Source organism: Triturus cristatus, chromosome 11, assembly GCF_964204655.1.
Source record: "Triturus cristatus chromosome 11, aTriCri1.1, whole genome shotgun sequence".
Taxonomy (NCBI): domain Eukaryota; kingdom Metazoa; phylum Chordata; class Amphibia; order Caudata; family Salamandridae; genus Triturus; species Triturus cristatus.
Window position 1 is genome coordinate 584,288,330 of NC_140594.1, and position 72,089 is coordinate 584,360,418.

The window sequence follows — 72,089 nt, forward strand, 5'->3', positions numbered from 1 at the left end:
TTTCTTTTTCTTTTCCTCTGTTTGGTAATACATTTTTGCGTTTACCACAACCCTCTAGTCCTTACTACAACTGTACGATCTTTTGTCCAATAACAGTGCGACTCACACTAACGCACCAATCCCGGAGCGTCTACGTCACCCTGTACTTCTTCCAATCCCTTCGCGGCTCACACCAACGCACCAATCACAGTGAACGCACTGTTTTAACCCACTGTCCAATCACAGCGCGGTCTTTTCTGACGACAGTAGTCGCTGCAGTTGCTTCTACTCCTGTCTCCTGTCACTCGTCTACCCCTCCTTTTCAAAACCTTCTCGGTAGACTTTGTTTCAGATTCTACAAATCTATTATTTACAACATATAAACATCTCCATTGTCTGCTCCGCTAACCACAGAATAGTAAAGACCTTTCCCACGAGAATCCCGCTTATCTTTAGAACAGCGCTTACCTCTGCTCTACCACGGAATTATTACTTTCGTTGACACAGTAGCACATCCCTCTACTCTGCCCTTCTAACATGCATCCATTAACTATTTCCTCCCGGAATGTTCCTAAGAGTTTCACAATCAAATAAATGCCCATACATTCACGCACTTTCACACCAGAAAATGTAGCACATTTACACAGAATCCTGCCTTTCCCGAGAACAGCAAACAGTCTGCCCTACTACAGAATTATAACATACGTTAACAAAGCAGCGCTTACCTCTGCTCTGTCCTTCAAACAAGCTCAGAGAATACCTATTACCTTCCCAGTGATAAGCGTTAACGGCAATCCCAAAAAGGATCCCTGATACCTAAGACCAGAACTTCACAGATAACCTTTGCAACCATACACACTTCTCTTATACAGAAAATATGTCTCTAGTAATAACACACGACGATGTCACTGAATCGAACCCAGACATTGCGACGCGCAACTCCAATTGTCACACGCTTTTCCCTGCATTCGTACAGGACCAACAATCCCGTCTTTCCCAAGAGCAGCACTCACTTCCCTCTGCCCTACTACGGAACCGTCACCGACTCCCTACGTCCCAGAAGCCGTACACACTACATATAACTCAATACGACGACTTCAACATTTAGTGTTAGTACATGTATCAACATCAATCAATAAATCCAAAAGCCTATGTACAAGCAATCCATCAGATCAAGACAATAATCAAAACCATTATACTGCTACCAGGAAACTGCTGCAGATCAGAGCATGTAAATTCTACCTACTTCCACGGACAGAGTAATTTCACAGTCATGCGCACATACATTCATCATACGCTGGTGGGGCCCATTACACCAACATTCATTCTATTACTCTATCCACACTGAATATAAGAAAGAATCCCTAAATCAATCTGCACCTAATTAGAGGTCAATGCAACCAAATTGATTTGCCTTGAGTCATGATTTCAAACAATTTAACACATTTGAGATCTCAATAACATGACAAAGAAATAACCACCAGACACTGTAATTCAAACAGAAATTATTTTATCTAAATTAGTTCATAAGAAAGCCATTCAATTGCAAAATTATTATTCTCATATTTACCTATTCTGACTAAATGTCGTACCCTAAATCAGGACAGGTCTCTCAATAAATCAAAGTCTCTCGAGTCACCGTCCTCTCAGTCAGCATCGGTCTTCTGAGCATAAGTTCAGGAAGAAGTGGCCTTAGACCCTCTCTAGTCTAACAATATTTATACTCAAATTTACATACTAAAAGTTACAAACAAGCTCTAAAACGTCCGTTGAGCAGAGCGAGCAGGAAAGGATGTTAGCTTGCAACATTAGAAAAATCTCCGCTCTCGGATATCTCAAAATTCAAAACAAGGAAATAGGAAGTCCAAAACTAGTTTGCAACATCCATGGATGCTCTTCTCCGGAATTGTATCATTCGCAGTGAAGCCACCACAAGTTTATCAAAAATGTTCATTTGTGACAAATGTTCTCTACCAAGGATAACTGGTGGTCATCCCAGAGTTGTCGTCTTTTTTCATAACTTTTAGTTCAGGCAGAGGTCACAATCAGCGAGGCCTCTCTTCATATTTCATCTACTCAAATGCAGGCTGTAGATGTCGGCCATTTTCTTAGCAGGCCAAAATGGACAACTTAATTAAAAAGAAACATAAAACAACGTTACTACATTGTATTGATTAAACAGTGTTAATTCCCACTAATACCCTTATGTGTATGTATTTATCTAGCCATTTGCGACATAAAGAAGCATTAAAGCATATTATTTTAAAGCGCAATCACATAACAAATATCACATAAGCCACACTTATTTAATTAATTTGCTCACCAACTTAGTTCACTTATTAATTTAGCCATGCAATTGCATTCCCACGTATAGTTCTTTCATTAGTAAGGTTGGTTAATAAAAAACTCGACAAAACTTAATACTTAGTAATTAATCATTAGTAATTTTAATTATGACATTCAAAAATATAAGCTGATGTTTGGGTTTAAATAGAAAACCCTGCTCCAGCACTCTCACGTCACGGCACAGATCGCAAGAGACTGAATTTGAAATAAAGTCGACAAGCAATTCCTCTGTGTTTCCTTATTGCGGGAGGAAAGGTGCGAGTGTGCACCATATATAATAGCACCATAAAGACAGAAGACGAGATCAGGTAACTGTCTTTGGAGACTGCCCTTCATGATGCAAATGTTTATGTTTCTTAGTGGGCACTGGAGCGTTCCTTAAGGTCATGACAAATGCTAATTTGCCAAGTTACTGAAGATTTGTGCACATGGGTTGCAAAAACCCCATACTCTGCAAAATCAATTTCTTTGTTTGCTTGCATCTCTCTCTCTCTCTCTCTCTCTCTCTCTCTCTCTCTCTCTCTCTCTCTCTTATGTAGTACACTGTGGGGATTTTAACATCTATATGGTAGGGGCATCTGTGGAAACTTGTTGTCTGCTGGCCAATCATGATTAATCACCAAGATTGAGACACCAGAATACATCTGTGATGGCTTTATTTTCAAAGCTGCTTCAAGGGTAGAGGGATTCCATTTAGCATACATTCCCTAAGTCTTCACAATAGTTCCTGTCGCCAAATGAAAGTCTTGTGGCCAAATTCATACCTGTTTGGACATAACATAATAAGTATGGCTTTTGAAATGGAGAGGATCTAGCACTAAGGACAGGACTCACAAGTTGCATTGTGGCAGTGCCTAATTTGTGGGGAAAAAAAGGGCAGGAGCGATCGTCAGGAGGCTGCTGAAGCTTGCACCAGCCCATTGTTCCTTCCAACACAAGTACTAAGCATCACACTCCTCGAAGTTTGACAATTCAGACTATTCAAGGCCCCCAAAGCTGTAAGAATGGCTTGGAAGGTAGGTATGAGCCATTGTAAGGTATATTGAATTAATAAACAACTATTGTTTTGCTCGTCTCTATATTAGACAAACAGCTACACCATTTGGCAGACAGTCATGTGTGCTGATGTTGACAATTAAGTACCAATGTTGACAATTAAGTGCCCGTGCCTAGCACCAGAAACCACCAACTCAAATTAAGCACTGCCACAGGGCAATTAATGGCTCCAGGAGGGGGCCACGCAGCCATCTTCTTTGTTTATTTGGGGCTAGCCCCAGGGAGGTGGTGGTCCCGGGGCCAAGAACGGCCCAGGAGAGGGGCCACGCGGCCCCCCTCCTTGTAAAAAAGTAACCAAACCTCGGTGAGATGGTGGCCCCCAGGGCTGCGAGCACCCCTTCCCCTTTAAATTTAATTTGAGCCCCAGGGAAGTGGTGGTCCCAGGGCCCTTAAGGGTAATGGAGGGGGGTCCAATTGGCCCATCTCCAATGTTTTAATAAAGCTCCAGGGAGATAGTGGTAGGCCTCACAGCCCTCCTCCAGTAAAATTTTCATTCGGCCTGCCCCAGGGTGGTGGCGGTCCCCAAGATTGGCCATGAAGAGGGGGGGCATCCCTCCCCATTTCTACATCTAAATAAGTCCCTGGACCTGGCCCACCGTGGGGCTCTAATGCAAACAAGTGTGGGAGACTGCGCTTGGTTTAAAAAAAAAAAAAAAATCTCCAGGGATTCACGAATCTTTGTGATTTTCCCCACACTAATTAAAAACAAGCATTTGCAATGCAATAGGTCTCGCATTTACGCGAGTTTAAGCTATTGGCATCATAAATGACAATGTCATTTATTTATGTTTAAAAAACCAAAATATAAATAAAATGCATTGTCATTTACAATGTCAATAGCTCAAACTCGCTAAAATGCGAGACCTATTGCATTGCAAATGCTTGTTGTAATTGTGTGAGCATGGTTGTGTAAAGCGGCGACAAGAACTGCATACCTAGATACTTGCTCATAAAGCACTTGTGCCACACAAATGGTAATGTGCTGGGCAAATTGAAGTGGTGTTTGCAGTTGCAATGGGCTAAGCGTGGTTTATGTGGCTTCATGATGTGTTGGAATTATGTTCTAAAGCTTCCCTTATTAACCATGCGGAATACATGATAAATGTGTGGTAAAGCAATAAAATGTCTGCGGTTGATTTATATTTTAACTACATTTGTCTTTTGTTAGGTTGGCACAGCACCCAGGATAATGTACTGCATGGCTAAAAACTTATAAGGTTCCAAAAGCGAGACCTATTGGCTATGCCAATGCTTGTTTGGGTTCTGTCCTGACACAGTCCTTGGCCTCGAGCCTATTGCTGGTCCTGTTATTGGTTCTGTCTGAGATTCTGTCTTTTCTCGTGTCACTGGTGCTATGTTCCAGTCTATTGACAGGATCTAAGATTGCGCCTCGAGCCCGCGGCCCGTCCACGGTTCCGTCAATGGTAAGGGACGAAGGGTATAGACAGGGCCGGACTGGGAACTGAAAGCAGCCCTGGCAAATTTTGCCAGACCAGCCCCCATCCGGCGCGTCGCGAGCGCGCCCGACCGCCACTAGGGGGGGGGGGGGCATGGTCTCCAAGAAAATTTGGGAAAACGACAGACCAAAATGGTGAATTTTACAGCACATTTTTCATTACATATTCAAATTGTATCAACTTTCAAAGCACTGTAAATAGTAGATGATGACCTTAAAGAACATCAGGACAAGGGAGGGAGAGAGAGGGGGCGAGAGTGACAGAGCGATAGGGGGACAGGTATAGAGAGAGAGATTGAGAGGGATAAATAGAGAGCGCGTGATGGAGCCAGAGAGAGCGCGAGAGAGAGAGGGCGCGAGAGCGATCACACTGTTCCCTTATCTGTCCGCATTTGTCTTTTCTTCTTACTTTCATCTCTCTTCCACCTTGATTTTCGCTTTTTGTTTCACTCTCGGTCCCTTCTCTTTGTCTCTGACCCTTTTGTACTTGCCTTTTTGTGGTTTCTTCCCCTGAATGTAGATGAAACTTGCAATCAAAATAAACCGATGATGAGATCTTTTCATGCTGTCCAGGGACAGTGCTACGAAATATAAGAGGTGGGCCTTCCAAAACAGTTCTTTTTTGTGTGTTAGGTTTTCAATATTTCAGGAACGCCGGCATTAAAAATGCATTCATATGAAAAGGAAATATAAAGCTACTATAAAAACGAATAAGGCGCTCTAGACCATACAGATGTTTTATACACTGGAATCGGCACATCCGTGGGCTCACAAACTCCAGCTAGTGCGTTATTGTGCGATGGGTGTATCCGGTGGGGCCTCCCATAAGCTTGGAGCCACCTTTTATAAGATATGTAATGCACCTGTGATAATAGGAAATTGAGGTCACGTCTGCGTCACAGAGAAGTCCTGGTTGAACACAACGGCGAGCACACGCACCAAGCCCAGATCTTGCGTTACTACTCTTGCGAGAGGCGTTTTGGAGATTAATTAGTGGCAATGTGGTAATAACTGGAACCCCCCTCCTTTTTAAGGAGATTTGCTTATACCTGCTGGGTTTACAGTCAGGCGGCCACTCTCTAAAAAGGTACATTTAAAAGGAGGGCTGCTCACAATGCAAGAAAAAAAAATACAAGCCATTTATTTTAGTTTGTCGGAATTGCCAAAGCGATCACAGTTTGACTTGTGTGCCTCGTGGGATCAGAGTGAATTGGCAAAAACGGGCTCACCCCTGCAGTAAGGACAGGGCACGCTGGGGTGTTCGTTATATGCACGAGGTTCCATCAGATATGCGGCGGGGAGAGAGTGCCCCCCCCCCTCCTCCCATGCCACAATTACAGACATCGAAAGGTGGATGGGTCAGTCAGATCTTGCGCAGGCTGGAGGTGCGGTATTTCAAGCCATCTTCTGTAGTGAGCAGAGTCCCTGGCACGGGGATTTGTACTGGCAGGCGCGAGAGTGCTTGTGTACAGTTTACACCTTTGAATGCGTCCGCAGTACCGTGTGCCCAACCGATGCGCGTGACAGCAGACCTTCCAGCCTGCAGCAGGGCATGGCCCCTGCGTTTCTATAGATGTAGAAGGCAGTGCGAATGAGCTCCCCCTCCACCCACTCCCCCAGTGTGCTCTTTCACCAGGAGTTTGGTTGGGCGGCGTTCTCAGCAAAAAAAGCACTTGCAGCAGGTAGAAGTTAGAATGTGTAGGCGCTAGAATTGCTGGGAAGGCAGTTCTCTCTCCCATATGCCTGCCAGTCAGTAACATTTTGTGGTTTCTCTGATAGAAACGGGTACCCACAGCAAACAAGACATGTCACAAAGACTATACATGGGCAATCACATGCATGGCCACTCTGTTATGGCATAGTTGTTCTAGAAGGAAGGATAAGTACATATGTTCAGCTGCTTTGAAGTGACAACTCATGACTGCATGTTTGGGGGCATGTCTGTCTGCTAAACGTTTTCATATCAAAATAGTGAACACTGCATGCAGTCTCATGGAGTGCATCATGTTAGTAAACATTCTCTGGTCGCTTTCACTCCTGCAGTGTGTGCATTGTCTAGTGGCACGACCTCCCAGGAAGACCCACACACATACACTTCACATTTGGGGACTGTGGCTGTCGAAGCGTTTCATGTAACCGTGTGTAACTATAAAAACACTGCTTGTAGGTTCATGTGCTGCACTATTTTAAGGGTATGGCCACACTTTTCAATACCACTTTAGGCAGAATGTGGAAGGTGACATATAAGGGTATTTACAGAGGTAAACTAACCCCCTAGCCAAAGAACGAAAAAAAAACAATTCGTATTTCTCTCTGTTTCTCCCTCTCACACACAGTCTCCCCTTAATCTTCTCTCTCACACCCACACTCTCGCTTGCACGCACACACCCCCATTGTGTATGTGTGTTTCTGCTTCCCACTCAAACATACGAACAGAAACAATATGGCTTTTACACACATGTAAATACATACATACTTTGTCTCGCTGTCACACACAAACACAGATTAGCACCTCTGTCTCGCTCTCACACACTAACAAAAACACATTACCTCCCAATCTCTCATTCCCCACCCCTTCTACGCAGTGAAACACCTGTATGTCTAAGCCTGGCCTGCCATTATTACAGCCACCGTACGGTATCTGGTCGCACAAGCATCTTTCTTCCCCACTAGCTGAACTACTGAGGCAAATCATGTTTATGTGGCTTCTGAGTTTAATTTGCGACCACAACACAGCAGCCATTTCTGCATTTTTAATACAACCATTCCGATTTGAGAGGAGTAATCTAAACATCTAAACATTTTTTAATTGGGCCTGTGATTTACTTTCGGTGCCCCCCCCCCCATCCCCCTGCAGTCCCGAGAGGCTGAGGCAGCAATCACAGTAGCCTTCTCATTCTCTGCATGATCGGCTCTCCAAACGAAGTCACTGCTACCCACACTCAAGTAGGCTCTCCACCCCGACTGGCTCCACTTCAGCCACCTATGGGGCAACATGCATGCTAGACAGAGCACGTCCCAATATTGACAGCAGGCAACACTTAACCGAAAAGGTCCATAGTCATAGAGACGTTTTAAGGTTATGGACATGAGATAAATGCACATCCACCGAGTCTGAAATGAAACGCATTACACAGTCTGTGCTTATCCCAACACCAGCCAAGGATCCAGCCTTCCTGGACCAAACTTGGACCCCTCCGAGTCAGCATTTCAAAACTTGTTGTAAACTGCAGCAGATCCAAAGTAACAGACAACTTTTTTTACATCACATTTGTCAGCCTCACTTTCCTTTGCTCCTCAAAGTGCAAAACAAATGTGTGATCATACGATTACCTCCGGTTTTTAGTCAAAAATAAGTAGATTTCACTGTTAGGAGTTATCACTAAGGCCCATGATTGATATGGCAATTTCAATGGACACCATGGGGTCAGGTTTACAGGATGCACCGCTGGGTACAGTTGTACTACAATGATGGCCTAGGGTCAAGAAACCATGCCGACTGGTCATCATGACCTGTGTTTTAAATGGGCCGGTACTCGTCGTTATGGAATTCCAGCATTTATCAGTTTTCTCTCCTGGAGGACTGGAGCTTCTCCTTAGACAGGGAGAATACCGGTGCTCACAGGGTTCCAGCAGCAGTGCACGCGCTCCTCCTGGGCCTTGATTATACAGTAGGTCACCTGTTTGGCAAACAGAGAGCAAGCTCTGGTGCGCGATCACACGCTGCCAACCTTACCAATCAGTTAATTTATTGTGTGCGGCCAGCGAGTTCCCTGTTCAATTGTAAACGAGATAGGGAAATGTATGACTTGACATACCGCTCAAAAGAGGGAGAGAAGACATTGCAAAAGTATTGTGATGGCACAGAAACACGATTTTATTCATTGTATTCGTGTAAAAACAGAAACAAATAGCTACGAAATTCCGAGCCACCAGTCGCCAATGAGATGGAAGGAAGGTAGAGTGATGCAGAAGCAGGAGGCAGTGAGAGGTAAAGATGGGGAAAAGAGACGAAAGAACCCCCGGTAAATTCAAGAGGAAGAGAATTAAGAAACGCAACTGAGCGTAGGTAGAGAGAGAAAAAGGAAGAGACTGAATAGGGGAGAGTAAGACAGACTTGGCAAAGGAGAGAAAGGGAGACGAAAATATGAAGAGATACAAACAGGTGTAAGTTTTGAGGGACAGAAAGGAGGAGTTGACATGGGAAGGTTAGACATGGGGTATGGATCGAAGGAAAGCAGTGAGATTAAATGCCCATGAAAAAGGTTTCATGCGTAGCTCTGCCAGTGATTTACCACATTAAAGTGTGTCTGCATCTCACTGAATAGTTTCTCAAACTAAGAGCAAAAATAGCTCGGTGCAGCCTACAGATTTCATGCCCAATCCCTCAAAGTTACAGCAACTGCTGATCACTAATATTAATCAAACCCATGCCTAGGCCGTGATTAAAGTAGGAGAACGAAAAAAGCAGCCAGCCAGCCTGTTGCATTAGCTTAGTTAAATTCTCCTACTTTAATCGCGGCCTGCCCGCCCGCACCATGCGCGCCACCAAATCAAAAATTGTAATCATGATGATGATTGATTCATCATCATAATTACACATTTTGATTTATTGCCTGCACCCGCGAAGGTCCCGTGAGAAGCTGAGCGCACAACTCAGGCTGAGCCTGAGTTGTGCGCTCAGCTCAGGAATGGGTAGCTCAGTGAAGGTTAAACAAGGCGCTAGCAGGCGAGAGGCCTCAGCATGTACACAGAGGACAGAGCTGTGCATACACGGTAATGGAATCTCGAGACCACCACCCGTCACCACCACTGCACGAGGCGCGACGCCCGCCAACTGTTTGTGCCACCCACCATGATGAATCAATGTCATATTAATTAATTTGGTGCCAGAAAAACGTTACGTACTCACCTGCTGTTGGTGGCAGTCTGTAGACACAGGGGGGCTACGTCGGCGGGCTAGCCTAGGATAAAATAATTAAATTATGGCCGCCCAAGATCAAGAAGTGCGCACCTCTGCTCGTCGTCACTCCCGATGCTGCAGGCAGGCGCGCAGTTTAAATAGCGCGAGGCCCAATGCGCATGCGGGGATGACATCAGCCGCACCCTAGAGAGGCGCACAGACGCGGCGGAGGAGGAGTCAGTGCATCGTTCTGCGCGCTGCGCAGAGGCACCTCCTCCTCCTGAAAGTTCGGTTCCACTTGCACACTGCACGGGTCAATCAGGCTTGCTGCTGTTTTCCCTGCAGCTGCACTCAAGAGCGGACTCGGTCGGAGTAGTAGTCTTGCTTTTGCTGGGAACTTGGAAGTCTGACTGACTTCAGTCTGTCGGACTGAGAGTCAGACAGTCTCACGGTCCCACGACGGTCGGACTGAAAATCGGCCCCCCAGCCACAAAACCGGCCCCCTATTGGAAAACCAGCCCCCACCCCATCCAGCCTACCGGGGGATTGCCCGGTGCCCGAAAGCACCAGTCCGGGCCTGGGTATAGATGTAATGCAGAGACATGGTATGGCTGTGAGAAATTGTGGGGGGAGATACGGGTGAGGGAGGCAGGCATAAGCAGGCTAGGGATGGAGGAGAGTAGGAAGGGTGGGTTGGGAGGAGGGATAGAGAGAACAGCACGGGATGAACAGAAAAAGATGGGACGGGTAGAAGAGGAAGGAGCAATGGAGGAAAGAGGGAGAGATTGTTGCGCTAATAGAGAGAGTGGTTAGAGGAAGACTTGGAAGGCAAGAAAGAGTTGATGGGTGGAAATAAAAAGGGTAATATGGTGAAGAAATGAGGTAGAGTGACGGGTGACAGAGGGATGGAGAAGGGAGGAAGGTAAAGGGAGTGGAGAGAGTGATAGGAAGTCAGGGGCAGGGATAGGTATGCCTGAGTAGTGGAGCGGGTGAAGGAACGGGATGGGGCGTTGCATAATCCATCGAAATAACAGAGATGGTTAAAGATAGGGACAGAGAGGGTAGGCTTCACAGTTCAGCAGATAGTGGCGGCTGGGGTACAGGAACGACCTGAAAGAGGGAGAGGAGAGTGTCGAAGCCGGAGAGGATGTGGTGTCTTGGGGGCTTGGCAGTGTTTGAGGTGCCATCAGTGTGAGGCGCCCTCAGTTGCAGAAGGTGAGGTGCCCCACATGTGTCAGAGGGCTCGCCGTAACTGTGCATGGGAGACCTTTGTCTGCACGTTTGCGCTTGAAGAGTCTCCGCTTGCAAGCAGCATCAGCCCCTGTGCTAGGACCCCAGATCTAGGCTAGCTCCCACAGAGAGGTGCCTCATATAGAACCGAAGGGGTCTCAGTCCGCTGACGCTGATCATTGTAAGACTGTCTAAGAATCCGGTAGGTGCACTTAGCGTTATTTTACGGGCACTTTGTGAATGCGTACGTGTGCGTGCTCAGGATGCAGTAGCATGTAGGGAAGGTTGGTGGTTTATAGACCTGGGCACGGCGGATAAGCTGTTGCCCATCGCAAGTAAAAACAAGCGCGCGCTCGTCACATCTAGAGTTGCCAACTAGTCTCACGAGTACGCCACAAGTGACGACATCAGCCAGCCTTGTGTTTTTGACCAACGGCACTGAACGCTGTGATTTTTTAACCCAAAGCGGAAACTGGTGATAGAACACTACAAGTCTGTAGTAATCTAATAGTAATCCCAAGGGCCACACTTACCAGTGGCCCGCAATATCAAGTCAATAATAAGCAGTTGGCAGCGTAGAAGGTTCAAGCGTTTATTGGCCACAACAGAACTCTACATAGAGGAGCCTCATCGATTCTCACCCATCAGGTGCGCCGAGGAAGACTGCCGGCCCCTTGGCAGAGTCACACTTATATACATAACAGATTCAACATACAAAGCCTTACAAATGGAAAAACACCAGTTAGCCCTGGGGCTCCTAAATGAGCTCATACCATATCTAGTTTCAGCTGCTCACATAAGGTTACTATCTTCTACAGAGAAGGTCAGCGGGGTGACTCCCTTTCGTCTCGGGCACAGAGGAATTTCGCTTGATACTCCCTGCAGCAGATGTGGCCTTGGGCCTCAGTCGTAAATACAATTCACCCTGTCTCTAGGCTGGTACGAGCTAAATCATACAGATGGTGTTCAGAGAGAACCACGTGATCTGAGGCACGACTGGTCATAATCCAAGATGGCCGTAGTATGGCTTTTCGGCCCTTTCTATCATACAAAACACAGAGAAGGAATGGGCCATCTTCTAAAGCAGTTCTCGCTGTTTATGGAGTAGAGACACAGACTAAGATACGTTATGCTAACTTCACATGCTGACTTGAATCCCACAGAACGGCCCTTTTTAGCATAATGTAGCTATCCATTAAACTACTCTTCGAAAATACCCTCGTCTATCTGCATTATGTCATGTATCTCTTTCTGCACTAGTTGAGCGTTCACCCTAGCAGAGTTTGCTTCAGGTGTAGGTAAAGCAAGGCGAACTTGGGTGGCACAATAGGAGCAACAGGCGGGCCCACATTGGATGCAAACACAACAAGTAAAAAGGAAACCCCCTATTCCTAGGAGGACCATGAATATTTTCCAACCCCAGGTGGTAAGGAGACCCCAGAACCACCCCGAAATAGACCAGGTACCTGTCTCCGTATGAATCTCAGATGCTAATCGATGCAACTTCTGAATAGCCAGATGAACCGAAGGGGCGGAGTCAGGTATATATACGCAGCAGGAGCTGCCGATCACTCTACATGCTCCTCCGCGATCAGCTAAGATAACGTCTAAAACAAGGCGGTTTTGAAGGGTCACAAGTCTGGTCGCTTGAAGCTCAACCGTTATATTAGTCAATATCCCAGCGGTGGTATTCACCACTCCCTCTACTACCCTGGACAATCTTCTAACTTCTTTACTGGTTAAAATGGGTCCCCATATAGGCAGGACTCCTTTTATAATATCAACAAAATGTTGGGCAGGGGTATCAGTCTGATCTGTAGCATCTCTATCAGTGTTTCCTGATTCTAAACTCCGTCGGTTCAGCGAGTGGGATCTATGATAATCGGAAGGTGCTATATAAACGGGAGGGTATAGGAAGGATAAGTAACATTTACCTGACCACCCTCTGGGGAGCCAGGTGTAAGCGTTTTCTCTGCACACAAAATACACATTCGGAGGAGTAAGTATAGGTGGGCTGCTAACGGTTTGTAATCTATAGGTATAGTTACATTTACTAAATCCAACAAATAGATGGCCAGTACCATGTATGCAAAAGGAGGACGAGGTATTCAATAGGGGGACCGGAATGATCCTATCATTTGACACATTTCGTTCCTGGAAATATCTGAAATACTCAGTAAAATTGAAGGACACAAAATCTGACACTTCGTCCCTCAACCAGGTGTCATTTTCATGTTCCGTATACACGTTCATGCAAGCAGTAGGATCCAGAGTACCGTCTGTACCTTCGGCATTTGGAGTGAATCCCTGGTGCCTTTCTATATAGGCCAGAATCAAATCATAATCCTTCTCTGAAAATCGGTGCCCATCAACAGCATAATGTTCATACATCATTGACAATAATCTAAACCAGGCTTCACAACTGCCTAAATATGACAATGGTATTGAAATGAACAGATCGTGAAGAAGGCCACATACCCAGCAATTCGTGGCATTCGTTGAACTATGGGTTTGATGTAACATTTCAATAAAAGCATTATTCACATAGGTCTGACGATGCCTCTCTTTATGTGGGGCAAAAGTCTGAAAACGGTGCTCCTCGGGGGTGGGGGTGGTAGCTATCAGGGTGTGCACAGGATGGCGGAATTCTAGATAGATGAACATTCCTAAACATAATATTAACCCCTTCAGCGCTGGGCGAATTCCGCCGCGGTGCTGAAGGGTTCGAGCGCGGGCGGGCTCATGACGGAACGGTTCCGTCATGAGCACAGCTCAACCGTGGCTCATGACGGAACCGTTCCGTCATGAGCATGGAAGGGGTTAATGAAACAATTATTATGACAATAAAAACAATCTTGGCACGCAAACTCCAAGTAGAAAACATTGGCAAATGTGAATACAAAGGGCAGTGTACTATGGGACGTTCCTCTTCTGGGACAAAACGAGCAAAAGGGTACATTCTCACTAAAAGTCCAGATATAATCTTGGGAAAAAGGGAATCTACAAGCAGTCCAATCTGCCGGAGGGTGCTTCTTTCCTGTGTCCGTATTAGAGCCTCACAGGCAGACTCCTATTGTTCCATGCAATACAAAAAAAACAAGAAGGGCACAAAAACTTCTCATGTAGGAGTTGTACTTGACACAACTCTTGCTGAAAAGAAACTCTACCTAGGCCCCCACCAACTGATCAATGTCTCTATCTTCTCTCTGAACAGAGCGTTATCAAAAAGTTCCAAGCTGGCTAAGGAGCCTAGCGCGCAACCAAGATGGCCGCGTAGGTGCGAGGCTCCCGAGGACCTCCGCGACCTCCTATGACTATCCTGAACATATCCTGTCCCAGATGAGGGGACTGTGTTGGTGAGCCTGAGCTGAGGTGGCACCCGTTTTCCGCTTCCAAATTGGACCTCGGACACCGGCTTTAGCACCGATTGAGGTTTGCGGCCTTCTCCTAGCCGAACCCCGGATTTGCGCTGTGGGGCGATCCAGTGACAAAGTGAACAACAGCGGCGGGCAGGGCTTGGTGGCTCGCGTACCCCGCACTTTCACTTTCACTTTCGCACCCCCCTTGCTGTCTCTGCGAGGTTGGGTCGCGGGGCTTTGTGTGTTGGTGTGGCCTCGCCGGGGGACCCTGCCTGCCCGCCGGCTGTGATCCGCCCCGCAGATCTGGGGTGGCACCCCCCCGGAGCCCGTGGACCGGCTTGCCTGCCCTTCACGACGTGGCTGGTGCGACCGGGAGACTGGAACCATGGCCACGAAACAAGATGGTGACCGCACAAAGATAAAATCGACCCGGCGTGGCGCAGCCCATCAGTCCAACAGCATGGACCGATATACCCTCCAGAAGGGATCTCCCGAGGTGCCACGCAGGTCCCCTGAGGGCCCTACTGATGCCCCCGATCTGCCCACTGATCTGACTCTGCGGGATGTCATGGGCGCCATCGCCGAGATGAAGGCCTCGGTGGGCCAGCGTTTTGATACACTGGCGCAGAAGATCGACTCGGTCCTCGTGGATGTTGGCCTGATAAGGGCCGATCTCTCCAAGACCAACGACCGAGTCGACTCTTTGGCCCACACCGCATCGGGCCTTACGACAGATGTGGCGGCCCTACAAACGGAGGTGCGCCGGCTTGCTCGGGCGAGTGCGCTGATGGATCGCCGCCTGGAGGACTCCGAGAGTCGGGCCCGGAGGAACAACATCCGTATCATCGGGGTGCCTGAGGGACGTGAGGAGGCTGCGGCGGATCTTTTCGTGGAAGACCTGATTGTTACCCATCTCCAGCCACGGGGGCTGAGTAAATTCTTTGCTGTGGAGAGGGCCCACAGGGTTCCCGGGGGAAGGCCTAAGGTCGGAGCCGCTCCGAGACCTCTCATTGCCCGGATTTTTAATTTTCGGGACAGAGACGCTATCCTGCAATCCTCCAGACTACAGGGACCGATTAGACTTGACAATATGGACATTAATTTTTATCCTGATTTCACCCCTGCGGTCCAGAAGCAGAGACTGAGCTTCCTCGGTGTCAAACGCCGTCTTCGGGACCTAAACCTCAAATACGCCATGCTTTTCCCAGCTAAGCTGCGAGTGGAGGTGGATGGTCGCACGCACTTTTTTGATCGTCCCGAAGCGGCCGGGGACTGGCTGGATACTCTGTCTGGGGATCGGGATCGGGGTGGCGGGGGGGGAGCGGCCGGGGGAGAGGGCTCGCCGGATCAAGACTGAGGGACTAATATTAAGCCTCGCTCGGGACAAAAATGATGCCACTTTTGACCATACGTCTGTTCACTTAAGTTCCCCTCCTATGGAGGTTGTGTGGGGTCTCTTGGGGGTTCTCCCTCCTCCTCTGGGGGTCTAGTTAGTTTAACTATCTATGGGGCGACAGGCACACTGCACGTTGGGGGGGCTGTCTGGGCTCATGCAGGGGTGCAGGGAGGGGGGAGTTCTGTTGGGGTGGGTGGGCAGGGATGGGGTGTTGTTTGTTATTATCACAAGGCAACCCTTTTTTTGTGTTGGTTCTACTGTGCTCTCGGGGGGACGAATGATGATTTCTGTGTATGATGGGGGGTAGGGAATTAACTTTGTTGTCTTGGAACGTTAATGGGCTGGGGGACAGGATCAAACGAGGTGTGGTCCTGCAGTTTCTGAAGCGACTCTCGCCCGATGTAGTCTTTCTGCAGGAGACACACCTTATTGGCAATTCCTTCTGTGCCATGAATCGGCGTGGCTACCGCCTCGTGGCCCACTCGGGCTTCACGTCGGGCTCAAGGGGTGTGGGTATCATGGTAAAGAACTCGCTCCCGTTAGAAATTGATGAGGTGCTCCACGATAATAGGGGACGTTACACTGTCTTGGTGGGGAGAATGGAGGGCAAAGTGATTGTCTTTGTGTCAGTGTACGTCCCACCGGGGTTGCAGTCGACCACCTTTGCAGACCTGGGGCGCCTCCTCCTTGGCCTTCCGGGGGGGCATCTGGTGGTGGGGGGGATTTCAACGCGGTGGTTTCTGGGACTGTGGATCGTCACCCCCCTAGGGACCTCCCCCGGGCACAGGCATGGCTATCCGGCCTCTTGGATACACTGGGATTGGTGGACTGCTGGCGCTTGAAACATCCCACGCAGCTGCAGTACACTTTCCACTCGGGGGCCCATGGTAGTCTCTCACGGCTTGATTATGTCCTTGTCCCGGCGGCCTATGTCGGGAGGGTGGGGGAGGTGCGCCATTTGGCACGGGGTATCTCGGACCACTCCCCGCTTCTGTTACATTTCGATGTCTTTCCGAGGGGTGAGAGCAGGGTGGTCCCAATCAATTCCTGGTACCTGCGCGACCCCACCATTCGCGCTGACTTGATTAAATCCCTCCAGCGCTATTTTGATGAGAATGTGGGGTCAGTGCCTTCGGCTATCTCCCTGTGGGAGGCCTTCAAAACAGTACTCAGAGGGGAGGCCCTATCCCTTATTTCCCACGCCCGGAGGCGCGAGCGGGAGGAGGTGACCCGGGTGGAGGCTGAAATAGCTGAGTTGGAGGGTAATCTAGAAGATGGGGTGACGGATGCTGCATTACATGTCCTACAACTCAAACAAGCGGCTTATAGGGCCCTCGTCACGGAGGCGGCCAGGGGCCTTAGTAGAGAGCAACAGGGGCGACTGTATGATGTGGGTGATAAGGCTGGTAAACTGATAGCGTGGTTGGATAAAAAGGAGAGAGCGAATCGTGTGGTCCCGCTGATTGAGAAAACGAATGGTGTGTGTGTAACTGAGCCAGAAGAAATTGTCTCCTGTTTCGCGGATTATTTCCACGAGGTGTATTCCCCGGTCTCTTCTTGCTCTGAAGAGGATTCCCGTGCCCTGCTCAGGGATATCGCGCTGCCTTCCCTTTCTGGGGAGGACAGGGTGTCGCTGGACGCCGCTCCCACCTCCGACGAAATCGCCCTCGCCATACGCTCGGTCGCTTCTGGCAAGGCCATGGGCCCGAATGGTATCCCTATCGAGTTGTATAAGCTGCGACCGGATACATTGGCGCCTCACCTCCGCGCAATGTTCCTGGCGGCCCACTCGCTGGGCTCCCTCCCGCTTGACCAGCGTCTGGCTACAATCGTGGTGATCCACAAGGAGGGGAGACCTCGGGACCGGGTTACTTCTTATCGGCCTATCTCGCTACTGAATGCGGAGCCCAAAATTCTCGCCAAGGTACTGGCCAATCGGCTGGTCGGTGTGGTGGGAGATCTGGTTCATCAGGACCAGTCCGGCTTTATTCCCCATCGCAACACAGCCCTTAACCTCCGGCGTTTGCATGGGGTGCTCGCGCGCGTCCCATTTATACGGGAACCGGCCATTTTGGCGTCCTTGGACGCCACCATGGCGTTTGACACGCTTGAGTGGCCATACATCTGGGCGATGCTTGCGAAGTTTGGATTTGGCCCAGGATTCATCAGTTGGGTCAAATTGTTGTATTCGGGCCCATTGGCGCAGGTGGTGGTGAACGGAAGAGTATCGGCCCCGTTTGAGCTGGGCCGGGGCACGCGACAGGGCTGTCCCTTGTCGCCGCTTCTTTTTGCGCTTGCCTTGGAGCCCCTGGCGGAGTGGCTGCGGTGGGAGCCTTCCATCCGTGGTCTCCGTTGGACCCCCGAGTATGAGGACCGCGTATCCCTATACGCTGATGACATCCTTCTGTACCTAGCCTCCCCACGTAAATCACTTATAGTGCTGGTTGATGTTTTACATTCATTTGGTCGTAACTCCGGTCTCGTCATCAACTGGGCTAAATCGTGCGTGTATGTTCTCTCTGGGGAGGCTCCTATTCTCCCGCGGGGCTGTCCGATCCAGATCGCCCCGCAGGGATTTCGGTACCTGGGTGTCTTCATTACTCTGGACCCGGAGGCCCGGTATGAACGGAACCTGCTTCCCCCCCTCCAGCGCCTGCGGGTAGATGTCGCACGCTGGCGGCGCCTGCCGCTTTCGCCGCTCGGCCGGGCGGCATTGTTCAAGATGATGTCTCTGCCGCGTTTCCTGTACGCTTTGCAGAACACTATGGACTTAGTCCCGGCGCGCTACTTCCGTGAGGTGGAGAGTCTGCAACGCCGCCTGTTCTGGGACGGGAGGCCGCGTATTGCTCTGGCGAAGCTGACGCTCCCATGGTATGACGGGGGGATTGCCCTCCCGGATATTAAACGGTACTATTGGGCCTCCCAGCTCGCTGCAATTAACCATGGCCTATACGGGCCCGCCTTAAACCCGGCATTCGAAATGGACAAGATGCTCCTGCCAGGTGGCGACTACAATCGAGCGCTCTATTCTAGCGCGCCCGATGCTCGTCTGACGGGCCCCACGCGTGTCATGGTGCAAGTGTGGCACGCGGCCAATGCAGCTATGGGGTGGAAGGACCGTTTGACCCGGGCGTCACCACTATACGCGTCTGAGCGGTTAGGTTCCCTGTGGACCTCTAAGGGCTTTGAGAAGTGGGACATAATAGGTATCAGTAAAGTGGGGGATCTCTGGACGAGGGGAGGATTTAAAACGTTCGATATGCTGCAGACGGAATTTCAGTTGCAGGGCAGTGAATACTTTCGGTATTTGCAGGTCCGTCATGCGCTGGGCTCCGTCTTCTCGGACGTTGCCTCCATCCCGGAATATTCCCCCCTGGAGGATAGAATGCTGGATGGGCACGTCCCGGACAGCACGATCTCACTGATATACAAAAAGCTGATAAACGACCGCTCGGGCCTGTTGACTGCCCTTCGTGCGGCTTGGGTTGCCGACGGGCTGGAGTTGGACGACGAGGACTGGACCTCCGCGGTGGCCTCCCCAAAGGAGGTGGCCATACCGGCTCGCCTTCGCTTCGTCCAGCTCAAGATACTCCACCGGGTCTACATGACGGGGCCAAAGCTTCTGCGTATGGGCTATGCTGGAGATGGGTTGTGTAAGCGTGGGTGTGGTGCTTTGGGGACCTTTCTGCATATTTTATGGGAGTGCCCGGAGGTGGAGGGGTTCTGGCGTGGTGTACATGAGGTGCTGCGACTGGTTACGCATGTGGCGCTGTTGCCTGAAGCGAGGAGATGCCTGCTGAATGTGTGGGAACCGACTGATTACTCGGCGCCGCAGACGTGGTGGGTGACTCTGGGATATATGATAGCCAAGCGTGATATTGCTCAACTGTGGGGATCCCAGAGGCCCCCGACGGTCTCGGCCTGGAAAGAACACATGGACTGGTGCATGTTTCGAGAAAAGGTGGTGTATGTGGCGAGGGGTAAGCCTGCGACATGGGTGAAAGTATGGGGCCCCTGGAACGCCTACCGCGGGGGTATCTGTGCACCACCGTTGCTGCCTGATGCCTCGCCAGCCCCATCCCCTTAGCCGACTCATTCCCCCGCCGCCGGACATTGGGTTCCCCCAGTCCTCGCTCTGTTCTCTTCCCCCTCTTTAGACTTCTGTGGATAGTTGGGATCCCCCCTCTAGGGGAGCACGTGCTGCTATTTCCGATTGTGGGTTGCCTTGTGGGTGTGGTTTTCTTGTTGTTCTTAATTTAAAATGAAACCGTATAATGGGGTCTGGATGATGTGGCTTTTGACGTTGTTACCTCCTGAGAAATGCTCCTCCGTAACACCACGTGTTCCATAAATGTATGTCGTATGTTCTTATCATTGCTAGCGGCCGGCCGGAAGGTTGTGGGCCCATACTTGTATACTCTTAAGACTTGTAATAAACGGTTTCAAAAAAAAAAAAAAAAAGTTCCAAGCTCTCAACGAGTTCAGTCCAGTGTTTTTACTTTTCCCAGAGTTTTACTGAGACTTTCATTCTCATTCTCTAGACTGAATCTGGGATCTTTGCTTTCTGTCGGGGCCGCAGGTTGTAACGAACATGACCCGGTATTTCGGGATTTATGAAAAGAACAGGCACAGTGGGATCAGGTAAAGGACTTTCATTCCCAGGTGTCAGGTTACCTGTTGCAGATATCGCCGAACTCACGACACCCTCCACTCGCCCATTCGTTTCTCCGTGGGCTTCTGGGGAAGGTGACTTTTCGGTAGGTCTATCACTTTCGTGCCTTAGTACTTCGCTCTGATCCTGCTGATCATCCGGCAAAGGAAGGGGAACCCTTTTCAGATGCGATACATGAATCCAATGCCGTTTCCCTTCAACTTTCACAGCCGTTCTCGTAGCCAAAAGCACTTGAAAGGGCTTGGTCCAGCGTGGGTCTAGACTCGATATCCGTTGGTAGTTTCGAACCAAGACCCACTGTCCAGGCTCCAGGCTGTGTCCAGGACCCTCCGGCAGAGGCTGCAGCACTGCTGATATCTGTTGATGAATGGAACGAAGATCTTTAGTTAATGCATAAAGGTAATCCGCCAACATAGGGTACTCAATGTCTCTAAGGGATTTTGGTCGTGGCACACCCCATACATTAGCGGGCCTACCAAATATCACCTCATACGGTGATATCCCACTGCGGGAGTGGGAAGTAGTTCTTACAGACAGTAAGGCCAGGGGTAAGAGATCGGGCCATTTTAATCCCGTTGTATCCTGTAGCTTTGCTAATTTCAATTTTAAGATGCCATTATATTTTTCCACCAGCCCTGCTGATTGGGGGTGACGGGCGGCATGGAACTTCTGCTGTATTGACAGGCCCTTGCAAACATGTTCAACAAGGTGAGCATTAAAATGTTTCCCATTGTCACTCCGGATCACCCGTGGTAACCCATAGCGGGGAAAGAACTCCTTTACTAGGGCCTTTGCGGTGGCTAGGGCAGTATTTTCCTTGGTGGGGTACGCCTCCACCCACTTGCTGAACGTACAAACCACTACCAAGACGTATTTGAGATTGTTAACCCGCTCAAACTGAATAAAATCCATTTGTAATACCTCAAAAGGTAGGGTGGGGAGCGCGAAGCTACCAGTCAGAACAGGGATACTACCTCCTGGATTATGCTGAAGACAAATCATGCAATTCTGGACTAGTTGCTTTGCAGTCCTATGGATGTTGGTATTATACCACACAGGATCTAGTATTGCACAAATACCTTGAATCCCCACATGTGCGGGACCGTGTGCCATGGACACGACCGCATTCACGAATGCATTCGGCAGCAGCCATCTACATCTTTCTGATAGGTCAATCCAACATCCATTGTCGTCTAGCTTCCCTATCTGTTCTTGCCAGTACTTGCAATTCTCTCACACTGTCTATAGTGTTATTGAATGTCTCTGTTTCTACCATCCCTCTATGCAAACTCGTTACAACATGGAGGTGGTATTGGATTGGGCAGTTTCTTTAGCGATTCTGTCCGCAAAGGAATTTCCCTTACCTACATCATCAACAATGGCTATGGCTTGGGGCAAGGTCAGGGCGGCCAACAATCTCAAAACCAACTAACCATTCTTTATTTTCTGACCATGGGATGTAAGGAAACCTCTCTCTGCCCACAACCTCCCAAAGCTATGTGCTACGCCAAAAGTATACTGGCTATCGGTGTAGACATTTATCCTTAACCCTTCGCCCAATTCACAAGCCCTTAGTAGTGCGACTAACTCGGCAGCCTGGGCCGATCGATAAGGTACCTTGGCCGTTTCAACTACTGTCTGCAATGTGGTGATCGCATAAGTGGCGGTCGTAGTGCCGTTAGGCAACCTAAAACATGATCCATCAACATACAATTCCCCTTGAGGGTCAGATAAGGGAATGTCTGTCAAATCTATCCGCCCCTTTGTTTCTTCTTCTGTCCGAAATATACAATCATGTATGTCTTGACTGTGGTCTTCCAGAGGGAGAGGTAGTAACGTGGCAGGGTTCAAGGTGACACATCTCTTGATAGTGATATGTGGCGCAAACAGGGTCAATTCGTACCCTGTAAGACGCGCACTAGTTAAGTGCTGAGTCTGCGTCCTGTTCAATAATACGTCCACAGCGTGGGGCACCATCACTGTCAGGTCCGTATTCAGGATGAGCCCTTCCGATTGTCGGATCGCCACTGCAACCGCAGCCGTGGCTCTCAGACAACTGGGAAGTGCCCTGGCGACATTATCCAATACCGCCGAAAAGTACGCACAAGGTCTTTGCTTACCACCAAATCCTTGTGTTAACACTGAAAGCGAGCAACCGTCCACCTCATGCACGTAGAGTACAAAAGGCTTCCGGTAATCAGGGGTGCCAAGCACGGGAGCAGAGCAAAGAGCAGATTTCAAAGAAACAAAGGCATTCTGACATTCAGCTGTCCAAGGTAAAGGCTCATGCACATCTTTAGTCGTTAGAGGCAAGAAAGGTTTAGTCAGTAGGGAATAGTTAGGGATCCATTGGCGGCAGTAAGAAGTTATGCCAAGCAAAGCGCGGACATCACGTTGCGTGCAAGGAACAGGCATGTTAGATATAGTTATGATACGATCAGGAGTCAGCCGTCTTCCCTCCTTCGACAGGAGATGACCTAGATAGGTCACCTCCGGTCGACAATATTGGAATTTAGACAACGAGACTTTATTACCATTGTGTGCCAAGTGCTGTAACAATGCAATCGTCGCCGCTCGGCAACCGTGCTCGGTATCAGAGGCCACAAGGAGATCGTCTACATACTGCACCAGAACGTTACCGGCTGGCAAAGTTAGTGTATCCAATAACGTTTTAAGCGCTTGGCTGTAAATACTCGGACTTTCTGTATAGCCCTGTGGGGCGCGACAAAATCTGAAGCTGCGGCCTCCTAATGAGAAGCCGAAAAGATAACGGCTATCTTGATGAATGGGAATACTAAAGAAAGCATTTTTCAAATCAATGACAGAGAAAAATCTAGCTGTCGGAGGAATCATCGTCAAAATAGTAGTGATGTCAGGTACCACGGGATATTGGGGTACTACAATCTTGTTTATTTCACGCAGGTCAATCACAAAACGATATGTGTCAGCATAATCAGGGCTTTGATCTATCTGGGCTCGTTTAAGAATAGGAAGAATAGGGCTATTGCACGTATTGGAAGCTGTCTCCTCCACTACACCGGTGCGGATCAAATCATGAACGATGGACAACAATGCCCGCTCACCCGCGGGAGCAATCTTATACTGCGGGACTCTAGGCAACCGGGCATTTTGTTTCAAGGTGATCGAAATAGGTGGTACGTTCAACAAACCCACATCAGTATCTCCGGTAGCCCAAAGACTCTGTGGAATCTTTGCAAGCTCAGGGGGCAGGGTGTCCGTTTTGGAGAAACATTGCGCTGAAGGAGGAAAGGGGTTCTTAATAGTCAGATAAACACCATCTGGAGAGCAATAGATGCGGGCATATAGCCTCTTCAGTATATCCATCCCCAAAAGATTCTCACCACACTGTGAAGTCAGAAGGAAGGGTGAATCAATTGAAATCGGTCCCAAAGTAAGAGAAAGAGGTTGGGAGATGGGGCTTACCACCGGAGTTCCAGAGAAACCTACAGACACATTATTCTGGCCAGACAGAGCAGCCCCGGGGACAAGGGCATGTGAAACAGAACTATTCATAGCCCCTGTGTCAACTAGAAACTTAACTGGTGTATCCATCAAACGGGCATGCACATAAGGTCCGTTTTGATCTATTGGAATTGACACATGTCCCCCACTCTGCCCTCGGCTTTCCTATGCCTCAGAATAGCCTGCCGAGTCGTTGCTCACACATCCTTCATTGTAATATTGCTTCCCCTGACCATGATCAAAATAATTCTGACTATTCTCACCTTGCCCGACACCTTCCTGTCTCGTATGTCCACCTCGATGATCACCAGCACGGCCTCTCCCTTGGCCCCTCAGAACACCGTTTTGCGCTTGCAACAACGGGCACTGAGCTCGCCAATGCCCTTCCTGTTTACAGAATGCGCACTGATTTATTCCTAAATCTGTCCGTCCTACACCCTGTCCGGGACCCGCCCCTCGTGGAGCGAAGTTCTGTGTTCCCCGACCCGTCCCTCGGCCCCTTTCAACTTGCTGTAACAGGACCCGAGTCTTCAAATCCTTCGATCTCTTTTCTGTTTTTTCCTTACTCTCGTTCTCCCGATGCTCATAGTATTGAGCCATATTTAAGATAGTCGAAGGGGTAGATGTAGTCCAGGTACTCTCCGCAGCCTGAAGTCGGGCTGATATCTCAGGTAATAGGTTAGTTACAAACCTATTAACAAACAAGCGTATGCCACCCTCCTTGGACAGATTCTGCCCGCTAAAATCAATGAAAACCCCTTCGAACCTCGTAAAGAAATCGGACACACTCTCATCCTTCTTTTGCTTGCACGCGGTCAATTTATCCCAATCTACTTTCCTGGGAGGAATTAGTGAATGCATGTAAGTGATTATTTTCTCCGGCAAAGTCAATATTTCAGTTCTAGGCTTATCTCCTGGCTTACGATCCCTATCCCAGTCCCTTAATTGCTCCCATGTTCCCCCAAACTCCGTCACATGGTCCTGGTCATGCACCTGCCGCCATATGTCCACCGGCACCAATAGAGCGAAAAATAGCTCGATATCAGCCAGTGTCATCACCGCCGAGGAGGCGGCTTCCGTGAGTTCCTTATAGTATGCTGTAGGATTCTTTCTGGGGTCAGGCAACTGGGTTGTTAAGGAAAGTACTTCACTACGTTTCCATGGGGTGTATACCCATTGCTCCTGAAAGCGGGCATCTGCTCTCGGGCGGGTAATCGTCCCATGTGCGTCTACTATCTCAGTTACTTCTGGGTGATAAATGGGGTGGACCTCACGCATTGGGAACTGCTGTACCCCTGCAGGACTAGCAGCCTGTAGGCGCATTCTGTAACTGACCAGAGTTTTCACATTCCCATATAACGCTTCTGGACTTAGCTGAGACTTATGTGCCTGGGTATGAATATCATACAGTATAGTCGGAGCTCTCTCCCCCTTATAAACTTGCTCCCACAATGAGATGAGGCGTCCGGCCATGTGTGCTAACGCGTGCTGCTGCATCACTGGTTCATAATCTTTCATGGTGCTCCATATGTCAGACAGGGTATAAATAGATTGCCGTATCCATTGGGATGCCTGTACTGCAATGACCTCCTTTTCCTCTGTTCCTAGAGCTGATCGAGTGAACAGCTTCTTCCCATCAAGTGAACCAGCCGGATGTACTGGAGTTGAAACAGCTGCAAAAGGAGTTGCACTCGCGGAAGAGGAGGTCAAGGCAGAGGGAGAATGTATGGCCCCTGGTGACAACTGGGGAGCTTCAGCTGTTGTGGCTGACAACAAATTGGGCAATAAAGCCATAACTTCCGAGACAGAGGAAGACAACCGAGAGAGATCGATGACCGGCGCAGGGAGGGAGGGAGGCTGAGGTGCCGATGCAACCGAAGTTGCGGTGGAGGCAACTAGAGCCGGCGTAGGGGCAACTGTTCCTGCCCCGGCCGATACAATAGCTGCTGGTACCTCCTGATATAACCGTTGCGGGACATAAGGGGGCGGTGGCCGCATGTCCAGCAAGTCTTCTATTTCATCCTCCGCATTCGGTCGAGCCACATAGCTTTTATCGACCTTCAATCTAAACTCACGATTCATACAATCGATTCCTTTTTCCACCCTGGCTCTGTCATAGGTTACAGCTTTTTGAGTTATGGTCTGCCCAGCCTTGGCACTTGCTAGCTTCTCCCCTCTTATCCGTCGTTGTTTGGCTTCTTTCTGCCAGCTGTTTAAAGCATCAAACATAGATTGCCTACTGCGCCTAGAAAATAGTTGTTCCTGCAAGAAGGCAATTTTCTTTTCGTCAAATGAGCCAGTCTTTGGCCACTGCAACTCTTCATTACCTTTAGTATACTTATGCCACAAGGTGTTAAACAATATGGGGGCAATTCCGTGCTTCACATACATGAAATGGCTAGGGCTGCCCTCCGGAGGGGCTGGCTGACTTTCAGCCAAGCGAGAGTCGCTAGTCCGGCAACAACAACCGAAACAATTCAATTTGCTGAAACACGACATGGTGGTTAGTAGACAGACACAAATAACATATAACTGACTTTATATCACAGATAACATATATGTCGACATTATTCTCTGCAGTTCAACCTATCCAAACTTGATGCATCCAAACAAACGAACCGAGCCCGTCGACTCCCGTTCGTGGAGAATTATTCAAATGGATCAACAGAATCACAACAAGCAGTCTCCCAACAGACTGGCAAGAGGCTATCAGATAGGGGTAACCACGAACTGGACTACGGACCATCCCATGACCTCCCTAGTTCACCACTGAGACTTTTCTGATGTAGTCCAAGCCGTACTTCAGATATGTCTCATGGCTACCCAGTTACAGCCACAGGCTTTTCCGAGTGCAATCCGGCCGTGTATTACTCACAGGTAACAACTAGGCATCTGATCAGTGTCTCAAAATCACAAAAGATCCGCGGAGTCTCTACAGTCAGTCCCTACCGGACCACCCTGCAAGACCTCCGTAATTCTCCTAGGGTACTCACGACCCCTCAAATCAAATACAGTTAACTGTTCCAAATGCACCACTTAACAGCGCGTGCTTCAAACAAATGCACCGCTCAACAGCGCATGCTTCAAACAAACAAATTACTCACCGGGTGCACCCAGGTACGAATGTTCGTTCTCCGCTGCCAACTTCTTATGACCAACACGGTCAGTTCCTGGGTTTAAGCCCGTAGGACCCCGGTGAAGGGTGACTAGCAGCAGAGGGCACCCCGATCGGGAGCACGGAGTTGACGTCAGACTCCCCTCCGTCTGTCCGGCCAAAACGACCTCAATCCTGCCACCCGAATACGGGGGAGGAAAGACCCTATCACGGGGTCCCTTCGTGGTCGCCAACTGTAGTAATCTAATAGTAATCCTAAGGGCCACACTTACCAGTGGCCCGCAATATCAAGTCAATAATAAGCAGTTGGCAACGTAGAAGGTTCAAGCGTTTATTGGCCACAACAGAACTCTACATAGAGGAGCCTCATCGATCCTCAACCATCAGGTGCGACGAGGAAGACTGCCGGCCCCTTGGCAGGGTCACACTTATATATATAACAGATTCAACATACAAAGCCTTACAAATGGAAAAACACCAGTTAGCCCTGGGGCTCCTAAATGACCTCATACCATAGCTAGTTTCAGCTGCACACATAAGGTTACTATCTTCTACAGAGAAGGTCGGCGGGGTGACTCCCTTTCGTCTCGGGCACAGAGGAATTTCGCTTGATACTCCCTGCAGCAGATGTGGCCTTGGGCCTCAGTCGTAAATACAATTCCCCCTGTCTCTAGGCTGGTACGAGCTAAATCATACAGATGGTGTTCAGAGAGAACCACGTGATCTGAGGCACGACTGGTCATAATCCAAGATGGCCGTAGTATGGCTTTTCGGCCCTTTCTATCATACAAAACACAGAGAACGAATGGGCCATCTTCTAAAGCAGTTCTCGCTGTTTATGGAGTAGAGATACAGACCAAGATACGTTATGCTAACTTCACATGCTGACTTGAATCCCACAAGTCAAAGCATGCAAAGTGCTGTCCAAAAAAGCTAGGACTAGCTGAAGGTGTTCCACGTGGCAGATGTAGTGACGTTACACAGGGCACAAGTCCTAAACAAGCGTGCGCTCGCGCTAACGAGGAGGGAGTGGGAGAAGGGATTCACGCGCTGTAAGGCTTAATGAGCCATTACAGAAAGCCAGATGGCGGCTGCGCTCGTGAACGCAAGCGCTATGCCACCAAAAGCCTGTGGCCGCACTTTTAAAACTCCACTCCTAAGGGGCCGATTCCGGACGCAAAATGTACCGACCGACACGGAACCGGAACGGAGACCGAACGACACGGACCGGCACCGTATGACCCGTGCAGTACGATGCAACGCGTGTGAATTACAACCGACACGTACAGAATACAAGCCGTACGACCGAGCCGTAGAGAAAATAGTGATCCGGCCAGAAAACCGACGCGATTTTCACCGACCGACACAAACCCGGAATGAACCCGACCGACCCATACCCACGATGTCCGACCCGCGCAGTACAATGCAATGCATGTACAACCAGACCGACTCGCACGGAGAACAAGCCGCACAACCGACACGCACAGAAAACCAAGCCCACAAGTAATAGAAACCTCCGCGACCGACACGTATGAAACACAGAAGATAGGCAGCGTGAACGAGGCGGAGAAGCCCGCACGAGACAACATCAGCGTCCGTTTCCGTCAGATGAACGTCTCCTTCATGCCTACAAAACCCAAAGGAAAAAAGACAAAAAAAGGACCAAACAAGCAATGACAAAGCCAATAAATATTTTTAAAAAACCTGGGACAAAGACACACCCACAACTCCAACTATATAAAGGACTACAATCACTACCATGATCCCTTGCAAACAGGAGACACAGCCAGCAGCAAACACCATTAAACAGCAACCACAGACACACTCACAACTCACCCATCACACAACCCACACACCATCAGCACCTCATCCAAAAGCACACACACATACAGCCAGCTAAACCAACACCAACCCACCCTCACTTGCACCCTCACACACACATCCCTCACCACCACCACCCATCACCATGCCCCCAAAGAAGAATCCAAAGTTCACAGATAGTGAGTTAGAAGTGCTGGTAGACGAGATCATCAGAGTAGAGCCACATTTGTTTGGTACATTGGTCCAAAGGACCCCCATGTCACAGAAAACAAAGATGTGGGCGAGGATTGTGGACAAGGTGAACGCTCAAGCACCAGCAAGGCGCACAAAGCATGATATCCAGAACAGGTGGTATGACGTGCGCAGGAGGGTCAAGAAACTCATCGAAAAAGATCACGCCGTGAGTCAGTGCACCGGCAGTGGCCCTCCTGCCAAACCAGTCTACTTCAGGACCTGGGAGGAGAAGGTGCGGGACATCCTACCACCAGAGAGCGTCCATGGGCTAACAGACATACCAGAGGCTGGTGAGTACACAAACAACATACCCAAGATTGTGTGGCAAGGGGACAGTGAAACCATGCACCGCAAGCAAAGTCACAGTAACCAATAGATAATCATCCCAAGATGTGTATGCCAGTAGGACAAACACAATACCTGCCATCTCATAGTGACTTGGAACTGTGTCATGACATGCACCAACCTACAAACAAATAGAGCAAGGCAGTTTGCCACCACAAACACACTACCTCACAGTGCAGCTGACCGACAGGAAGGAATAGTGGGGATGCAGGTGAAGTGAGTGTATCCAAAAACATGATGGGGTCTGTAGTCACAGATAATGCTCCCCCTCCTGATTGGCCCATCAACACCTCTCTGAAACATGCCCACATCACAGGGAGTGGAAAATGACTGACAAGATGGCTGACACTGGGTCCTGCTGTGGGGAGCACAAGGCCCTGGTAGGGCATGTGCGCAAATCAGAAGCAGGACACCACTGACTGACATCCTGAAAGACAACTTGCACGCCCTCCAATGGAAGCACGTTTCATGATGGGAAGTCTGGCGGGGTGGGAAGGAGGACTGACAGCTCTGACCATACTTACCAGCATATGGAGACACACCCCCCCCCCCCCTCAACACAAAATCCACACAACTCACCGGGTAGAATGCATTGACCCACACCTCAGTGAAATATCATCAAAATATAGCCCGTACTGGGTGCTGCTGTGTGAAGCACAGGGGCTCTCTTTGGACTTGTAGCCAAACAAACACCAGGATTTCACAGTCAGCCATCTTGCCATTGCTGTCACACCCCTCACAGGGAAGCAGAGTCAAGAGGAGGGAAGTATGGGCATGCTGGGAAGGGGGGTGTAGCCAAGAGCATGATGGGAGTCGCAGTAACAGACAATCTACACCCACCCACATGGCCCAGCAAGCATACACTGAACCATGCTCGCCTCACAGGGAGTGGGAAGGGACTGACAGGATGTCTGACACTGGGCTCTGTTGTGGGGAGCACAAGGCCCTGCTGGGAAATGGGCAACAACAAACACCAGGACTTCAAAGTCAGCCATCTTGTCATTGCTGTCACACCCCCTCACAGAAAAGCAGAGTCAAGAGGGAGGAAGTATGGGCATGCTGGAGCATAGCCGGAAGGAGCTCGCTGAAATCGCTGAACTGGAAAAACTTATCCTCGAGGACACCACCATCACGGATGCTAAAAACCTTCTTGACAAAGTGAATGACACCATCTTTACCTTTAATACCTTTGAACAAAACAAGAAAATCAACAAGATCCAAAGAGACATCCGCTACTACAACAACGAACACACCTATCCTTACTTAAAGGACGACTTTTATGACACACCATATCAACCCCCTAAACAACAAAGAAATTGGGGACACTATCGCAATCATCAACAAGTGTCATTCTCTGATTCCTCAAATACTTCAGCCGAGGACTCTAGCCCGGGAGAAGGGCCTAGCACCTCACGACCCCTAAGAAACCAACCACCAAGGCCACAACCCCTACTTCCTGCTGGTTTTTTAGAGTCAAACCGTGGGAGAGGGAGGGGCCGATCGAGAGGCAACAACCAGTATCAATACTCCGGAGAACGCCAGACCAGAAGAAAATTCTACCAATGGTTACCGAATCAAGTACAACCGATTCTTCAATGGCACTCCCCATCTTCAACCTCTCCCAGCACAATCTCACGCCATACGAAACCAACCTCCTTAGTAAAGGATTATCGTTCGTGCCTACAGACCGAAGTAATTTTTTCGAGATCCAGGAGAATTTGTTACTTTTCTTCAGACGAATCAGATTGAAACAGTTCTTTTCAGAGAGACCGTCACGGGAACTCAACACACGTTCCCCTTTCCATTTACCATCCACCTTCAACTCGCCATCAGTACTTATGCCCCCGGAAGTTCTTACCTTTGAGAGAAGGATTCTACTTGAAATGAAGAACATTCAATCGCAACATGAATTTGTCCCTTATAATTTATCCTTGGAAGAGAAACAGGCCCTCCATCACCTTAGCAAAAACAAAGACTTAATCATCAAGCCCGCAGATAAAGGGGGAGGCATTGTCATACTAGATCAAACTAAATATGACACGGAAATACTTCGCCAACTCAACAACATGGAACACTACCGTGCTCTTCCCTCAGATCCCCTCCCCGGTATACGATCCAAGATTCTTACCATAACTGATCAAGCAAAATTGGATAATATCATCTCAGATAAAGAGGCACTGTTTCTTAACAAAATCAATCCACGTACCCCTGTACTCTATGTCTTACCCAAGATACACAAGAATTGTGAGACCGGCCTCACGGCGTAGGCCCTCCCGATCATCCAGCCGACCTACAACCACCCCCAAGACACGGCATCTACGACTCCGGCCGCCCCAACCACACAGACCCGAGGGCCGGCCCGAGCCCCCGACAGACTCGACACCCTACCACGCATGTCCGACCGAGGGAGCGGGAACCCCCGAGCCAGACCCAGAGGCGCCAGCCCAGTCACACCTCGGGTCGCCTTCCCCCGGGAGGACTCGATCGGCCACCAGGCCCCTGGGGAGCAGGCGCCTCGCCTGCCGAGCGTCTGGGGTCCCTCCCAGACCCACCTGAAAGGACCAAAGAAACGAGCGGCAGGAAATCCCGCCGAACCCCCTCAGTCACCCAAGGCCCCTCTCTGCGAGGACTCCGGACTTCAAAGGGCCAGGGGAGTATAATAAGGGGTGCCGGAGGAACGAATGGCAGAGAAGACCTGGAACCATCGAAGCCTGCTGACGCTGTCGCGGCTCCCGAATACTGAACCACCTGGGCCTGCTGAGTGACTCGCGGCCCCCAGCCATTGAACAATCTGAGCCCTGCTGACGAGATTGCATCTCCCGAACTCCGAACCACCTGGGCCTGCTGAGTGACTCGCGGCCCCCAGCCATTGAACCCTCTGAGCCCTGCTGACGAGATCGCGGCTCCCGAACTCCGAACCACCTGGGCCTGCTGAGTGACTCGCGGCCCCCAGCCATTGAACCATCTGAGCCCTGCTGACGAGATCGCGGCTCCCGAACTCCGAACCACCTGTGCCTGCTGAGTGACTCGCGGCTCTCCCCTCGAGGACGAATTGGCAAGAGATCGCCCGGAGAAACAACACCCTCCAGCTCGAGGATTGTGAGCTACCCGCAGGGTACTTTGCAGAGACACTACCTTCACAGACTGTCCCGCTACCCCCATTCCCCTACCACCGATTGGTAATCTCTTGTGCCGCTGATGTACTACTTAAACCTTGGATCATAAAGATCCCTTGAAACCTTCGATAAAAGAACCTATCGTCCTACAAAGAATACGTGTGGTGTCACTCTGTTTGTAGTGTAAGCTCAGGGTGTGCGCGCCTGGTTCGGCCTACTTGGGAGAGGTGGGTCAAAGGGGTGGGCAAGACGTGTATCGAAACCCCCTCCGGCGAACGCCTTTCCAACATTTGGTGGCAGACGACGGGATCCGAGCCGACACCGAAAGAGAGCGTGCAGTGAACGACTGACGCACTACCAAACAGAGATGGAAGGAGAAACCTCCCTGGGTGCCGCAGGTACCGAAATGAGCTCGACGTTCCGAGAGGATCAATTGGACTATTATACGCATAGAGAATTAAAACAATTTTGCAAAGACCTTGGAATCGCTACCACCGGATTAAGCACAAAGGAAGACTTCCAGAAAGTATTGAAGACCTGGGTCGAGACGGGGGCGCCCCCGACCCAAACGGAAGGAGACTCCGCCCATGAACCACAAAGCATTCCGGTGAGAAACATCGGGCCAGAGGGGAACCTGTCCCCCGAGGAACTAGCAGACCGAGAGAGAGGCCGCAACCACGAACTTGAACTGGCCAAGCTGAAAATCGAGGGAGAAATAAAACTGGCCGAGAAAAAGTTAGCCATCGAGCAGCTACGGCTACAAGGGGAACTCGAGGAAAAGAGACGCCAAAGAGAGCACGACGAAAAAAAACTCCAGCTGGAACATGAACGCAGCCTGAAAGAGATCGAGTTGAGGGCTAAAAGCGAAGAGTCACGACCTTCCGGGAATCTACCATCCGCTCACTCCGTGGAGGCCAAGGTCCACATGTGGTAAAGGAGTATTACAAAAATGACGATATCCAGCAGTGGTTTAAGGCCTACGAAGTCGCCATGACCTCTCACCGAGTCCCACAGAAGGATTGGGGGGCTGGGCTGTGGGGCCGGTTCTTAAGCGAAGGAAGAGATACCCTGCTGGATCTGCCCTCCACGGTCATGAACTCCTATAGCCACATGAAAGAAGCCCTCGTGGGCCGGTACGGACTCACCCCCGAGATGTACCGGCAACGGTTCCGAGATTGCAAAAAGATACCGGGCACCACATGGGTAGAATACGTGAACTTTTACAGCCGGGCTTTGGACGGGTGGATCAAGGGCAGCAAGGTCTCCACCTTCGAGGAGCTGTTTGACCTGATCACCTGGGAACATTTAGCGGCCAATTGCTTTGTAGAACTGCGCCAACATCTCCTGGACAGTAAACTCACCGACCCTCGAAAGCTGGCCGCCGAGGCTGACCGTTGGGTGAACACCCGGGCCACCCGAGGCCCCGTGGGAGACTACGGTCGCCACAGTCAAGGACCCCCCCGCCAGAGGGGCGGAGGAAACCACGGCCGACCGAGAGACTTCCCAGGGGGGCCCCCGCACAGCCCTTCCAGCAGCCCACCAGCGGCAGGTCCAGCCCCGTCCCCAGCCAGCACCGGAGCCCCAGGGAGGCTAGGGCCACGAACCAGGATCACCTGCTTCCGCTGCCAACAGCCTGGACACTACGCCAATGACCCCCAGTGTCCCCAGTATCAACGAACCGCAACGACCAACCCCCCGGCCCGGCAGATGGCCTCCGTGGCCCTAGGGGAAGAGATGGAGGACTCCGAAGAGTGGGAACCAGCTGCCATGGCCCTGGTCTCCCTTGGTGATCGAGAAATGGTTCCCGGGACACCCTTGCCCGCCAACACGAAGAAGTACCGACAGCAGGTGACCATCAACGGCCACCGAGTCGAGGGCCTCCGCGATACCGGGGCAAGTGTCACCGCGGTCCACCGCAACCTAATCTCTGAAGACCAGATCCTACCCGGTGCCCTCTGTCCGGTCATATCCTCCGACAATTCCGAGAGCCTCTGCCAGATGGCTCTGGTGCCTTTCGAGTGGGGAGGAGTCTCCGGAGAATTGAAGGTAGCCGTCCGAACATCACAGCCCGTAGACTGCCTCCTGGGCAACGACCTTGAGAGTTCTCCGTGGGGGCAAGTGGAACGAAGAGCCCATCTCGAGATGATGGGCCTACCCGAATGGGTCTGTGCCACCACGCGCTCCATGACCGCGCGGTTGCCCCTCTCCGAGGGCGGGGAGGCCCTCCCACCGAACACGGTCCCCGAGAATCGGGACACCCTACCAGAAACAGACAACCCTCCTTCGGAAGGAGAAGAAGACGTTAACCCGGAAGAAGGGCCAGAATCTTCCGCCCCTGAGGCCCTGACTGAGCTCGGAGAACTGCCCGAGGTGGCCCAGTGGCGCTGTGAGGGAGGTCCCTCCCGGGAAGAGTTCTGCCAGGAACAGGCCACCTGCCCTTCCCTCGTGGGACTCCGACAACAAGCCGAAGCACAGACCACCGGTGACCGGACCGGAAACCACTGGGTCTATTGGGACAATGGCCTCCTATACAGCGAACAAAAGTCAGCCGAGCTAGGCGCAGCCCGAGTACTGGTAGTACCCCTGCGCTTCCGAAGCCTCCTCCTGGGCCTGGCCCACGATGTACCCTTGGCAGGACACTTAGGCCAAGACAAAACATATCAGCGATTAGTTACCCACTTCTATTGGCCCAAGATGCGAGCAAATGTCGAAGTCCACTGTAAATCCTGCCTCACGTACCAGGGCAGTGGGAAAAGTGGCGGAAAGCGCAAGGCTCCATTACAACCCTTTCCCGTTGTGAGTACCCCGTTTGAGCGGGTCGGCATCGACATCGTGGGACCATTGGATCCGAAGACCGCCCAGGGCCACAGATTCATCCTCGTCCTGGTGGACCATGCCACCCGCTACCCCGAGGCCATTCCCCTCCGCACCGTGACGGCTCCCGTGGTGGGCCGGGCTCTCATGGGGATCTTCTCCCGTGTCAGATTCCCTCGCGAGGTTGTGAGTGATCGCGGCACGAACTTCATATCCCGCTACATGAAGTCCCTGTGGCAGCAGTGCGGAGTAACATATAAGTTCACGACCCCCTACCACCCCCAGGGCAACGGCCTGGTGGAGCGCTTCAACCGAACCCTGAAGGGGATGATCCTGGGACTCGAGGAGCCCCTGCGCCGAAGATGGGACGTCCTCCTCCCTTGCCTCCTGTTCGCGTACCGGGAAGTTCCCCAAAAGTCCCTGGGGTTCAGCCCATTCGAACTACTATACGGACACCCCGTCCGGGGGCCCCTGAGCCTGGTCAAGGAGGGCTGGGAGACAAGCCCCCGGTGGACCCCCCCTGATGTGTTCCGCTACATCCTGGCGCTCCGCAACCAGACCCGGAAGTTCAGAGAACTCGCGGAGGCTAACCTCGAGGCCAGCCAAGAAGAAATGAAGCGCTGGTATGACCTGAACGCAACCCTGGTCGAGTTCCAGCCGGGCCAGCAGGTTTGGGTCATGGCCCCGGTGAAACCCTGCGCCCTACAGGACAAATGGACTGGCCCCTTCAAGGTGATCGAGCGAAAGAGTCAGGTCACGTACCTGATCGATGTACAGTCCCCACGGAACCCCCTCCGGGTTCTCCACGTGAACCGTCTCAAGCCCCACTTTGTGAGAACGGAGTTGAGTTTGCTACTGGCCACCGATGATGGGGCGGAAGAAGACACTGAACCCCTGCCCGACCCCCTGTGCGCTAAAGAACTGGATGGTTCCGTGGAGGGAGTGAAACTGTCGACCACCCTCACTCCCCAACAGTCCGACGACTGTCACCAGCTGCTCAGACAATTCGCGGACCTCTTCTCCCTCATCCCAAGAGTCACCGACTGGTGTGTTCACGACGTGGACACCGGCGACAGCCCACCTGTGAGACACCGAGCCTACCGGGTGCCTGACCGGGTCCGCACCTGCATCAAGACCGAAGTACAGAAGATGTTAACCCTTGGAGTGATCGAACCCTCCGATAGCCCCTGGGCCAGCCCGGTAGTCCTGGTCCCGAAAGCGGCCGCCCCGGGGGTCGCCCCCGAACTAAGATTCTGTGTGGACTACCGGGGGCTCAATGCGGTCACCCGAGCGGACGCTCATCCTATCCCCCACGCCGACGAGCTCATCGACCGCCTGGGGGCCGCTCGTTTCCTCAGCACCTTCGACCTGACCTGTGGCTACTGGCAGATTGCGCTCACGGAGGGAGCAAAGGAACGCTCCGCCTTCTCCACACCAGATGGACACTACCGCTTCAGGGTCATGCCATTCGGGATGAAAAACGCCCCGGCCACCTTCCAGCGGTTGGTAAACAAGGTCCTGGCCGGACTCGAGGAGTTCAGCGCAGCGTACCTTGACGACATAGCCGTATTCAGCTCTCAATGGCACGAGCATCTCCAGCACCTCCGGCAAGTACTGCTGGCCCTGCGCCAAGCCGGTCTAACAGTAAAGGCCAGCAAATGCCAGCTCGGGCAAGGCTCCGTGGTCTACCTGGGGCATCAGGTGGGCAGCGGGCAGGTCGCCCCCCTCCAACCAAAGATCGACGCCATCAAGTCCTGGGAGCCCCCCACCACTCAGACGGAAGTCCGGGACTTCCTGGGCCTCACAGGATACTACCGGAGGTTCATTAAAAACTATGGTAGCCTCGCAGGGCCTCTCACGGAGTTGACCTCCAAAAAGCTCCCGAAGAAGGTGCAGTGGACCCCCCCGTGCCAGCAGGCGTTCGACGCCTTGAAAACTGCCATGTGCACCGCCCCAGTACTCAAGGCCCCCGACTACTCCCAAGAGTTTGTGGTCCAGACCGACGCATCCGAACACGGCATCGGAGCCGTCCTCTCGCAGTTCAACGACCAAGGCGTAGATCAACCCATAGCCTTCATCAGCCGAAGGCTGCTGCCTCGAGAACAGCGTTGGAGTACCATAGAACGAGAGACCTTCACCGTAGTCTGGGCCCTCAAGAAACTACGGCCCTACTTGTTCAGAACCCACTTCCGAGTGCAGACGGACCACCGGCCCTTGCGGTGGCTGATGCAGATGAGGGGAGAAAACCCCAAGCTATTACGATGGTCAATCTCCCTCCAAGGGATGGACTTCACTGTCGAGCATCGCCCCGGGGCGGATCATGCCAACGCCGACGGCCTGTCCCGGTTCTTCCGCTTCAGCGAGGAGAACCCCCCAGTGGATGGGTAGTTCTCCTCGCCTTTCAGCTGGGGGGGACGCGTGTGAGACCGGCCTCACGGCGTAGGCCCTCCCGATCAACCAGCCGACCTACAACCACCCCCAAGACACGGCATCTACGACTCCGGCCGCCCCAACCACACAGACCCGAGGGCCGGCCCGAGCCCCCGACAGACTCGACACCCTACCACGCATGTCCGACCGAGGGAGCGGGAACCCCCGAGCCAGACCCAGAGGCGCCAGCCCAGTCACACCTCGGGTCGCCTTCCCCCGGGAGGACTCGATCGGCCACCAGGCCCCTGGGGAGCAGGCGCCTCGCCTGCTGAGCATCTGGGGTCCCTCCCAGACCCACCTGAAAGGACCAAAGAAACGAGCGGCAGGAAATCCCGCCGAACCCCCTCAGTCACCCAAGGCCCCTCTCTGCGAGGATTCCGGACTTCAAAGGGCCGGGGGAGTATAATAAGGGGTGCCGGAGGAACGAATGGCAGAGAAGACCTGGAACCATCGAAGCCTGCTGACGCTGTCGCGGCTCCCGAATACCAAACCACCTGGGCCTGCTGAGTGACTCGCGGCCCCCAGCCATTGAACAATCTGAGCCCTGCTGACGAGATCGCGGCTCCCGAACCCGAACCACCTGGGCCTGCTGAGTGACTCGCGGCCCCCAGCCATTGAACCCTCTGAGCCCTGCTGACAAGATCGCGGCTCCCGAACTCCGAACCACCTGGGCCTGCTGAGTGACTCGCGGCCCCCAGCCATTGAACCATCTGAGCCCTGCTGACGAGATCGCGGCTCCCGAACTCCGAACCACCTGTGCCTGCTGAGTGACTCGCGGCTCTCCCCTCAAGGACGAATTGGCAAGAGATCGCCCGGAGAAACAACACCCTCCAGCTCGAGGATTGTGAGCTATCCGCAGGGTACTTTGCAGAGACACTACCTTCACAGACTGTCCCGCTACCCCCATTCCCCTACCACCGATTGGTAATCTCTTGTGCCGCTGATGTACTACTTAAACCTTGGATCATAAAGATCCCTTGAAACCTTCGATAAAAGAACCTATCGTCCTACAAAGAATACATGTGGTGTCACTCTGTTTGTAGTGTAAGCTCAGGGTGTGCGCGCCTGGTTCGGCCTACTTGGGAGAGGTGGGTCAAAGGGGTGGGCAAGACGTGTATCGAAACCCCCTCCGGCGAACGCCTTTCCAACAAGAATCAACAGAATCCTCCTGGGAGGCCAATAGTCTCTGGATGTGGATCTATCCTAGAGCCCATTGGCAAATACATCGATAGCATCCTTAAAGAATTCGTACCCAAGACGGATACCTTCGTGCGTGACAGCATGGATCTAATTAATCTCATTGAGGATACCCCTTTCATACCTGGTACTAATTTGATGGTGGGTATGGATATCGAATCCCTCTATACCAATATACCCCACAGAGAGGGACTTGCGGTTATAAGAAACATCCTCAACACTCGACCATCCCCCTCAAGAATACCTACAGATTTCGTGATGGATCTCTTGGAAATTGCCCTGGAAAATAACTATTTTCTGTATAAGGACACCTACTACCTACAGATCAAAGGAGTATCAATGGGCGCATGTTTTGCTCCAAATTTTGCCATCTTGTACGTACACCACCTCGAGAGTACGTTGATCCTTACCGACCTCAACCCCTTCAGGAATAACATCACCTTCTGGCGTCGCTATATAGACGACATCCTGCTCATCTGGACAGGTGACAGGACTTCTCTATCCCATTTCATTGATTTGCTACACAATAGCCAACCACATCTCAAATTCACAGCTGACCCAAAAGAAGACAACCTTCCATTCTTGGACCTTACTCTACGGGTTGAAGAGGGTAGAATCGGCACCTCATTATACAGGAAACCAACAGAGCGCAACACCTTACTACTCTATTCTAGCAACCACCCACGTGGTTTACGCGACGGTCTCCCATTCGGACAATTCTTGCGGATTCGGCGTAACTGCAAATGGCGAAAGGATTTCTTCAAAGAGGCCGCAGTACTCACTACCAAACTTGTGGCCCGTGGTTACCCCAAAAAACTGGTCAACAGGGCAAGAAAAAGAGCATGGTATAACCATCGCGATACTTTACTCACCCCCAAGGAAAAGAGATCAAATAGCCGCATTCCATTTGTATCTACCTTCTCACCCTCCAGCAATAAACTAGCCAAGACAATCAAATCAAACTGGAACATTCTAGCTCCACTCACCATCTTCAACGAACCCCCTCTATTCTCATACCGCAGGGGTAAAAATATAGCCGACCACCTGGTACATGCAATCACTTGGCCTACTACACCGGCCATATCGGAATCGATCCAAAACTCATGGAAACTCCCACCGGTACGGGGCCACTACAGATGCCAAAGATGCGCAGCATGCTCCTCCACGACCAATACCAAGACTTTTGAATACAATGGTTTGAAAGTTGATTTGAACTCCTTCACCAACTGCAGATCCCAAAACGTGATCTATTTGATAAAATGCCCCTGCAATAAACTATACGTCGGGCAAACCACCCAGATGGTCAAGGACCGCATCCTTCAGCATCGCAGCCGCATCAGGTGTGGAGTCCTAACAGCTCCCTTGGTCTCCCATTTCAAAGAGAAAAATCACAAAGAAACCGAGTTCACCTGGCTGGTAATCGACAAACCGTCCACTCCATTAAGAGGCGGGGACATTCAAAGACTTCTTAATAGATGTGAATGCCGCTGGATTGCTCGCTTTAACACCATTGAACATGGCTTGAATTCCCTTGACGAATGGAACTCCACCCTTGCATAATCCTGAATTTCTGTTGCCCTACCTTCTCTGTCTAGCTGATACATCCCCAACTCTACTCTTTTTCTTTATCTACCATTTTTGATACCCTTCTCTTTGGTGCCTCCCCTCTCCTTGCCTTTCCCCCCCCCCGCCTTTTTCCCTCCCCCCTCCCTTTCTCTGTTTCATTAGAATTATTATGTTTTTTACTTCTAAGTAACTATGTTGTCATACTTGATTTTGCCAATTAAGTTTTATTTCGTTTCTCCAGTTCTTAGAAATATGTTTTTTCATCTCTCCCCGACCTTTTTCCCCCCCCACCCCGCCGCCTTCCCTTTCCTCCGCTCTCCAGCTCCTTTTCCCGCCCTCCTACCCCCTTTTAATTCCACAAGTATGTTTTCCCCATGCTTAATCATTTGAATTGTGTACTTTCTGCCTTTATTTGAATTGTGTACTTTTTGCCTTTCCATGCTCCAATGTTACGTATTTACTATATGTATTGGTATTCCTCCTCCTGTTTTAGACCCTTTGTTTCCTTCCCCTCCCTTCAATCCGCTTTCCCTCCTTTCTTGTCTCTTTGACACACGCGCCGTTTCGCCTCCGTGACTCATTAGCACTAGTTGCATTCCTAGTTACCATGACTCCCCTGTCCACACCCCTTCACCACTCATCACTCAGCTTCCATCTACACACGCCTCTGCTTCTCTCACATCCGCGGTGATTCGTCCACTCACCACGTGACCCGGAGTTAAAGCCTCCCACCTTCCTCCCGGGGTCCTTACACACCACTCGCCGCCTGACTCGTACCGGCTAGCACCCTACTTTGGACCACCTCCCGACGATTCAATCGCCTCCTCAATTGTTAGTACCCTCTCCCATCGTTTGGCCCACTGTCCTCGCTCGTTCCTCTGGCTCGTTCTTAATCCCGCCTCCCTTCATTCATTGTTCAGCTATTCCATTGATTGCGTCCTCTTCCTCCTCCAAGTAAGTACTGCCCGCCGCTCTCCCGCCTTTGCCTGTCCCACTCCCGTGCCTCCCCTCACTTTCCGTCTCTCTCTCCCTTTTTTAGTTAAGACCCCCTCGGACCTGCCCGTACCCCCACTCGGCTGGTTCCTGCCGTTTCCAGCCCTCCGGCTCCGTAATTGTAAGTTTTCCTTCCGTCGCCTCACGTTTTCTCCCTGTTTGTGACCCAGCCACGTTCTTTCTTAGATCACCCTTGTCCTGCCATTCGCGTTCACCTTCCCGCTTTTGTTTCGCTTAGCCTCCCTTGTTCTTTCTTAGTCACGTCCTTGCTTATTCACAGTACATTCCTAGTGGCTCGCCCGCTCTAACCTAATTGGTTAGGATTTCGTACAGATGTCCATTGTTAACTACCCATAGTTGCTTTTCCACAGCACTTTCCTCGTGGCTCTCACCTATTCGGTTAGGAGTTTGTACAGATGCCGACTGTTACTACTCATAGTCACGACCCGGCCAGCTGCTATTCTATATTAGTTCGATCACCTTTCCGGCCTCGCCTCTACAGACGCCTATCTCCTGGGCTCTGCAACCCTTTATTCGCCCACTGCCCCCCCCCCCCACAACCCCTACCTTTGTGAGTCACACGGTTCCGTCGCTTTTCCAGGCACCTTTATCAATTCTCTCTATTACTGTCCTCTTGTCTATTCCCCTTTGCCCTTTCACTCTTGACCGCTCAGTAGTCCGTCACACTTGGTCGCCTTACGTCGCCCGTGGTCACCACTACGTTGCACGGCTCCTTTTCTTTCTTCTCTCTTTGGACCTTTTAATTGGAGTGCTTTCCCTTGTTTAAGAATTGTCTCCCCTTTACCCTAGCACTGCCCCAAATATGTGTAACCAGTCCTGATGATGGCCTAGAATACTACAGGCCGAAACGCCGTCGACTTCCACAGCGTTATTTCTGGCGCATTGTACCATGGGCATTTGCTCTAATGTTCCTTTATAATTTCTTCATCAACTGTGTAAATGCCCTAAAACTTTGACATAATCAATGTACCATTGTTCTTTCTGTTGCGCCCTTTCACCGCTGTACATACCACTTTATGTGTCACTTGCGCCGTCACAAATTCCACGAGCACTTGTGCACAGTATTTTGTTGGTTACACTTTCACTAAGTGTCACGCAGTGCTTTTAAACTTATATGATATGTACATATGACGTAATATGTCCATCATGTGTTGAAAATACAACTCTCTCCTGCATTCTTGGTCTCCCTGTGTCCTCTCTGTATGGATTCATTCCTCCGTTATTTGTTGATATGGTTCGCGTTAAAATAACTTGTCCTTCCAATGAATCCCACTATGAGACATTGTTGTTAGATATCATGTACTGCCCCAGTCTCACTGTGGTATATGGGATACCTCCTGTGGTCTGATACTGGGAAGGGAGGTGTAGCCAAGACCATGATGGGAGTCGCAGTTACAATCTACACCCACCCACATGGCCAAGCAAGCATACACTGAACCATGCTCACCTCACAGGGAGTGGGAAGGGACTGACAAGATGTCTGACACTGGGCTCTGTTGTGGGGAGCACAAGGCCCTGCTGGGAAATGGGCAACAACAATCTCAAACTCTGTCCGTGACAAGCTGGAAAAAAGCAGTGTACAGGCAGGCATCTGTTAGTACAGTAGAAAATGGCATGTTTGTGAGCCATTGATGCCTTTAGAAACATAACTCACCTTGTGTGTCTCTTCCAAACACAGGTGGTGCTGGGGACCCAGCACCAAATGATGAGGATTCCCAGGCCCAGACTCTGGTGGACACTGAGCTCTCTGGTTTGGCTCTGTCTCTGTCCTCTTCAGATGACGACGACCAACCTGGCCCCTCCGGTGTGAGTCATCATGCAGCACCAGCAGCATCAACATCTGCACCCCCTGTACCCACGCCTCCAGCATCTGGACACCGACAGGGCGCCCCCCGTCAACACGGACAGACCAAGGCCACTGAACACCCACAGCACAGGGACACAGGACCCCCCGGAAGCTACAGCAAAAACCACCAGCAACACCACCCAAGGGGTCCCAGTGTCACCTGTGCGTCCCACCGCTGGTCCTGGCTGTGTGGATAGGGGTGCTGGGAGGGGTGGGAGGCAGAGGGAGCGACTTGCCATGGGGTCTGGACTGCATGATGACCCCCAACTGGCACGCATCATAGATCCGTACCAGGATAGCACCGGAGGATTTGGCGAGGTAGTGGGGATCCTCAAGGACATGCAACAGGAGCAGGCTGCCCACTATGCCCGCATGGAGGCCAAGTGGGATGCCCTTACTGCGATGCATCGTGACATACTCCAATGCCTCCGCCATATCAACACAAAACTGTCCACACCAACCTGTGTGGCCACAACATCTGTTGCAACACCATCTGCCAGCGCCACAGGGAGGGAGGAGGACTCTGGCGGAGAGTCCCCTGCACCGCAGAGGCCTGTACCTGAGGATCCCCCCCCCCCCCCCAGGAAGAAGAGGGGTCATCCGAAGAAGGACATGTGAGAGGCAGATGTCCCAGCACATCCTCCAGGGTCTCTAAACCTGTTCTGGACAATGTTCTTTGTGCGCAACCCGTTCACCTTGTCCAATTGCACACAACTCGCCCACATGACATGGAGGGTTCATGTTGGGCCAATGTAGCAGATGACTGTGGACTTCACTCTGGACATTTCATATACCAGCACTTCCAACTCTAATGTGAACTTTGGATTCCAAAACCAATGTACAGCACCCACCATCCTGTGCACTTTCCTCACACATGTTCGAAAATAAACTTACCAGTACACCATACTTGCCTCTGTTGTGATTCCAAATTGTCATGTGTCATGGAGATGTCGATCTGCTACACAACACAGTGCATGCCAAATACTGCAACAATGTGACCAACGTCAGGTGAGTCATGGTGACGTGACACATGTGAGGGAGACACACTACTATGGCAACACAACACATACTCACCATGGCCATGTTACTCATCACACACAATGATGGTGACCTGAAACACATAGGTATGCACAACCACAACACCTATCCACAGTCAGTGGTAACAAGTCCACAGGTGAGGTAAGCAAATGTCACTCAGATGTGGGAAGACAGACAACGCACCTAACAAAGCATAGCACTGGTTCATTACACATCAGCAACATGTTTATTCCACAATAGTTGCAAGGCAATTGTACGTTACGGTGGACACACGGTCACAGAGTGTCTGAGAATTGTAGTCCAGGGGGGTGTGGCACATCACTTGATGTCAATTGACTACTCCCACACTGGTGTCGGAATCTGGGTATTGGGGGTCAGTGTTGAACAAACAACAGGCAAATTGCCCTGTGAATGACAGACACAAGACACAGTCAAAAGCACAGCAAAACAGAAGAGAAATGCAATACACATGCACCAAACATGTCACAATAAACCTACACAAAAACAAGCTAGCAGTACTACCCTATTGTGGAGTACACACCACCTGAATGGGCACATCACTGCACGGATCCAGTCAAGTGGCACACAGACACACTCAGACAGCAACAGAGCAGCCACAACACATTCCAGGCTAACTCCATACATTGACATAACAACCCTGGAAACTCACATTCAGGTGAGGAAGTTGTTGATGAGCTGTGAGCGGACGTCACCCTCATCATCACTGGCATCTTGGCCCAGGCCGGGATCCTCCACAGGTGCCGGAGGTTGGTCATCGTCATTGTCATCCTGGATGAGAGGCACCTTCTTCCGCACTGCCATGTTGTGTAGCATGCAGCATACAAGGATTATTTTGCACACCTTTGCAGGTTCATATGGGAGGCCCCCTAGGTCTTGTCCAGGCAGCGAAAGCGGCTTTTCAGTAGGCCGAATGTCCGCTCAATCACCCTACTACTCCGACCATGTGCCTCATTGTAGCGCATCTCGGCTGGTGTCACAGGGTTCCTGAGGGGTGTCAGCAACCACGGCATGTTGGGGTATCCGGAGTCACCTACACACACAAAAATGAACAAGTAGCTGAGTTTTGTAGGAGTGCGGAAGACAACATTGACAAACACGCACAATGATAAACAGTCAGTACACACCGACAAGCCAGGCATGCTGAGCTGGCATCTGTGACATCATTATGTAGGCATTGTGCGCATAACCAGGGAACCGTGCACACACATGTGTGATAGACATGTCTGCAAGACATACCACCAGAGCATTGATCGAGTGGAAATGCTTCTTGTTCCGGTATGCCTGCTCATGTGTCTGTGGTGGTATCAGGGCCACATGTGTCCCATCAATAGATCCGATGATGTTCGGCATCCTCCCCAGTGTATAAAAGGCATCCTTTATTTCAGGGAGTTCAGCTGGGGTCGGGAACTTGATGTACAGGTCTAGGAAATGCAACATCCCCTCCAAGACATCGCGTAGCACCCGACTAAACATAGTTTGCGACATACCACCACCAGTAGCCACAGTGTACTGGAAGATACCAGTAGCAAAGAAGTGCAGGGCTGCCATCACCTTCACCTCTGGGGTCAGTGCTGTAGGCTATGTCCGGCCAGGTAGCAGATGTGGTGCCAACTGCTCCGCCAACTCCTCAATCAGTGGCCTGGTGAAGCGGTACCGTCGGATGCAGTTGCGTTCCTGCATGGTTGCAAGGTCTGGGAACGGTCGATGGACAGCTGGTGCCCTGCAGAACAGAGATGAACAAAGGAAGATTGTCGGTTCATCCACCCATGTGGCCATGACCAGGTTCAATATCACATGATAGATCATGACATTACACAATGTACTGAGGTGTGTGCTGTTGGGCATGGACACATATGTCACCTACATGACCATCACCTCACATCTCAATTCCACATGTCCACATGAGTCCCATGTAGTGCAATGGCCAATCATCTGGCTGTGTCACCCGACCTATGTACTGCTGTGACGTTACAAACACACACTACAGTGACAAGTGAGGCCTGATGTCTCCCAGGCATCACAGATCTTTGCCATGCAGATACCCAGGGTCCCTGTATTGCCACATCGACAATGCCCTGGGCAATGGAGTATCATGTACATGTTGTACCTGCAGGCCCTACATGTACGTCTCTTAGACACACACACACACCATCAAGGTAGATGCATCTACCACATGGATGTGGAGACTGTCTCCCATTGGGCACATTTGATCAGCCACATCTGAGACACAACATGCACACAGACTGTGGGTGCACATCAGAATTGTGGCTACAGGTCTCACTGTGACATACATGCCATCACCCCCAGGACTCAGGGTGTATGTGACATGCCCTAAACAGATCCAACATGAAACTGTGTCTGTGACTTATGCCCATTACTGTACATTTGCACATCACAGTGGTAATGTGCATGACACACAAAGGATTCTGCCCCCATGTACACGTGCACAGCCTGGGAGTGGCTGAACAAAAGTGCCACCCAACAAACCAAATGTGCCCCCCAACACACAGGGAATGCAGCCTTACATGCCATGGGACACTGTGTGGGCAATGCTGTAGTGTGGTAGGTGTGCACAGGTGTCCCTGGCAAGTAATTGTTTGTTGAATCCGTCAAATAGTCACACCAATGAGGTCCGACGCGTGTGACAATGCGTACGCATTGCACGGTTTATGTCCGAGACGTGCGTACGCTTTGCCATTGACTGCAATGAGGTCCGATGCGGGTGACAATGCGTACGCATTGCACGGTTCATGACCGAGCCGTGCGTACACTTTGCCATTGACTGCAATGAGGTCCGACGCAGGTGACAATGTGTACCCATTGCACGGTTCATGACCGAGCCGTGCGTACGCTTTGCCATTGACTGCAATGAGGTCCGACGCAGGTGACAATGCGTACAAAATTGCACGGTTCATGACCGAGCCTGCGTACACTTTTCCATTGACTTCAATGAGGTCCGACGCGGGTGACTATCATGCATACGCGTCGGGCAGGCATGGTCTGAGACAGGCGTACGCCTTGGCCATTGAATCGTATGGAGACAGGTGCATGTGTATGTTAGAGTCGGGGATCTCTGGTTGGCGCAAGGTTGCCCTTGTGTCAAGCAGGAACCCTCTCCTCCACATCAGGGCGCAGGATAACCCCTCGCGAATGACCCTTTCTCACCCTCTAGGTGCGTGGCGTGAGCAGCCAAGGCGATTCCTCAGGCGTTGTTGGTTAAGCACTTACAATCGTACACACAGTAAATACATCAATCCCCCCAGAAACGGACACCAGACTTGGATATATATAAAAATACGCCTCTTTATGTAAAAATTAGGTATATATATCTCAGCAGATTTATCACAAGACCAATAACGTTTTCGCTATGCCACCAGGTTGTAAAGCGGGCAAATGTTCGTTGTTCGTAGCTTCAAATGGATACTTGGTAGTCTCTTGCAAATGTTACTTGTGGTTCCAGTACTCACAGAGATCGACTCCTGCGAACGGGGAAATAAGGCGTTGCGGGCCCCGAGCCCGATGCTGGAACTTCTTTCGTGATGTGGAGAGTCAGCACAGGTCGGTGCGACTCTCGGCTTGGGAAGTGTTCCTGGGTCCTCAATCAGCAGGTGTGGGCACGTAGGCAGGTGCGGCCAGCGACCCTTTAGCACGGCGGTGCAGGAGGGTCTCCACAGCGGGGGCGGCGCGGCCTGAGATGTCCGGGGATAGCGAAGCGGGGTCGCAGGGCACGGTCAGTGCAGCTGGATGACCCGGCGTAGATCACAGTCGTCGGACGGCTTCCGGCGGGAGGGGTGATAGCGCGGTCAGCGCGCTCCAGTAGCAGGCGGTGACAGGGATGCAGGCGGCCTGGCCCGGGGACAGAGAGCGGCTCGGGACGGAGCGGGGCTCTCACGGGTTTGAGGCAGGCGAGCTTCTGAGTGTCACGGCCCTAGGAGGGGCGATGAGGGGCGCAGTCTCTTTTCCAGCGGGATGCACACACGGCTCGAATTGGAGGATGAGCAGGAAGCACAGAGAACCCACTGGTCCTGGGGTTCAGTTCAGGGGGCAAGCTCAGATCAAGCCCTTGGAGAATGTTCAAGCACAAAGTAGCAAAGTCTTTTTAGTAAGTCTCTTCCTCTCCTTTCTCAGCAAGGCAAGCAGCAAGCCAGCTCCTCCGGCGTCTTCTTCTCCTTCTAGTCGGGCAGAGGTTCTTTGTGGTAAACAGGATTCTCATTTCTTAGGAGCCAGGCTCCTACTTTTATACCGTGATTCTTTTGTTCTTTAGCGCCAGGGGGCCTAGGCCTGGCTCAGTCCAGTTCTGGAGCACTTTGTTATGGTGACTCTGCTCTTTCCTTTCAGCAGCAGGGCAGAGACATCAGCCGCCCCACAGGGGGCGGCGCCGGCTTTGTGGTGGCAGAGCACAGGGCTATTCAAGAGTCAAGGCGTACTCCTCCCACCCATCCAGGTGTCACCTCTCTACCCACCACCTGGCAGCCAACCTGTCTCTGGGGATCCCCCCACCCTGCTCCTTACTGTTGCCAGGCAGAACACACACACACAGCAGAGGCGGACTGAGATGGTCAGGTCAGTAAATACTAACTTTCTAAAAGTAGCATTTACAAACCCAGGATACTAAAATAAACTTGACTACAAGAAGTATTTTATTATCCTGAGTTCAGGCATACTAAACTTGACACTTCTACCATGCTCCTTGAGTCCACTGGGGTCACAGCGTTGGCGTGATCCCGGCAGCCCATTCTGGCCTATGGAGAGCAGGTAGCCTTCAATAGTGAAGAACGAAAATGGCTGTAATTCACTACTAAGACATGCCACACACATCAGGGCATGTCCTACCTTATGCCTACAATGCACCCTGCCCTTGGGCCTACCAGAGGGGTGGCTAATATGTAGGTAAGGGAAGGTTTAGGGACTGGCAAGTGGGGGCACTTGCGCAGTCCGCGCGACGGTCCCGGACCGCGCACAGGGTCTGCGGTGGCAGACCCTAGACACACTTTACAAGGCCGCTTCCGTGGGTGGCGCAACCAGCGCTGCAAGCCCACCAGCAGCATTGGCATTCACAAGCCCTGGCACCCCTGGTGCACTTTACTGGGGACTGACAGTGAATCCAATAAACCAATCATGGACATCAATTACAGGTACACTTTACCTCGGGAGCACTTGCACTGCGGCACGGATTAGCCGTGGCGCAGTGCCCTGAGCGGACAACACCAGCAAAACAATCGAGGCACACCATCAAAAAGTGGAAGGGAAACTCACGCCAAGGTGCCAGGTCTAACACGTGTCCCCTCCAGCTGAAATGTGGGGAGAACTACCCTTGCCCAGGGGGTTCCTCGTCACTAAGGCGGAAATACCTGGACAGACCGTCAGCGTTGGCGTGATCTGTACCAGGACGGTGTTCCACCATAAAGTCCATACCCTGTAGGGAGATGGACCACCTCAACAGCTTCGGGTTTTCACCCCTCATTTGCATCAACCATCTGAGGGGCCTGTGGTCCGTCTGAACCCGGAAGTGAGACCCAAACAAGTAGGGTCTTAGCTTCTTCAGCGCCCAGACCACAGCAAATGCTTCTCGCTCAATTGCACTCCACCTACTTTCCCGTGGAAGTAACCTCCTACTGATGAAGGCTACGGGTTGGTCCCAGCCCTCCTCAGTCATCTGTGAGAGAACAGCCCCTACACCATGCTCTGAAGCGTCTGTCTGTACTAGGAATTCCTTGGAGAAGTCAGGGGCCAAGAGCACGGGCGCCGTGCACATGGCAGTCTTCAGGGTGTCGAAAGCTTTCTGACAGGTGTCAGTCCAAATCACGTTCCTGGGCTGCTTCTTGGAAGTCAGCTCTGTCAAGGGGGCAACAATCGTTCCATAGCCCTTGACAAACCTCCTGTAGTACCCAGTGAGCCCCAGGAAGGCCCTCACTGCGGTCTGCGTCTTGGGGGGTTCCCAAGCCAGGATGGTCTCAATTTTGGGTTGCAAGGGTGCCACCTTGCCACTCCCCACTTGGTGTCCCAAGTACACCACGGAACCCTGCCCGATCTGGCACTTGCTTGCCTTGATCGTGAGGCCTGCTCGGCACAGAGCCATCAACACTTCCCAGAGGTGGCGCAGGTGTTCGGGCCAGGTGGCACTGAACACTGCGATGTCATCCAGGTAGGCGGCACTGAACGCATCCAGCCCAACCAGTACCTGGTTGACCAACCTCTGAAAGGTGGCAGGGGCATTCTTCATCCCAAATGGCATGACTCGGAACTGGAAGTGCCCATCTGGTGTAGAGAATGCGGACCTCTCTTTGGCCCCATCGGTCAAGGCGATCTGCCAGTACCCAGACGTTAAATCAAACGTGCTGAGGAACCGGGCAGCCCCCAGCCGATCAATGAGCTCATCAGCTCTGGGGATGGGGTGCGCGTCAGTCTTCGTTACTGAATTGAGTCCTCTGTAGTCCACACAGAACCGGAGTTCAGGTGTGGCTCCCGGCACAGCAGCTTTGGGGACCAAGACCACGGGGCTGGACCAAGGACTGCTGGAGGACTCAACCACCCCTAGCGCAAGCATTTTGGAGACCTCCTCCTTAATGCAAGCTCTGACCCTGTCAGTTACCCTGTAAGCCTTGTGCTTTACAGGTAAGCTGTCTCCTGTGTCCCCATCATGGACGCACCAATCTGTGACACCAGGAACCAGGGAGAATCGGTCGGAAAACTGTCCCAGCAAGTGGCGGCAATCTTCCTGTTGTTCGGGCGTCAGGGTGGGTGAGAGGTTAACTCCATCCACTGACCCATCTTTCTCAGAGGCCACTAAGAGGTCAGGAAGAGGCTCGGTCTCCTCTTCCATTCCATCATCAGTGGCCAGCAGCATGCCCACTTCGGTCCTCTCTAAGTGGGGCTTAAGGCGGTTAACATGTAGGACCCTCAAAGGGTTCCTGGGAGTCTGCATGTCCACCAAGTAGGTGATAGGACTTTTGCGCTCCACAACCTCAAATGGACCTGTCCACTTATCCTGAAGTGCACACGGCTCCACTGGGGCCAAGACCCACACCTTTTGTCCAGGTTGAAGCTCTACCAGAGTGGCATTCCGGTCGTATCACCGCTTCATCTCCTCCTGGCTGGCTTCCAGATTTGCCTCAGCAAGTTGCCTGAACCGCCGAGTCTGGTTTCGGAAGGCCAGCATGTAACTATATACATTCTGGGGAGGTTTCCTGGGAGATTGCTCCCAGCCTTCCTTTACCAAACTCAGAGGTCCTCTTACCGGGTGACCATACAGAAGCTCAAAGGGGCAGAACCCTAGAGACTTCTGCGGCACCTCTCGGTAAGCGAAGAGCAGGCATGGCAAGAGGACGTCCCACTTACGCCTCATTGGACCGTCCAGGCCCATGATCATGCCTTTGAGGGTTCGGTTGAATCTCTCAACCAACCCATTTCCTTGGGGGTGGTAAGGAGTGGTGAACTTGTAAGTTACCCCACACTCCTTCCACAGGGATTTCATATATGTGGATATGAAATTGGTCCCCCTGTCGCTCACCACCTCTAGAGGGAATCCCACTCGGGAGAAAATTCCCATCAGTGCCCGTCCCACCACGGGGGCCGTCACTGTCCTCAGAGGGATGGCTTCAGGGTACCGGGTGGCATGGTCCACCAAGACCAGGATGAACCTGTTGCCCAGGGCTGTCTTGGGGTCCAGAGGCCCCACAATATCAATACCCACTCGTTGGAATGGCGTACCGACCACAGGGAAAGGTTGCAGAGGAGCCTTGTGCTTCCCTCCGCTCTTACCACTTGCCTGGCAAGTCTGACAGGTTCTGCAGTAGGAATCTGAATTCTTATGCATTTGGGGCCAGTAAAAGTGGGTGACAAGCCTGTCATAGGTCTTGTCCATCCCCAAATGTCCTGCTAAAGGCACATCGTGAGCCAGCCCCAGTAGGAAGGCTCTGAACTTCTGGGGTACCACCAGCACACGGGCTGACCCAGGTTCAGCAGCCTTAGGCTCGGAATACAGGAGGTCAGTCTCCCAGTACACGTAGTGTGTTTTGGCCTGAACACCGTTGGCCTGGTCTGCAGCCTGTTGCCGCATACCCACGAGAGAAGGGCATTCTTTCTGCTCCCTGCAGAATTCCTCCCTGGAGGGACCTCCTTCTTGCTGCCAATGGGTCAGCTCAGGCAGATCTCCCAGTTCGGCAATCTGTTCCCCGGTAGGCTCCAGAGCATCCCCCTCAGGGTCTACTTCCTCCTGGGCCGTGGGAACTTCGGGGGCCGGTTTCCCGCGCCTCCTGCGCCTTCTCCCTAAGGCCGGTTCCTGGACCTCTCCCTCAGGCTCCAGGACCCTCTCAACACCCCTACTGGCTGCCATGGACCGGGTGGTCACGCACGCCCAGTCGGGTAGACCCACCATCCTCAGATGCGTGGTCTTCTCCACCTTTTCCCAAGGGGAACTCTCCAGGTCGTTCCCTAGCAGACAGTCTACAGGCATGTCAGTTCTCACAGCGACTTGTAGAGTACCAGAGACCTCCCCCCACTCAAAGGGAACTTGAGCCATTGGACAACGACTCTCTACGTTGTCAGCATTGACAACCCTACAGTAGGCATTGGGTACAATTTGCTCTTGAGACACCAGGTGTTGCCTCACCGAGGTCACGCTGGCTCCTGTATCTCTAAGAGCCTCAACCTTCTTTCAATTGATGGTCACCACTTGCCCATATTTCTTAGTGTTAGAGGGCAGGTAGGTTACAGGGACCATCTCACTGTCTCCTAGTGAGACTAGGGTCATCTGCCCGGGACCCCCACCCTCCTGGACTGCTACCTCCTCCCCGAAGTTAACACTAGCTACTTGCCGGGGTGGAGCACCAGTGGGTGCGGTCTTACCAAACAGGCGACACTTAGGATCAGAGGCAATGTGACCCGGGTCACCGCACCTATAACAATTGAAGGGCCCCTTTGGAACAGGTCTACCTGTCGGGGCCCCATTCTGCTGCGGGGGTGGGGGAGGCTGAGAACCCTTCTGCTGGTTCCCTTGGGAATTACTTTGGGGGCCTTTTTGGAACCCCTTCTGTTTACCCTTGTCCCCCCCACTCTTCTGCTGGGGACCCTGCCCACCTTTGGCGGAGTCTCCCACTTGACCCTTGTGGACCCTGGTGCTGAGCCAGCGGTCCGCCTCCTCAGCAAGCTTCCTCGGGTTGGACAGCTTGCTATCTATCAGGTGCTGGCGTAGCTCAGGAAAACATTGACTGGACAAGTGCTCCCATGCAATTAAATCAAGCAGCCCTTGATAATCATTCACTTTGCTACCCTTCACCCAACCATCCAGCGCTCTGCAGAAAAAGGTCACATACTCCACATACGTACTCTCAGGGATCTTCTTGGTCTCCCTGAACCTCTGTCTATATAGCTCAGGAGTTAACCCATACCTGGTCATTAAAGCTTCCTTCATATGGGGGTATGAGGTCTGGACTTCTAAGGGCAAATCTAACAGTGTGTCCCGCCCTTCCGCAAGGAACCTTCCCCACAACCCCGCTCCCCAGTCTTTCTCAGGGACCCGGTGTGAGGACATGGCCACCTCGTAGGCTCTAAACCACTGCCCTATGTCATCCTTTCTAAAATACTCCTTTACTACATCTTTGGGGATGTACACCTTGGACTCTACCTGCGCTGGTGGAGTGCTGCCACCAGAAGGAGCGGTGTCCAAACTTTTCGCCTTCAGCTCCAACTCCTTCAATCTTATATCATGATCCATTTGGCGTTGTTGTGCCTCCAGGGCCAACTTCTGCTTTTCCATTTCCATTTGTCCGGCCAACTTTGCCATCTCCATTGCATGCGCCCTGTCGGCTGCCCTGTCTGCCAGCTCCTCTGGCGACCGGACTCTGCTGGGCTCCTCAAGGTTGTCGGGTGGAACGATGTCCCCCGCATTCCGTGGGTCTCGTGACTCCTTCCAGGCTCTCAGCGCCTTGAGGTACTGGTTCTTCTTCCTGAATCCAGCATGGGGAACTCTGAATTTTACACTGTAGCCTTTCAATTGCTCCGTTGTGCAACCTTCCAGTCTCTCCCAATCCACCTCATCTATTCCAGAAATCACGGAGAGCGCTCTTCCAGCAGAGAGTGAGCCAGGCATGGTTGCAGTAATGGCAGATGTCTCAACAAAGTTCAACAATTAAAAACCTGTGGCTGCGTTATTTGGTCTGCTCTCACTATCTGGTGATTAATAATTCACTGTATGCAAATTACAAGTGCAAATCCGAAATCCCAACCGCTGCCAACAATGTTAGAGTCGGGGATCTCTGGTTGGCGCAAGGTTGCCCTTGTGTCAAGCAGGAACCCTCTCCTCCACGTCAGGGCGCAGGATAACCCCTCGCGAATGACCCTTGCTCACCCTCTAGGTGCGTGGCGTGAGCAGCCAAGGCGATTCCTCAGGCGTTGTTGGTTAAGCACTTACAATCGTACACACAGTAAATACATCAATCCCCCCAGAAACGGACACCAGACTTGGATATATATAAAAATACGCCTCTTTATGTAAAAATTAGGTATATATATCTCAGCAGATTTATCACAAGACCAATAACGTTTTCGCTATGCCACCAGGTTGTAAAGCGGGCAAATGTTCGTTGTTCGTAGCTTCAAATGGATACTTGGTAGTCTCTTGCAAATGTTACTTGTGGTTCCAGTACTCACAGAGATCGACTCCTGCGAACGGGGAAATAAGGCGTTGCGGGCCCCGAGCCCGATGCTGGAACTTCTTTCGTGATGTGGAGAGTCAGCACAGGTCGGTGCGACTCTCGGCTTGGGAAGTGTTCCTGGGTCCTCAATCAGCAGGTGTGGGCACGTAGGCAGGCGCGGCCAGCGACCCTTTAGCACGGCGGTGCAGGAGGGTCTCCACAGCGGGGGCGGCGCGGCCTGAGATGTCCGGGGATAGCGAAGCGGGGTCGCAGGGCACGGTCAGTGCAGCTGGATGACCCGGCGTAGATCACAGTCGTCGGACGGCTTCCGGCGGGAGGGGTGATAGCGCGGTCAGCGCGCTCCAGTAGCAGGCGGTGACAGGGATGCAGGCGGCCTGGCCCGGGGACAGAGAGCAGCTCGGGACGGAGCGGGGCTCTCACGGGTTTGAGGCAGGCGAGCTTCTGAGTGTCACGGCCCTAGGAGGGGCGATGAGGGGCGCAGTCTCTTTTCCAGCGGGATGCACACACGGCTCGAATTGGAGGATGAGCAGGAAGCACAGAGAACCCACTGGTCCTGGGGTTCAGTTCAGGGGGCAAGCTCAGATCAAGCCCTTGGAGAATGTTCAAGCACAAAGTAGCAAAATCTTTTTAGTAAGTCTCTTCCTCTCCTTTCTCAGCAAGGCAAGCAGCAGGCCAGCTCCTCCGGCGTCTTCTTCTCCTTCTAGTCGGGCAGAGGTTCTTTGTGGTAAACAGGATTCTCATTTCTTAGGAGCCAGGCTCCTACTTTTATACCGTGATTCTTTTGTTCTTTAGCGCCAGGGGGCCTAGGCCTGGCTCAGTCCAGTTCTGGAGCACTTTGTTATGGTGACTCTGCTCTTTCCTTTCAGCAGCAGGGCAGAGACATCAGCCGCCCCACAGGGGGCGGCGCCGGCTTTGTGGTGGCAGAGCACAGGGCTATTCAAGAGTCAAGGCGTACTCCTCCCACCCATCCAGGTGTCACCTCTCTACCCACCACCTGGCAGCCAACCTGTCTCTGGGGATCCCCCCACCCTGCTCCTTACTGTTGCCAGGCAGAACACACACACACAGCAGAGGCGGACTGAGATGGTCAGGTCAGTAAATACTAACTTTCTAAAAGTAGCATTTACAAACCCAGGATACTAAAATAAACTTGACTACAAGAAGTATTTTATTATCCTGAGTTCAGGCATACTAAACTTGACACTTCTACCATGCTCCTTGAGTCCACTGGGGTCACAGCGTTGGCGTGATCCCGGCAGCCCATTCTGGCCTATGGAGAGCAGGTAGCCTTCAATAGTGAAGAACGAAAATGGCTGTAATTCACTACTAAGACATGCCACACACATCAGGGCATGTCCTACCTTATGCCTACAATGCACCCTGCCCTTGGGCCTACCAGAGGGGTGGCTAATATGTAGGTAAGGGAAGGTTTAGGGACTGGCAAGTGGGGGCACTTGCGCAGTCAGCGCGACGGTCCCGGACCGCGCACAGGGTCTGCGGTGGCAGACCCTAGACACACTTTACAAGGCCGCTTCCGTGGGTGGCGCAACCAGCGCTGCAAGCCCACCAGCAGCATTGGCATTCACAAGCCCTGGCACCCCTGGTGCACTTTACTGGGGACTGACAGTGAATCCAATAAACCAATCATGGACATCAATTACAGGTACACTTTACCTCGGGAGCACTTGCACTGCGGCACGGATTAGCCGTGGCGCAGTGCCCTGAGCGGACAACACCAGCAAAACAATCGAGGCACACCATCAAAAAGTGGAAGGGAAACTCACGCCAAGGTGCCAGGTCTAACAGTGTATTTTCAAAATACGCGTTGTACTGTCAGTTGACCGAGCCGAGCGCACCCACTGACTCTGGACTGTCATGGAGACGGATGCGGATTCAAAACTTGTACGAGTTGTGCGCTGGAAATTCAGTTGAATGCCTACAACAATGTTGCAAATACTAATGTGTCATGAAGGTGAAGATTTGAACGATGCGGAAGGCGAGTACGAGTCGTACATTTCCATGGATTGGCCAGATTCATAGAATGTGTTAGACTTGTCAGCCCTTTGGGTGGTCCCTCCTCATCATTATTTATTTTGTCCCACTTTTGCCTCAAACCCTGTTTGAATTTTTCCTTTTTGGGAACCACCAGACTTTTTCGTGTTGCTACAGATTCAGGGAGCCATTTTAGCTACCCCTGAAACTTCTGTCTGAGGGCCTGGAGCACAAAATGGTGGCCACCTGTGACATCACCAGCATCCACTGGAACCTACCAGCACCTTCCAGAACATTCCAGGAGCTTCCAGAACCCTGTGACCGTTGGAGGCGGTTTAGAATGTTGGGAGGACAAGAGAGGCAGTTGGCAGTTGGAGCTGGCAGTTGGCACCTGACTGGTGAAGGGAGAGGAGCACAACAGTGAAGGAGGAAGGAGTGAAGCAGCAGGGGTGGAAACTTGTGCCTGGAGTGGGGTCCATAAACCCACCCTTGATACTTGTCCCTACTGATGGATCCCAGCCTATAGCCCTGTGTGGGAAGAAGACAGAAAAACTCATCCTAAGGACCTGGACAGCAGGAACAGGCCTTAGAAGCAGAGAGCAGCAAGATCCTGACCTGGAAACTGGTTTCCCTGGAGTCCGGCGTCGAGTAGCCTGAGACCTGGAGCCCGAGGTGGAGAAGCGGCGCTGACTGAAGTAGCAGACGTCGTACCCGGAGCCGCCTGAGGTCGTGAGAGGGCGCCGACGGAGGTCGTGAGGAATACCAGAGGTCGAGGAGGAAGTGAACCGAGGTCGAGCGAGCGGCGTCATCGGAGGTGTGAAGTCCGCCCTCCGGAGTCATCGGAGACCGAGGTAGAGGTGAACCGGAGGTCGGGAGTGAGGATCGCACTCCGGAGTCGCCCGGAACCTGAGAGGAGGAGCACCGGAGGTCGGGGGTGAGGATCGCACCCCGGAGTCGCCGGAAGTCGACATCGAGGCCAGGCCGGCCGACGTCATCGGAGCCGAGAGCGCCATCGGACCGGAGCCGCCCGAAGTCGACATCGTGAAGAGACTGCCCGACGCCGTCGAATCGGAGGTAGAGATCGAACCGAGGCCGCCGACATCGGACCGGAACCGCCTTCCGGCGTCGACAAAGAACTGACATTGTGCCGAGGCCGCCGAGACCGAACCGGAACCGCCTCACGGCGTCGACACGACTCCAGCGGCGTCGGAACATCAGAAAAAGGGCAGTAAGTGGAGTAGAGGGCGCCTAAGGCCCTGTGGAGACCTGAGAGACTGCTCTAAGGGGCTAGGGAGGTGCTGAAACCCACCTGACTGTGCCTGGGGTGAACTGGGACTAACCTAGAGAGGTTGTGTGGAGAAGGAAAGCCAGGGCATTGGTATTCCCCCCTTTGATCTACCTCAGTTTAGGCCTCAGCCTTGTCCCAGCCAGGGAGTAGCCTCCCCCCTCAAGCCTTCCACAACCCTACAAGCTGTGCCTGGGCCAAATCAGCCCTTAAGAAGTGAAGTGTCATCTGATTATATGAGGGTTGCTGTATACTTTTAATTATTTATTGGGGATACTGTATTTATTGAATTTTTATCTATTTATTGCTGCACTATATTTATAGGTCCACAGGACTTGTTGGTGTACAATAGTTATTGGTACAGTATTTATTGCCTCAAAGTATTTAATTGTCTGTATATATTGCACTTGTATTATGCCCTGTTATTTATGATCACCCCTATTTATTTCATCAAACAGCCAATATTTATTTGACCTGCACTAATTGAAACTTGTATATTGTGATTGACCTATTTATTTTTCCAATCAGCAACTAAGAGAAAAAGATAAAGAAAGAATATTTTCATAATTTTTACGGTGTAGAGTCGTTTTTGGAACGGATGCACGCATGGTTCTTGTATGGGTATATTGTATGCTTAGCACTGCGCCTGTTTCCTGACCACTCGAGCCAAGCTACCCCATTGTGTTGGGAAGGTCCACCACCACCCTGCGGAGTGGGAGTGGGGCTGTTTCCAACATAAATTGGTGTTCAGTGGTGGGATAGAGCTGTGCCTACATATACTCAACAATAACTGTGGGTAGTCCATAGGCCTACACCGGGAGTTTTCTCACAGCGGCCTTCCAAATTGTGGGTTTTTGTTTTTTCCAAATTTACTCTGGTGGTGGGAGGAGGTATTACTAAAGGTACCCCCCTGCATTGTTACTGCACAAAACCTGTCCTCTAACCTGAGTGGGCAAGATGGAGTTTGTACTGGAAGATTTAGAAACGTACACTGTGGCCCAACTCAGGGAGTTTTGCCAGCGGGAGGGGGTGTACTGTCCCCCAGGAGCAAAGAAGGGTGCACTCCAAACCAGCTTAAGGGCTTGGGGGGAGGCACGCCGAGAAAGCAAGGCTGAGGAGGAAGACAGGGATGGAGAGCCTAACCCCGAGGGGGCTGAGATGTACCAACCTGAGGTGGGGAACCTGTCAGCAGGGCCCAGGACATTTTCTAGGAAGGGCAGCACTGTCTCTAGTGGGGGCTTATCCAGCGTGGAGTTAGCAGATCGGAGAGAGAAGAGACAGCTCACATGGGATTTAGCAAAGCTGGAGAAGGAGAAGGAGGAACAGAGGTTGGCTCATGAGACGGAGAAAGAGAGGATGGCTCATGAGATAAGACTGAAAGAGATAGAGCTTCAGATCCTAAGAATTGGGGCACCAACTGTTCCTAATGGTGGCAGCCAAAACCAAGAGGTCACCAGGGAATCCAAACCTTACCTGCCAAAGGACATAGTAGCTAGCTATGGGGCGGGTGACGACATCGCCAAGTGGCTAGCAGCCTATGAGGTCTCGTTGAGGGCCCATGGGGTTCCAGTGAAGTACTGGGGAGGGGGATTATATAAGTACATGCCTCCAGCTGGTAGGGATGCTTTATTGGCCCTCGAAGAGGATGAGCAGACCCACTACCCCACCATGAAACTGGCGCTCATCAGAAAGTTTGGACTAACACCTGAAAAGTACAGACAGAAGTTCAGGGGTAGTCACAAGCTGGGCACACAGAATTGGGTGGACTTCCTGGACTATGCAAAGAAGGCACTGGAAGGTTGGATTCAGGGCAGTGAAGTAAGGAACTACGAGGAGCTGTTTGACCTAGTACTGAAGGAACACCTACTCGAGAAATGTTTCCCTGAACTGCGGCAACACCTGGTGGATAGCAAGCTGACCAGCCCCCGGAAGCTTGCTGAGGAGGCGGACATTTGGGCTAGTACCCGGGTGTCCACAAGGGGGACTGGAGGGGATACTCAAAAGGCCGGACAGGGCGCCCCCCAGAAGAAAGAAGGAGGGGAAAAGAAAAAGGAGTTCTCCAAAGGCCCCCAAAATAACTTCCAAGGGAAGGGAACAGGATTCACCTCTAAGGCTAACCCACCCAGAAACCCTAATCCTGGCCAGAGTCAGCAGCCAAGGGTTGTCCATTGCTACGAGTGCGTTGGCGTTGGACACTATAAAGGAGATCCGAAGTGTCAGAAACGATCACCCCCTCCCACTGGAGGAAAGCCCCCCGGAGTAGCTAGTGTAGTGCTCGGGGAGGAGATGCCCTTAACTAAGGGAAGGGAGTGGGCGGGTGTCACTTTAGTGTCCCTGGGAGAACGGGAGATGGTTCCTAAGATCCAGGTGCCCGCAAATACCGCAAAGTATGGGCAGTGGATCACCATCAACGGCCAAAGAGGGGAGGCTCTGAGAGACACAGGAGCCAGTATGACTATGGTGCGTAGTCAACTGGTGTCTCCAGAGCAGGTAATTCCCGATGTACTCCACCCAGCCGCGATGGCTGACGGCAGAACCGGTCACTATCCAGTGGCCGAGGTTCCCTTTGAATGGGGGGGGGTTGCAGGTTCACTTCGAGTTGCCGTAAGCCCTGCCGTGCCAGTCGATTGTCTGCTGGGCAATGACATGGAGCACAACGCTTGGAAGGAGGTGGAATACCGGACTCACACCGAGATGCTGGGTACACCTGACTGGGCCTGTGTTAGCACAAGGTCCGTGACTACCCGAAGAGGGAGTTCATTCCGGCTGGAGCCTGGAACAAAGGCCCAGCCAGCTGCCAGTCAAGGGAAGAACCGAGGACAGGAGGAGCCTGCCTCGGCGTCTCCACCCCGTAGGACGGATAGGCCACCGGAGGTGGTGGACCAGGAGTCTGCGGAGGGGGACGTTACCAACCTGGAGGACCTACCCATCCCGGCCGAGTGGCACGTGGAGGGAGGCCCGTCCAGGGAGGAATTCTGCCAGGGCCAGAGGGAGTGCCCTACCCTTGAGGGGCTGAGGCGACAGGCCGAAGCCCAGGCAGCAGGGAACGTTGAAGGGAACTACAGTGTTTACTGGGAGGATGGCCTCCTCTACAGTGAACCCAAGGCACCCCTACATGGATCGTCACGAGCCTTGGTAGTTCCTCAACGTTATCGAGCCTTCCTTTTAGAGTTGGCTCACGAGATCCCCTTGGCAGGACACCTGGGGCAAGACAAGACCTTCGCCCGTCTTGTCCCACACTTTTATTGGCCTCAGATGAAAGTGTCGTCCGATACCTACTGCCGGACATGTGTGTCTTGCCAAGCCAGTGGGAAAACAGGGGTGAAGCTGAAAGCTCCCCTGGAACCACTTCCTGTCGTTAGCACCCCCTTTGAAAGGGTGGGCATCGACATTGTGGGTCCGTTAGATCCACCAACATCAGCTGGTCACAGGTTTATCCTAGTCCTGGTGGATCATGCCACACGGTACCCAGAGGCAATACCTCTGAGGACCATAACAGCACCTGTTGTGGCTAGGGCCCTGATGGGAATCTTTACCCGAGTGGGTTTTCCCAAGGAAGTTGTGTCCGACAGGGGGACCAACTTCATGTCAGCGTATATGCGGGCAATGTGGAAGGAGTGTGGAGTGACCTACCGGTTCACCACTCCTTACCACCCCCAGACCAATGGTCTGGTGGAGAGGTTTAACAAAACCTTGAAAGGCATGATCAGAAGTCTGCCTGAAAGCCTGCGGAGGAAATGGGACGTCCTCCTACCCTGTTTACTTTTTTCTTACAGGGAAGTGCCACAGAAGGGAGTGGGCTTCAGCCCCTTCGAGCTTCTGTATGGGCACCCTGTACGTGGACCTCTTAACCTGGTGAGAGACGGATGGGAAAGAACTCCCAGAAAGCTCCCCCAGGATGTGGTGAGCTACATGCTGGCCTTCCGGAGCCAAATGGCTAAGTTGTGGAAGCAAGCTTCTGACAACTTGGAAGCCAGCCAAGCAGTGATGAAGGCGTGGTATGACCACAACGCTCACCCGGTGGAGTTGGAGCCTGGCCAGAAGGTGTGGGTGATCGAACCCGGAGAGCTTAGTGCCCTCCAGGATCGCTGGTCGGGACCCTTTGAGGTGTTGGAGAAGAAGGGTAAGGCTACCTACTTGGTGGACCTGAAGACCCCTCGTCAGCCCCTGCGGGTGCTGCATGCCAACCGCCTCAAACCCCACCACGAGAGGCCCGAAGTCATCTTGATGATGGTGACTGACGGAGGAGAGGACGTGGAAAGCGAGCCTCTCCCTGATCTGTTTGCGTCTCAAGGAAAGGATGGGTCGGTGGAGGGAGTGATTCTCTCCCCATCTCTAACTCCTGAACAGCAGGAGGACTGTCGCCAGGTCCTGGGGCAGTACTCTTCGTTGTTCTCCCTTGTCCCGGGTAGGACTCACCTGTGCGTCCATGACGTGGACACAGGAGACAGCCCACCTGTGAAGTCCAAGATCTACCGGATGTCAGACAAGGTGAAGGCCAGCATTCATAGTGAAGTCACTAAGATGCTGGAGCTAGGAGTGATCGAACCTTCTAGCAGCCCCTGGTCTAGTCCGGTGGTGTTAGTACCGAAAGCTGCACCACCGGGTGCCCAACCAGAACTGAGGTTCTGTGTGGACTACCGGGGACTGAATTCAGTGACAAAGACTGATGCACATCCGATCCCTAGGGCGGATGAATTAATTGACCGGCTGGGAGCTGCCCAATATCTAAGTACCTTTGACCTTACTTCAGGGTACTGGCAGATCTCGTTGACTGATGGAGCAAGGGAAAGGTCAGCCTTCTCCACGCCCAATGGCCACTACCAGTTCTGTGTGATGCCCTTTGGGCTCAAGAACGCACCTGCCACGTTTCAGCGCCTGGTAAACCAGATCCTCACCGGAATGGAGGGTTTCTCTGCTGCTTATCTGGATGACATAGCCGTCTTCAGTAACAGCTGGGAGGATCACTTGCGTCACCTGCAAGCTGTTCTCCAGGCCCTGAGACAAGCTGGATTGACGATCAAGGCCAGCAAGTGCCAGATCGGGCAGGGGTCGGTAGTGTACCTTGGACACTTGGTGGGTAGGGGAACGGTGCAACCCCTCCAGGCGAAGATCGAGGCCATCATGGCCTGGGAACCCCCCAAGACACAGACTGAGGTCCGAGCATTTTTGGGCCTCACGGGATACTATCGCCGCTTCGTGAAGGGGTACGGTACCATCGTAGCCCCTCTCACGGAGCTCACGTCCAAGAAACAACCTCGACGGGTAGTCTGGACGGAGGCTTGTCAGCAAGCCTTTGAGAGATTGAAGAAAGCCATGTGCGAGGCCCCGGTCTTAAGGGCCCCAGACTTTTCCAAGAAGTTCATTGTCCAGACAGATGCATCAGAACATGGCATTGGGGCAGTGTTATCGCAACTCAACGAAGAGGGTCTGGATCAACCCGTGGTCTTCCTATCCCGGAGACTACTTCCCAGGGAACAGAAGTGGAGTGCAATAGAGCGTGAAGCCTTTGCAGTGGTATGGGCTCTGAAGAAGTTGCGGCCATACCTGTTTGGATCGCACTTCCTCGTTCAGACCGACCACAGACCCCTTCGTTGGCTGATGCAAATGAAGGGGGAGAATCCCAAGTTGTTGAGGTGGTCTATTTCCCTACAGGGGATGGACTTTCAGGTGGAACATCGGCCTGGAGTGGACCACGCCAATGCAGACGGTCTCTCAAGGTATTTCCGCCTTAGTGATGAGAACTCCCAAGGGGTTGGGTAGCTCTCCCCACTTTCAGCTGGGGGGGACGCGTGTTAGACCTGTCAGCCCTTTGGGTGGTCCCTCCTCATCATTATTTATTTTGTCCCACTTTTGCCTCAAACCCTGTTTGAATTTTTCCTTTTTGGGAACCACCAGACTTTTTCGTGTTGCTACAGATTCAGGGAGCCATTTTAGCTACCCCTGAAACTTCTGTCTGAGGGCCTGGAGCACAAAATGGTGGCCACCTGTGACATCACCAGCATCCACTGGAACCTACCAGCACCTTCCAGAACATTCCAGGAGCTTCCAGAACCCTGTGACCGTTGGAGGCGGTTTAGAATGTTGGGAGGACAAGAGAGGCAGTTGGCAGTTGGAGCTGGCAGTTGGCACCTGACTGGTGAAGGGAGAGGAGCACAACAGTGAAGGAGGAAGGAGTGAAGCAGCAGGGGTGGAAACTTGTGCCTGGAGTGGGGTCCATAAACCCACCCTTGATACTTGTCCCTACTGATGGATCCCAGCCTATAGCCCTGTGTGGGAAGAAGACAGAAAAACTCATCCTAAGGACCTGGACAGCAGGAACAGGCCTTAGAAGCAGAGAGCAGCAAGATCCTGACCTGGAAACTGGTTTCCCTGGAGTCCGGCGTCGAGTAGCCTGAGACCTGGAGCCCGAGGTGGAGAAGCGGCGCTGACTGAAGTAGCAGACGTCGTACCCGGAGCCGCCTGAGGTCGTGAGAGGGCGCCGACGGAGGTCGTGAGGAATACCAGAGGTCGAGGAGGAAGTGAACCGAGGTCGAGCGAGCGGCGTCATCGGAGGTGTGAAGTCCGCCCTCCGGAGTCGTCGGAGACCGAGGTAGAGGTGAACCGGAGGTCGGGAGTGAGGATCGCACTCCGGAGTCGCCCGGAACCTGAGAGGAGGAGCACCGGAGGTCGGGGGTGAGGATCGCACCCCGGAGTCGCCGGAAGTCGACATCGAGGCCAGGCCGGCCGACGTCATCGGAGCCGAGAGCGCCATCGGACCGGAGCCGCCCGAAGTCGACATCGTGAAGAGACTGCCCGACGCCGTCGAATCGGAGGTAGAGATCGAACCGAGGCCGCCGACATCGGACCGGAACCGCCTTCCGGCGTCGACAAAGAACTGACATTGTGCCGAGGCCGCCGAGACCGAACCGGAACCGCCTCACGGCGTCGACACGACTCCAGCGGCGTCGGAACATCAGAAAAAGGGCAGTAAGTGGAGTAGAGGGCACCTAAGGCCCTGTGGAGACCTGAGAGACTGCTCTAAGGGGCTAGGGAGGTGCTGAAACCCACCTGACTGTGCCTGGGGTGAACTGGGACTAACCTAGAGAGGTTGTGTGGAGAAGGAAAGCCAGGGCATTGGTATTCCCCCCTTTGATCTACCTCAGTTTAGGCCTCAGCCTTGTCCCAGCCAGGGAGTAGCCTCCCCCCTCAAGCCTTCCACAACCCTACAAGCTGTGCCTGGGCCAAATCAGCCCTTAAGAAGTGAAGTGTCATCTGATTATATGAGGGTTGCTGTATACTTTTAATTATTTATTGGGGATACTGTATTTATTGAATTTTTATCTATTTATTGCTGCACTATATTTATAGGTCCACAGGACTTGTTGGTGTACAATAGTTATTGGTACAGTATTTATTGCCTCAAAGTATTTAATTGTCTGTATATATTGCACTTGTATTATGCCCTGTTATTTATGATCACCCCTATTTATTTCATCAAACAGCCAATATTTATTTGACCTGCACTAATTGAAACTTGTATATTGTGATTGACCTATTTATTTTTCCAATCAGCAACTAAGAGAAAAAGATAAAGAAAGAATATTTTCATAATTTTTACGGTGTAGAGTCGTTTTTGGAACGGATGCACGCATGGTTCTTGTATGGGTATATTGTATGCTTAGCACTGCGCCTGTTTCCTGACCACTCGAGCCAAGCTACCCCATTGTGTTGGGAAGGTCCACCACCACCCTGCGGAGTGGGAGTGGGGCTGTTTCCAACAGAATGCAACCATGTTGGACCTATCACTTGGGACACATGGCACAGATTCTGCCTCTGCAGCACAGATATAAGGCTGGCTGGCCCCCAGGGAGCTCACTTGCCTGCACTACATGCTCCTGGACCACATCCCTGCTACCACTGCTGCTGTCTCTGCATCCTCTGGCTCCTGCTATGGCATGTACTCTGGAGAGGGCCCCAGCCTTCACTGAGGAGGAGAACCAGGCCCTACTGGACGGCTCCTTCCATAGTACAGCAAGCTGTATGGGAAACCAGGGGAGCAGGTGAGTGTGCAGTCCACTGCCTTCCTAATTGTGCATGTTGTCTGACTAGCAGTACTAGCAGTGTGTACACCAGTGGCAGGCATTCTCACTGACTACTTTCATCCCCCAAAGTGTGTAGGGACATGTAATGAACAGGTGTTCTGCTGCTAAAGTGCATTGGTGTAAGCTTAAACTTCCCAGACATTGTTAACATGTCAGACATAATTTCTAATTTAAAATGCTTATAAAGCGCAGCATACACCTTGCGGTTTCTTGGCGCTGAAGGTTCAGTGGCTGAGGGGAAGGAAGACCGGGGAGAAAATTTAGGCGGGGAAAGCCTGGCTAAATAGGAAGGTTTTCAAGTCTCCACGGAAGGAAAGGTACTGAGTTGCGGAGCGGAGGTTATCAGGGAGAGAGTTCCAGAAGGAAGGGGCCAGAGTAGAGAAATTGGATCCACCCCACTTTTTGCGCGAGAAACGGGGGATCAGAAGAAGGGACTTGGAGGAGGACCGGAGATTTCTTGCGGGGACGTAGGGTTTGATGAGTGAAGTGATGAAAGCAGGGGCAGTGCCCTGACGGGCCTGGAAGACCATGCACCCGATTTTAAAGAGGGAACGTTGTTTCACGGGGAGCCAGTGGAGTTTCTTTAGGAGGGGGGTGGAGTGGTGATAACGTGGGAGGCCAAATATCAGTCTGGCCGCCTGGTTCTGGATGGCTTGGAGTCTACGCAAACTATAGGCAGGGATGCCATGAAAAAGAGCGTTGGCGTAGTCCAAACGCGAGATTACCAGGGCGGCCATGATGGTCTTGAGGGCCTGAGGGGTGAAGAAGCGGGAGACAGAGCGGATGGTTCGAAGAGTGAGGAAACAGGAGGAGACCACGGAGCTAATGTGTGAGTGAAGAGTGAGCTGATTGTTCATTTTGACACCCAGTGTTTTGACAGTGGTGGAGGGGGAGGGTGCAGGGCCGAGAGAGGGGGGCCAGAAAAGAGAGTTCCAGGGACTGGACGAACCACCAGTGAGAACCAGCTCAGTTTTATCAGGGTTCAGTTTAAGATGGTTGTGATTCATCCAGTCCCTGATAAATGTCATAGTAGACTGGAAATTGGAGACCGAGAGAGAAGAGGGGGATAGATCAAAGATGAGCTGGAGGTCATCCGCGTAGTTAAAGACGGTGACCTCCAGCTGCTGGAGAGCAAAGATGAGAGGAAAGATATAGAGGTTGAAGAGAAGAGGGGAGAGAGAGGAACCCTGGGGAACACCGCAGGTGACAAGGAGAGGAATGGAGGTGAAGTCGCCTAGACGGACCGCCTGAGTGCGGTCCCTCAGAAAGGAGGAGAGCCAGACAAGAACTGATCCCCTGATGCCAGCCGCCTTGACACGGGTGAGTAGGATGGTATGGTCCACCGTGTCAAAGGCGGCGGAAAGATCGAGGAGGACCAGTGCCTGGTGGTTGTTGTCATCCATGCCCTTTCTGAGGTTGTCTAGGACGGCGACTACGACCGATTCTGTTGAGTGCCTGGGGCGGAATCCTGCCTGACGAGAAGCCAGCCCCCCATTAGCCTCAATGTGGGTGCTCAGAACCGCGGTAACATGGCGTTCCATCACCTTGCCCAGAAAGGGCAGCAGGGAGATGGGGCGAAAGTTGGACGAGATAGAAGGGTCCGAGCCGGGTTTCTTCAGCAGTGGTACTATGGTGGCTGCTTTTAGTACCGGGGGCACCACACCCTGTGCCAAGGCGCTGTTGAGGAAGGCAATCGGGGGATCAGGGCAGCTAGAATAGATTTGCTGTAGGATGCGAGCGGGGCAGACATCCCCCGGGGACCCTGATTTAACTTTGGGGAGAATCGACAGAAAGGATTCCTGAGTAAGGGGAGGGATGACAGTGAGATGATTTTGTACTGGGGGGGGGGAGGGATCGACGAAGGTAGGCGAGGGTAAAGGGATATTGGCCTTGATATTGGTGATCTTATCCACGAAGTATTTGTTTAATTGGTCGCAGAGAAGCTGGGAGGGAGGGATTAGGGGCGAGGCTCGATCTGAGAACGCCAGGTCGTTTACGATGTCAAAGATAGCCCTGGGTTTGTTGGCGGCCGACATTATTCTCGTAGAGAAGTAGTCGGTCTTTGCAGCTAGAATTGCTGATTTGTAATCAGCCAACAGTGTCAGAAAGTAGGTTTTTAATAACGGGCAGTAGTCCTTCCTCCACTGCCTCTCCGCCCTCCGGACGCCCAGTTTGAGTTCTTTTAGATGGTCGTTAAACCATCGGTTAGAGTCCTTAAGCCGGCGGATGGAGATGCGTCGTAAGGGGGCCTCTGAATCACAGGCTCCAGCCAGCCAGGTGTTAATGGCCTTGGCCTGTAAGGCCGATGATAAGCCAGAGAGGGGGGGGATGGAATTGTGAAGCAGGGAGGTCAGGGAGGGGAGATCCAACCTGTTCCAGTTCCGCGCCCAGGTGTTTTTGGCAAGCGGGGTTTTGGGGGACAAGTTGTGGGGAATGGAGAAAGAGATGAGGGCATGATCGGACCAAGGACAAGGGGAGACCGCCACCGAAGCCAGTGGGAGGTTAAGAGCCCAGACCTGATCAAGTGTGTGCCCGTGAAGATGAGTGGGGACAGAAATGTGTGGGACAAAGTTGAGGGAAGACAGAGATTCAGTAAATTCTTTTGAGGCGGAGCACTCGTGTGGGTCTGAGGGCCAGTAATTAAAATCCCCCAGCACCAAGACCGAGGCAAAGTTGACCGCCAGGTTTGCCAGCAGGTCTTGGAAGGCAGGTAGAAATGAAGGCGAGGGCTGAGGGGGGCGGTACATGAGGAGACAAGTGATGGGAGGGGCGGTCTGGAGGGAACGGGCCACCAGGAAGTCGACAGGGGCCATAGGGGAAGAGGGAAGTAACTGGAAGTGCAGATCTGACCTAGTAATTAGCGCGACCCCACCGCCCGCCCTGCCGGCCGGTCGATCGGCACGTAGGGCCACATAAGACGGTGGAAGGGTGGCCAGGAGAGCGGGAAGGGAGGTATCGCAGTACCAGGTCTCGGTCAAGAGCAGTAGGTCAGGTTTCTCGGTATCGAGTAAGACGAACAGCTCGTGGTGATGCTTGACCGCCGACCTGGTATTGAGTAGAATAACGGACAGAGCTGGGGTGGAGGGGAGTGGGTCAGGGCAGGGGAGGCAGGGTGGCAGGGGAGATTGCGGTGGGCAGTGCGGCAGTGCAGGGAGGGTGGGGGCAAGGTCCAATGAATCGACGAGTCTACGGACAGGGTTCGGAAGTGGCCAGGTGCCTTGGAGGGCGATAAGGTCTTTAGAGGAGTATGATATTATTTGAGCATAGCGTCGTGCCCCTTGCCCCGTTCGGCCGCGGACGGGCGCAGACGGGCTTGGCTTATGCGCGACTTCGGCGCGAAGTCGGCGCTCCCGCTGCGCTCGTCCGCTGCGCGTTCTGTATTGACACATTAATAAGGGCGGCCGTAAAGGCGGGAAGGGGGCGTGGCCTGGATGTGGGCGTGGCCAGCCGGCAGGAGGGCGTCACGTGAGCGCTGGAACCGCTACACGGAGCCCTCGGTGTGCAAAGAGCAAATAGCAGCAAGGTACAGTTTTAAAACACAATTTTCCAGAGTAAAACACAAAGCGTCTCCCGGCTTCCGCCTCAGGAGCAAAGACATGCAGGTGATTTGTCCTTCCCCATGGTTGCACTACCTGTGTACCTCATTTCCCTTTGTGATTATGACATGTATATCCAAATGTGTGTTGCACAAATATGGGGCATGTGTGTTAATGTTCTTTTAACTTTGTCATCCTCACAGGTTGATGCCCACCAGAAGCAGTAGATATGGCTGACCATCGCCCGGGCAGTTCGTTCGGTGGGGGTCTACAAGCGCCGGATCCGCAACTGCAAGAAGAGGTGGCAGGACCTTCAGGGCTGGACCCGGAGGATAGCTAGAGCCCAGCTGAAGCTGTCACCTCCACGCAGGAGGGGCGGACACCGGACCCTGACCCCCCCCACATGCTCCAGATCCTGGCGGTGGTCTTCCCGGACCTGGATAGGCAGCTGAAGGCAAGACAACAGCAAGAAGGGGTAAGTCCATGCCTAATCTGTGTACTATGTCTGACATGAGAATTGCAGTCTTTTGGCCTGGTCACACTTCCACATTACGTTGGTCTTGTAGTCCAATACTCAGGTCCCTCAATTGTGTGATGCACCCTCCTCATCTGTTCCACAGGTGTGGCCCCAACAGTCTGTTGCTTGTGTCACTTCGGCACTCTATCCGTGCAGTCAGCTATGCTTCAGCTACCGGACAGAATCTGTCCCCGTGACTCTGTTGTGTGTTTCATGGGTGGTTCAATTGTTTGCCCAATGCCTGTTATCTGACATGTGATCTGTGTGTGCCCTTGATATGTGTCCCAATTGCTGGTCTGACTTGCCACATGTGGCTGGGGTATTTCAAACAAAACCATGCAGCAGGGGACTCCAATTTGTGGGCCTCAGGAGTATGTATATCAAGTATGTCGCACTTGCTTAGCCACCTGACTACTGTCCAGGGCCAAACACTGTTTCATGTAGACCTAGGCAGTCAAGCCTCCTCAAGAGCATTTAGAAACACTCTGTAATCCCACTCCTGTGTATCAACTTACAGGTTGTGCTTAGTGACATGTGCCTTCAGGTGTCTGCCTCTGTGTCATTATGGTGTGGTTTCCTATTACGTACAACTGGGGTGTCCATGATTTTGAGGGTCAGCAGGACATCTGAGATGTGACTGGGGTGTCCATGATTTTGAGGGTCAGCAGGACATCTGAGATGTGACTGTGTGAGACAAGACCTGTGTGACATATAGGTGTGTGATCATCTGACAGCGCACAATGGTGTATACAACTGTGTACTTCAGGCAGCTGGGTTACATGCACGGAAGACTGTGATGTGCTAATGTACCTGGAGTTGTGTTTGTAGAGACTCATATGTCTGATTTGCATGATGTGGGGTCTTCTCGGTCCTGGATATGTTGTTTGCAGGGGATGAGCAAGTGCACTTGTCAGCTGCAGAGTTTGCTTTACCCCTGAGCTATGATTGTGACACAGTGCATACTGTTGTTGTCTGGATGCCCTGCCCCTGTGACAGGAGACAGTGTTGACTGACTTTCCAGGCATGCCAGTGCCATGGCATTTAATTTGCTATGAGTGATCCTGCATTGTGTTCAAGTGTGCACCGTGCACCCCATTGTGGCATTGACTATCAGGACATGAGAACATCATAGTGTGTGTTGCTGGCATGCATCACAAGCATGTCAAATGAGTCTCTGCCCATCCCTTCATACGGACACCTGTACTGAGTCAGTGGCAAGAGATGTGCTGTGTGTATAGTGACATACTCCTACATGTCCACTTGCATGTCCAACTGATGTGTGGGTGGTGCATGTCGGAAAATTGGGGTATTAGCATCCAACATGCAACAGACATATGGGTGCAAGTCAAGGAGGGATATGTGTGCCATGGTTGATGTTGAGAATGACAATTGGCTTATTCTAAACAGTGTTGGCACTTTGAGCAGTGTTCAGCTGATGACGCCAGGGCTTGCACTGTGATGTGATGTACTCACTGTGGTGTGTGCAGTCAGTGCAGGTGACTGATGTGGTTTTCTTTCTTCCTATTCCTATCCAGATACATCCACGGCCAAAGGAGGGGACAGCTCCACGGACCAGGAGGAGC